Raw genomic sequence first — 71,918 nt, forward strand, 5'->3', positions numbered from 1 at the left:
TTAAGTTGTGCCAGGGGAGGTTTAGATCGAGACATTAGGAAAAACTTCACTGAGAGATTGGTGAAGTGTTGTAACAGGCTGCCCAGGGAGCAAGTGGAGCTGCCATCCCTGGAGGTGTTCAAGCATGTAAGACGGTGCTCCAGGACATAATTTAATGGTCATGGTAGCAGATTTACAATTGGACTCGATATTAAAATGTCCTTTCCAACCTTAATGATTCTGATTAAAATGTCACTTCAGAACAAAAGTCTAAAGCTCTTTGAATCATTCCCTTCAAAAGTTAACCATAGGTAGCTGTATCAGTGCGCTTTAGGCAAAGCTACTAAACTTCAAAGCAAATGATCAGACTTCAGGGGCTCTTTGTTCCCCATGTATGCAAATTTTCCACATAAGTCTACTGTTCAAGTGTGAAAAGACACAGATTGATGTCACGGTAAGGATTCATCCTGTTTAATAAAATAATCTCTACCTTACTAAAGTCAAAGACAACCAAAGTTAAAACAAGTCACCACCATCTAATGCATAATGGTATTAAATTACTAATGGGATTTGGATGCCTCAGTAGTAACTAAAATCAGCACTTTTGGTACTCAGGTAAGTAGGAATGAAGTGGCTGGAAAGATTTCACCAGAATTCTTCTCTGAAAGTGGAATCAGTCACTGAGCAGTGAGTTACACTGTTGTATAGAATAGTGGGAGAGGCTGAGAGGGATCTTTAAAAGTCATCTAATCTAAGCCCCATAGAGTGAACAGGGACATCTTTAACTAGATCACGTGGCTCAGAGCCCCATCCAACTCCACCTTGAATGTTTCCAGGGATGGGACTTCTACTACTTCTCTGGGCAACCTGTGGCAGTGTTTAAACCAACACCTTCATAAAAAAAGGTCTTCTTTAAAACTAGTTTAAATCTCCCCTCTTTTACTTTAAAACCATCACCCCTTGTCTTATTGCAATAGGCCCTACTGAAAAAAAAATTAGATTGTCCTCATCTTTCTTATGGGCCCCCTTTAAGTGCTAAAAGGTCCTGGAGCCCCATGGAAGAGAATCATCATGCCTAAACCAAACAATACACAAGTGAACTGACTAAATACATTCCCCAGAAGAAAAACAAAAGAAGTATCTACAACAAAACCACCAGTCTGTTATGTAAGAAAACATTTCTTAGGCCTTTATTTACAAAAGCTTTAAAAACAAATACCCTCTCTTATGCAAATTATTTGTTGTTTAAAAAGAACCACCCAGTTACATCATCGTAACCCAATGAAAAAAAGAAAAATGGTGTCTGATTTGTTGATTTTAAGTACAAGGTAAAACAGAGTCATTTGGCAAACATCTGGAGATTCTTCTGCTACGGATTCCCGTGTGGAACAGGCACATACACACACACACACACGTGCATGGGCACGCTCACAATGTCGCAGGTTCCATCATTTCAGGTTAGTATTTAGCTATTCGATACCAAAAAATCCTTCCTGCACAACTGCTCTCTTCGGTATGCGTGCTATGCAGAGTTCAGAATGTACTTTAGGGTCCTTTAAAACAATATACCTAAAATATACTGCTAGGATATACTCAAAAATAAACTAGCATTACGCTCCTCTGGTAACTTTATTAGCTATTAAGTTATATTTTGTTGTTTTACAACAAGTATCTGTAACATCTGTCTTTGTAGCAACTAAAAAAAGCATGATTTAATTGTCCTTCTAATTCAATTAAATAGGGTTTGTGGTTTGTTTTTTCAGATCTTTGGGTTTTACCTTCAACTAAACTGACTTTCAGAAAATCATCAAATCAAGTACGTAATAAATATGACTTCATAAAAAAATCTGAGGTGTACATTACTCGAATAAAAGCTAGGAAGTTAATCAAGGGAAGTGTGCCATTACAAAATTCCTACTACTCCAATAGCCCTCAGCTCTCAGCTTAAGGCAAAAATGCTGACATCATAGCTGTTCTTTTCCTGAAGGGTGTAAAGCTGTTCTTTCAAGATTCTTTTCCTCATGACAGAGCCGTTTTAAGGCAACAAGTCAACCAGCAGTTGACATGTGCAGAGTGTGTTTGAAGATGACTGAATGCTAGTAAAATAACAGCAGTTACTATGATTTCAGTAGTCTGCTTGAACAAATAGGTTATGCAGCAAGTCAGTCACGTTCTGTGGGTTGAGATACCAAGGAAATGCAGCATGAAGCTGCTGAACTTGGCAGATGATTGTTTTCTAGCTGAGGGTAAAATTAAAAATAAACTAATCTTCAAATAAGACAGAGGATCTCAGTCAGAGTCGCTCTCTAAAGTGCAAATTTGATGGTCCACAATCTTGAATAGCTAAAACGCCTGCATACTGGAAGGAACAGACATGAACGGGGAAGTTAGTTACAATCAGTGCCAGTTAATTTAGGGAAGAGTGGGGAAAGAGACAAAACAACCTGGATGATGTGTATAGGAAGTTTACCAGATTATTCATTATAATTTATCTTTCCCCTTCACTCTGCCACACTGACCCTATACATGCTTCTTTACAAATTAGGCCAAAATGTAACCCATAAAATTTTACATATCAATATTAAGATTAAAATCTGTGATAGGAACAGTCAAGTTTAGTACATAGAAAGGCAGAAAAGAAAGTGTGCTGAGAAAGGGGAGGGGGGAAGCCTTATTGTCCAAGGAGTTCAACCAGAGATAAAACCTATATACAAGCAGGTGGAGGTCAAAAAAGATGGCCTTTCACTTCATGTCATGACTGTTTGTTGGCTTCTTCTTCATATGCATTTCCTGTGCCATTCTGTACATAAGAGGACCCCGAACCAAGGCCGTATAAGTGGCCACAGTATTTGGCGTCGTCGATGTGATCTTCAAAGAACATCTAAAGAGTTAAAAAAAGAGAGACAGAAATTATTGTCAAAGAGGAGGCTCAGTTTAAATAGAACTATAGAAAGGCTTAAAATACGATGTTATTTTTAGCATAAGATCTCAAACCCCAAGGTGCAAAAGATGATATAATTAACATAACAGACTCAATCTCAACACATTAGCAAAGTGTGCTCTAGGATGTGAGTCTTTAAAATTAATCTGTCAAGGAATACAATTGGTCTCCCTGTGTACATTTCCTGATGATGTGGCCAAATGTAATATTTTGATAATTTTGTATTGTCATTCACTTTTCTCCTAATACAAAGATTTTTCCAACTGATTTCTGTGGAGTTTCTCACAACAGGTATCTGCTTAACATCCATACTCTACCTATTCCTTCCTCAGGGGTATGGGGTGTCCTGATACTGTCTTTAAATGGAGGTATGTCCTGATTCGTATTATAAAGATTTGGGGGTGGGGAGAATATTTGAGCACAAAACCTGTTTAGAGAAATGTAGAACGAAGCATTTCCAGCTAGCTCATCTGAGACAGGGACATTGTTTAATAAGGAACAGAAAAATTACAGTAAATTTTGTACTAAGACTGCATTTACACCTTACAAGTCTTAACTGCAAACAGAACCTTCCAGTGGAAGATATATGAAACTCCCTGATAATCTCATGTTCTATCTTTCAGGCTTTCAAGCAAATTAACCCACAAAACAAAGCCATGCACAAAAAAATTTCACCCTATAACCTCTACAGCAACTCTAGGCATCTCAGTGGTTGACATTCTGAGTCATCACCACCATTGGAAATCTACAACAGCCATAATCATGCAGGAGCAGGGTGGATGCAGCAATCTAAATGCAGATGACCACAAAAACCTAGGCAAGCTGAAAACTTCTCCCTTCAGGCTTTGCTCTTAGCAGAAATCTCTCTACTGCAGGAACTGGAGACCTCAACTGAAAGTTCTAAAGACCCCAGCAGTACTACAAGAAATAAAGAAGTAGGAAAACACCAAAACAACAGTTCTGTTGTTGTAGTATCATTTTTTAAAGTATTTCTGATGGGAAGGAAGAGATCAGTGAATGTTTTTGGCTCGCACTCCAAAAATCCAGCAAGCAAGTTGCAAGTCCCTCAGAGCAATTAATAGTAAAATTTCATACCTCTAAAAGCATTGTAAAATGAAGTTTCTTCTATTCAGAAATGTAATGTTAAACAAGGAGCTCTACTGAAAAGGCTTTAAAAAACACATTAAATGTATTTCTCTCTGCTGACTACTATGCTGTTATTTAGAAATGCTCTATTTACAAGGAATCTCTGCAAGTACTAGGAAAAAAAATAGCTATCCTAATCAATCCATCTTCATTGACTTAAGCAAGTGTTTTGCCCTAAAAAAAAACCTCAGACTTTTGATAAACATAGTCAGGAAGCTAATTTGCCATGTAACACAAACTGCATGTCATTGGTTTGAACTGTTTCCTCCAGAAAACCAACCTGAAGGCAGCATCTGAGGCCATCATATACTTCCTCTTTCCCTTTATGTCCCTTGGATTTTATTTCAAACTCAAGAACAAAAGATTAACAGTATCAGGCAGACAGCAGCTCACCCCAACTGGGCTGGCACCATACCAGAAACACAATCCTCTCTAGTGCAATTGTAGCCCATGACCTGCTTGACAAGAATTAACAGTTCCAGCAGAGGCAGAACTCTTATGATCAGCAAACCAGCTTCAATCAGAGTAATTATTCTTCACCTGCTGTCTCACCAGTATTTGTCAAAATCTTGTGGTCATTTTCCCCTTTACACCTCAGCATACAATACTAAACTTCACGGAAAGCTGAGGTTTGCTATTGCCAGCCTTCTGGCACAATAAATGACATCGAATTGCTGGCAGAATGCCATCTTCAGACATGCTGGCATCTGCTTCCCAGAAGAGGCCTGCCCAGCATTTGTTCGCTAATGCAAAATACACTAAGATCTTCCTGTTGCATGCAGACAAGTAGCAAAGAAATGTAAAGCCTGTAAGCCCAACCTCCTCACTGCAAACCTTGAATTAATTGACCAATGTGTAACCTTTCGTAACACGACTGTGCTTCACCCAATGGCAAGAAACAAAAGCACAGGCACTCTTCATATAGTCTGGAAGTTATTACTTAACAGACCTACAGCTGGCAAGTTTAGCTAGAACTGGCTAGCCAGCACTCTTTATCCCTCACCCAGACCTGTCACAAGAAGCAGTGCACACCACACCTGAGTACTACTCTGAAAAGAAGCTAAAAAAAAAAAAAAAAGGATTTAATATGGTCATCCAGAAAGGAGTCTGGCTCTGGTAGCTCAAAATTCACTGCAGCAGTCACCTAGAGGGACCCTGCAAAACAAGGTAGGGGGAGGGAAGAATCAAAAACTCACAAAAAGTCCAAAAGCCACACATAGGCTGGATACTGGAAGCAACACTCACTGACATTCCCAAGCAGGAAATCGGTATGGCTGGTTCATACTCACTCTGGGGAGTATATAGACAGTCTTATTAAATTGAAAAAAAGAAAAAAAAAAAAGAGAAATGATCCTTGAAGCCCTTCAGACACATCCTTAAAACATCTTTTACTTTTTCTGATACTTATCAGAATCAGTGATGCCATCTGACTATCACAGCACATTACTATCACAGAGATAAAACTAATAGATCCACTTACTTCTCTCATTTTGAAAAAGGCCATTCCTGTGAGTAAAGAATCAGATCCTGCCTGATGCTGTGGTCCTATCCGTTCTAGTTCTAATTGTTCAGCCACTTCTTGCAATCCACCCTGAAAGAAAAACCAAACACTTTTGTTAACTGCTGAATAAAGTCAAATCAGAAAAATACATTTGAAAAAATCTCTAACATAAATCAAGCAACCTCAGGTATATATTTTTACATTTGCACAGAAGGTGGAACTGTCATTATACTGGCTAAACACACACCAGGGGATCAAGCTATCAGTACAACAGCAGCATTACAATTCTACATCAGTATCAATTAAATCGGTATCTGTGACCAACAATACTACTCCTTCATGTTCTAGCTTCTCCAGTAACCAGATGTCATTCCTTAACAACAATTCCTTCAAGATGCTGAAAGACTGACAATGCTGAAGAACAAACCAGGTGTTCCTGTACTCCTGTTTGAAGGGAAGTTTAAAACGTGAAAACTTTGTTCTATGAACACAAGAATTCAGAGTGCTTACAAACGAGATGCCCACATACCTCCATGAGTAAAGTACTAGCCTTCTGTTGGAACAGACCCTTTTCTTTCCACTTTTCAACAGCTGAGGGTTTTCCCCCTTCCATTCCCAAAAACTGAGAGTTCCTTAAATATCTAGAACACTACAGGGAATCTAGGAAATTGTTACACATCAATCATTTAGAAGCCCAGTCGTAAAGTCAAAAAAAACCCAAAGTGCCCACTCCATCTCTACAAGACATTCTACCCATCTTGAAAGTTTGTTTCATTAGATGCCATAAGAGAACAGGAGAAAAAAAACACATTAAAAAATAAAAATAAATCCATTGTCTGCAACTAGTTTGCTAAGATACTAAAACCCAATGGTATAGCCATTCTTCTGTTAGATATGTATACTTAAATCCTGTGTAATGAAACCTACTTCTTAAAATAAGTATATAAACATCTCACAAAAAGAGAACAATTTAAAAGAGTAATTGTCTGCTTTGAATCATAGAATCAGTCAGGGTTGGAAGGGACCACAAGGATCATCCAGTTCCAACCCCCCTGCCATGGGCAGGGACACCTCACACTAGATCAGGCTGGCGACAGCCTCATCCAGCCTGGCCTTAAACACCTCCAGGGATGGAGCCTCAACCACCTCCCTGGACAACCCATTCCAGGCTCTCACCACTTTCATGGGGAAGAGCTTCTTCCTCATGTCCAGTCTGAATCTCCCCACTTCCAGCTTTATTTCATTCCCCCTAGTCCTGTCACTACCTGATAGCCTAAAAAGTCCCTCCCCAGCTTTCTTGTAGCCCCCTTCAGACACTGGAAGACCACAAGAAGGTCACCTCAGAGCCTTCTCTTCTCCAGACTGAACAGCCCCAACTCTTTCAGTCTCTCCTCACAGGAGAGGTGCTCCAGCCCTCTGATCATCCTGGTGGCCCTTCTCTGGACACCTTCCAGCATCTCCATATCCCTCTTGTAAGAGGGGCTCCAGAACTGGATGCAGTACTCCAGGTGGGGTCTTCCCAGAGCTGAGTACAGGGGGAGAATCACCTCCCTTGACCTGCTGGCCACACTTCTCTTGATGCAGCCCAGGATCTGGTTGGCTTTCTGGGCTGCAAGTGCACAGTGACAGCTCATGTTGAGCTTCTTGTCCACCAGTACCCCCAAGTCCCTCTCCTCAGGGCTGCTTTCCAGCCACTCACTGCCCAGCCTGGATTTGTGCTTGGGATTGCCTCGACCCAGATGCAGGACCCTGCACTTGGTCTTGTTGAACCTAATGAGGTTGGCTTGTGCCCACCTATCCAACCTGTCAAGGTTCCTCTGGATGGATCCCTTCCCTCCAGCCTGTCTGCTGCACCACACAGCTTGGTGTCATCAGCAAACTTGCTGAGGCTGCACTCAATGCCACTGTCCATGGCACCAACAAAGATGTTGAACAAGACTGGTCCCAGGACTGAGCCCTGAGGGACTCCGCTTGTCACTGGCCTCCACTGGGACATGGAGCCATTGACAGCCACTGAATGTTGATAAATTGTTTGAAAAGAAACTGTGGAGCTGTAGACATCACTCCGAAGATGCAAATTTACCTGCTCTTAAAAGCAAAACTTCTCCAGTTTTGAAGCAAATTTTCTTCCCAATGATCTTACATCAAAACTATCCCCTTAACTGCTGAAAACAGTATTTATATAACTACATAAATCTCTTTATAGTGCACCCCGCCCCCAAACGGTAATAACCAGTATATGTGGAAGCAAACCCACCAGGAGTTAGTCTGGTTTTACAGAGGTAACACAGATCAGCTGAAGGACAGACATGCTGTTCTGTAACTGCAATCTTTTAATGCTGTAAGCTACACTGTGAGCATGCTCATTTGCACAGGCTTTTTTTTCCCCCCAAACAATTAAGCCATAAAGCTACTGGAAAGAGATTAAAGCATGTGCACGTTCGTTAAGGTTTAGAAAAATTAAAACCCAATCCTTAGTGCTACCATCAGATTTGCAAGGCAAAAATGCTGCACAGAGGAGAGGCAATGCTTTCAAAGAAAGCCTGTCTAGTATCCAAATTCACATTTTCTGACACTTAACCTGTTTTAAGCACAGGAAGGTAAAAGCAGCAAGGCAAAAGCTGAACAGTAAAAGCTTACAGGGCAATAAAAAGAAAGTCTGATTTAAAAATCTGATCAAGCGTTATGAAAACTCCTGTGAATCATATGACAACAGGTTTGGGTCCAGGTTTTTGTTTTGTTTAAAAAGAGAGAAGCTGCATTAGTAATATTCCCAAGTAACACCTACAAACCAATGTAAGAACACAGTACTGGTATTTTATTCTAGCTTGAGCAGCAGGAGCTTAGTTCACAAAAGTTTAAGTGTGTAAGCTAAGCACTGAGGTAACATCCTGTAATTCACAGACTATAATTCAACAAAATAATTCATCAAACATCTTCCAAATCCTGAAGTATATTTCTCTTTTCAATGCCAAAACCTCTTCTTTAGGTGTGTGAGGGCAGAGAGTTGGAGAATTACAGCAAGTCAGTGACTCTGGTATGGAAAGTAACCTAAACCAGTCAACAAGGGACAATTGCACAGCAGGTCAATTCACCACAATTTAATAGAGACTGGAAGTGACACACATTTGGGGACAGTCACAACACTGAGTGTTTAGCAATTTATTTCAGACAGCCACTGAGTACAGTAAACGTCCCCCATCACTCCAAGACTGGTAAACTCAGAGAGGTAGAGTAGTCCACACCCCTTCTCCTGCTGTCATTACCAGTCTACAGGTTAGGTAGTTAAGTTACAGGATGCAGATTTATTGTAATGAAGCTGACATTCTTGTGCTTAGGGTTTGTTCTGTGAAGGTTTTTCTTGTCTCTAAACAATGCAGGCCACACACAACTACATCTTAATGAAATGACAGGAAATACAATCCCCTCCTCTCCAAATCCACTGGGAATTCCATCTTAAGAATGATGACTGGCAGTATGATTGTTGCCTTCCCTAGGTCATTGAAGTTGGATTATATTTTCTGGTCTTGGTGTCACCACCAAGACAACAACTTTGCTTCACCAGGAGTGAGAAAGCACCCCTCCTTTAAGACTCCTGAGGTTTACAAACATTTCAATTTTATCCTTTTGCCTCTGTGGAGAACAACTGTTTCTAAGAGGTTCTTGGCCACTTGCCAGGAACAATTCAAGATGAACATTAATAGGCATACTTTTCCTACCAACTGAAAAGGAAATCTCAACTTTCAGCCCTAATTTGATTCACAAAAGAATTTACACAATTTATTTCCCACACTAGTAGACTACTGCTTAGAAGTGATACACTCTGTTTATCTTGGAAAGAAACAGGACTGTAAACCACACACAGCTCACTAGTTCAGCAAGACAAATTGACAAGACATCCATTAGGACATAGTTGTACTACCATCAGTGGTCTTTTCCTGCAAGTCCTCATTAAGAAAGCCCAGATAATCAAGCTACTTTCCATAAAAGCAGCAAGTCATTAATTGCCTCAGACGAATGACGCACCTCATTCCAGCAGCCATCCAGATTCACGCAGTTCTTTGGCAAGCAAAGCTGTTAACAATCCCTCTATCATCCTTCCTTCACTTGCTGTCTTCCTCTTTACATGCTTGGCTCCAGTTTCCATTCATTCTCCAGTTTAATACAGTATCCAAATTTTATGCCTGATGGACCATGCCAATTAGTAGCCCTGCCATAAGAGATTCGTTTCTAGTACTGCACAATTTTCCCTAGAAATGCTGTCCCTGAACATATGCTGCTGTTAATCTTTCCTTATGAGCTCATATGAAACATTCTTCCTCCATTCTTCTTCCCAAGACACTTCCACAGCACCATCATTGCAATCACCCTTATCAAGATGACTGCAGTCCTTCAGTGGACTGGGCAATAAGGAGATAAGAGCATATAAAACCCATCAACTGTCATGGCTTGAGAAGCAAATAATTAATTCCAGACATGTTTATCACCTGTCATCAAAGACTGGGCACGACAAATACAGCATCAACATGCTATTCTTGCTGAGAAGCAGTTATAAAAATTAATGTGTGCTCCCGCCTGCTTCTATCAGTAGCCTTTAATATTAAATGTATAAAGCTTGAGGCAACAATGCTGAATATGTACTATCAAAGCAAAACCAGAAAAGAAAAATAAAGTGTTTTTAAGTAGAAAATACCCTGTCTCCAAACTCAGAATCTGCTCTGAGCCATTAACAGGTTACTCACCTTCAGATTTTTGCAACTCTTCATGAGATACTTGACATCATAGATGACAGGGAAAAACAATCGCAGTATCTCAAAGAAGTCCAGCTCTTCTTCAGGTAAATTAGAGTTTGTCAGGATTTTGATTAGATAGCCGAAGTCATATCCACTGAAAATTAATAACAAAACCAGCAAGTAAGTTAGAAGCAGCCTTCTCACTTTCAACATCAAGACTGTATCACACATAAACAGGATTTTTCGTGTAATTGCAAAGCAATTAAGACTGACTCATTTTATAAAAGACTAAGCCTCGGTGTAAAGGGCCCCACTGTAGACTCCAGAGAAAATATTTTAATTTAGTCTGAATGAGGCCAAACGAAGAAGAGAAAAGATCTACCAACGGGAGTTTCTCTAAATCTTGAAACAAAGTAGTGCTGCTGGGGCTTCATTTCACACCAGATTTGCTCCTTTCATACAGTTTCTCACTGCAAACTGAGAGACAGAGACACTTCTCCAGTTCTTGAACTCCAAAAGATTCAGACTTTCCAGAGCAAACACATTTATACATGGAGGGAAGTTTCACACTCAGCAATGGAGAAGAGCAAATTATCTTTCAACTTTCTCAGTTTAATTGGCACATATTTGACAATTGAAAATTTTAATAGCTTGTAAACTATTTGGAGGCAAGGACAGAGTAAGTTGGAAACATTTTTGGTGACACATGTAAGGAGCCGGAGGCAGCAAGATAGTGGAGCAGTACAGGTTTGGTAGAAGAAACTGAGGTATTACAGTGTGTGCATGGTGGACAGAAGAGTTTGGAAAGACTTCTTTCTCAATAGCCTGACTGAAGAAAGGACACAGGAATGAGGTGTGGAAGTAAAAGTGTATTTTTATAGAGGAAACAGAGGGTTTAAAGCACAGGAAGGACAGATGTCCTGTATTAAAGGAGAATTGAATGCTACAATAAAAAAGCAGTGATGATGAGTTATCCTCTTACCTAGGAAGGCAGAGGTTGCAAGCCACATCATTCCTGCTCTGATCAGGAAGCTGATGCGTTCTGATCCCTTGTACAGGATTGCTCATGCACATACCCACTGAACCAGATGGGACACTGATACATTCTCTTCCTTGTTTAGGTTTGCACCGAACCACAGAAGTTCCTAGATGTTATCGATGTACAATTTTTAAAATGCCTGTACTACAAAGATAAGAACACAGTAGGGCTGTCTCTGCTGAAGGCTACACCAGTTCTGCAGCTGAAGGAACCTGAGCGTATAGCTAGAGACAATTCACGTGAATGGGTGCCCACCACAGACTCCAAACCAAAAGACCACGTTCATCCTTGGTTACTTAAAAATCAAGAACTTTCCAACTTGGTAAATACGGACCAAGATCTTTAATCATAAGAGGAGCAATACAGAAGACAAATCAGTTAAGAGCACTGTAGTACTGATCCAGGGCCATCTAGCACCCACAGAGACTGGGGATTTCTGATGCAGGCTTCAAGGCTTTAGCTTAAACATTCCGTTCAAAGAGGATTGCTTTTTGTACCTTCTGTATATGATTGGGTTCTCTACATCATCTTTTCATTACGAATTTCTAGACAGGGTAGAAAATCTTGAACATACTAGGAATGAACAGATTGTTTACTAGAAGTCCATTAATACAGGACATACAAAAGGCACAGGTGATTGAAGGTCTCCTCTGGGAGATTCATTAAATGAATCCTGGTGCTTTGAAACTGTGTTGGCAGCACTCCAACCTTCACAGCAGCAGTCACTGGATAGGGAGCAAAGGTGCCAAAGATAAAGAAGGATTTTAGCTTAGTTTTACAAAGTAAAAACCTGTAGTACATTGGGCAAACAGTAGGAAGATTAATTTTATTAGATCACTCATGGGTGGAAGAATTGGTGGGGAAGCCTGTATCAGCATAAAGGCCTCTACAGAAAAGGAAAAAAAAGCCATATTATCAAAAAATGCTGTTATAAAGATGTAAAAAAGACTGTTCAGGATTAAGGAGATTTACTCCTCTAGAGATCAGAGAGCTTACTAACTCACTGAATTCTCAACATCATTCATCCTTGTGGCTCAAACATAACAGCCATATTAGAACTTTTGAAGTGAAGAATATAGTATCTGTGCTCCTTGTCAGAAAAAAAAAAAATTATGTACATGACTGAATTACTAGGGAACAAATACTCTCAAACAGTTGAGTTTCTGTTAAGAAGAAATACTGTAAGAAAAGTCAAGATTCATTTACTCTTTGTATTGAAAGGGAGCAGGCTATAATAAATCTGCAATTCAGATTACTATTTATTTTTCCCTTGGAGATTCTAGCCAATTCCTTCATCCTAGGATCCCCATGCAGAAAAAAAGGAACAGTATTTCTGAACAGGCATCATCAGCCTTCCATTGCATGACTCAGTCAGGTATCTGTACTTGGCTCCTGAGCCTGGGTTAGTTTTAGCTAGTTCTACCAAATAATGTCTCACACCCCTTAAGTTCCATCTGCTTACACTGAGTCTCACAGTGCTTGTAAGTGCAGTATCAAGGCACTGACATAGTCTTTTTAGTGTATTTTTTGGGGGTAACGTGGTCCAGTCATCCAAGCTTACACAGAGATACGAACTGTCACTCCCAAAACTACAATATGTCTAATTCTAAAAATTTTGAGTGCCCACTGCTGAATGCTAGCAGAAGGGTAAGAAAGTCCACAGTGAGCAATTATGTAATTACCTGCTCATTAAAGAAGTTTTCTTCTAATCCTCTAACAGGCAATTAGTGGTTGGTTTATACCCTGAAGCACACAGGCTTGCTTTCCTTAAAAGCTTTCACCATTTTGACATTAATCATCCAAAGGTACTTAGTGCAGCTAGCCACAATCCCTGGAGTTATACAGAAACATAAAGTACCCATATATAATTTTTTCTTTTCCTCTCTGCCTTTTTTTTCCTACTGAACATGTACAGCTGTGGGCCACAGAGCCATGGAAAAGATAAAAAATGTACAATGTCTGTACTACTTTCCATTACTATCCAGAAAAAACTCAGATTGCCAATTAACATTGATTAACTCAAGCACCAACAGCCTCAGAAATAAATCAAAACCTGACAAAACTGAGAAACCTTTACTTCATTTTAATCATTGGCTAATAGAAATGAGCCAACATATTAAATTTTACTAAAATCAGTTAGACAAAAATGATTATTGAAATACAATGGCTTCGAACTGCCCAGCTTCCCCCAAACATCTGAGTTATGAGGCATGTTTGCACCGAGCCTCCAAAGGTAGACTGAGAAGGAGTGCACGCAGGTGTCCACTCAAAGCTTCAGACCAGTTAGCTAAACACCCACAAATATTTGAGCTGTTCTGTTTTAAAGCCCGTTAAACTGCCAAGCACTCACAACTCTCTAGACTGTGACAAGAATCAGAAAGTAAAGGTTTCCCCCTCCTCCCTCACTGACACAAAAGATCTGGTGGAGTCGCTTATGACATTGTGGTATACAAGAATTGATGACAGTGCACATTTCCTCACTCATGCCTGGCAGAACTGCAGGTCCACAGAGATTTGCCAATAGCTGAGGATGCCAAGGCAGCTATGAGAATGCAGAGATGAAAAATACACAAACAAAACTGTTCGAGAAGCTAAGAGTATGCTACAGAAGTTGCTCATGAAAATCAAAGATTGGGAAATTAAACAAAAGCAAAACATAACCTCCTACTCTGAGAAAGGAGTAATTCCCTTCTACCTACTCACTTCAAAAAGACTTGTAAATTTTGAGAGTTAGTAGTAATGAAAACATTTTATGGAAACAAAAGCCATAAACAGCATAGCCAGCAGTCAAAGAACTACTGCACGCAGAGCCTACATGAAACAAATTTTCAGTTGAGCTATCCCACTATTTACGTTTTCACTGACAGAACATAATCACAGTCAATCCAAGATACACTCAGAAACAGATGTTTACTATTCTTTGTGGCACATTTTGTGACCCATGCTCATTTATAGCTTTGTGCAGTATCAGCTTCCACAGAACTTAACCCACTACTCTGAGGTTTTGTGCTCAACGTATCAATATGCTCTGTCAAGCACAAAAGCCTTTAAACACGGAGTTCAAGCAGAGTTGTAGATAATCAGTGTTTGACAAACATTTGCTAAATCACTGTCTGAAGAAGATTTTTAAAGACTTTTTCAGTGAAGTCCACAACAGAAACTCATTTTAGCCCAGGACTGTAATAAAGCACTGGACTGTAATAAAGCCATTCCAAACCCCTTTCATAATCTACACTAGTAGAAACAGCATGATTGCACATAGTTTGCAATACACTATAACCAGCACACTAGTCAGGAATCACACAAAATCAGTACAGTTATGCCTTAAGAAGGATTCCAGTGTGGAAATGGCTCAGGTATTCTTTTGCTAGAGTAGCTTACAGTGAGGCCAGTTATTAAGCAATACTGGAGAAACACCATTTTGTAGCTGCTTCTACAAGGCCATGTCTGCTGATGAACATATTCCATGAATAACATGCCCCCTCTCCCCTTCTCCTGAAGCACCCAACATATTTTACTGTAGTCCAGTATAAATCAAATACGCACATAAGAGTCCATAATAATGGGTTTAAGAAACTGAAATAGACTTATTCACTAATTCGGCCTTTGTAGTTATTTTGTTACAGTTCATTACATTCTCATGTACCCTAGTAGCAAGATAGCACAAATAATATTATTTTAATTGTTACACTGTGAGTCAAAACAGCTGCAAGTGAAAATGTAGGCAGATTAGGCAACAAGTATACTCTAAGAGGATGTTTTTTTTTGTTTCATAAACTATCTTTTCTTTCCACTGCCCCCTCCTTTTGGAAAGCAAATCTTTCTACAAAGCAAGTTAAAATGATAAACTCTCCAACAGACTCTTATATACAGCCTTGTACTACTGTCTACCATTCCTTGCTGAAGCAATCTTTATTTTTCAGTTGGTTAATATTACAAATGCTTTCTAATTCCATGTGACTTTCTCTCCTCCAGCCTCCCCTCCAAGATTATACTTCAGGATGAAGAATTTATATTTTTCCTAATTTCATCTTCATATTACCACCTACCAATGCAGCAGCATGTCAGATAAACAATAACACTGTAAGGAAACTCCTAGTCTCAGCTGAAACATTTGCTGTGCCTTTGTTGATTTGCTTAGCAGCCAGCATTTAAGATGCCAACTCCAGGGCACTGCACAGCAATAAGCCTTTAAAGCCATTGTTGCTAGCAAAACCTGCAAATTATCTCTGGCACACAGTTGACTATACAACAGCTATTTATCCTAGTTTCAGCTGGGAGAGAGTCAATTTTCTTCCTGGTAGTAGGTATAGTGTTGTGTTTTGGATTTAGCATGAGAACAATGTTTTGTACACATTCATGTTTTCAGTTATTGCTAAGTAGCATTTACTCTAAGATAAGGATTTTTCAGTTTCTCATGCTCTGCCTGCAAGGAGGTGCACAAGAAGCTGGGAGCACAGTCAGGACACCTGACCTGAACTAGCCAAAGGGATATTCCATACCATAGGATGTCACGCTCAGTATGTAAACTGAGGGGAGTTGGCCAGGAGGGGCAGATCACTGCTCAGGGACCAGCTAAGCATTGGTCAGTGGGTGGTGAGCAATTGCACTGTGCATCACTTGTTTTTCTTGAATTTTATCTCTGTTTTCTTCCTTTTCATTATTATATAATTATTGTTATTATTTATTTCATTTTAGCTATTAAACTGTTCTTATCTCTACCCACATTTTACCTTTTTGTTCAGTCTCCTCCCCACCCCACTGGAAAGGGGGGAAGACTGAGTGAGCATCTGCATGGTGCTTACTTGCTGGCTGCAGTTAAACCAGGATACTACTGCAGAAGTTTCTAAAGTGTTAAATTTTGTTAACACCCGAAGATGTTTTGTATCTTGACAGATTAATACATTTAGCATTTGCATTTCTACTTCTACTTGGAAGTTGAGTTCCTGTGATGGAATTAAGCCCTATCAGGGCTCTCCTTCTAAGCTGAGTAATTTTCAGATTCCCAGATTTAAAATGAATTTATAAGCTCTTTATAAAACACTGACAATTCAGCAGTCTCTCCCAGCAGACAAATAACATTTGCTAAAGAATTGCTTAGGAATAGTTTGCTTTTATCAGGATCACCATTGTCATTTGCACATAATGATATTAGAAGATACAATGCCATCTGGTGGCTTACAAGTTTCATGTTTTTCAGGTTTGTAAGTTCTCTGGTTACAGTGTGAAGACCAAAAATAGAACACTACTACCAGCCTGTACACTCTAATCTTCTAACACTGAGTGGTGCTACAGGTATTACAGCAGAAATATTTTCTAAGTCTTACCAACCAAGACAGGTGCTATATATATATACTGTCAGGTGTGTACCACTCAAGACATGAGAAAAGAAATGCAAGACTGAAAACTCAAACACTTAACATGCTGAGTTTACCTGTGAAAGGAAAGCCACTTGACGCCTTCACACAGTACAACTCCTGAGGTCATAAGCAGTTCTGCAAAGTACTGAGTCTCAATTCCTTCTTCTTCATGCTTTTTAAACTGGATACCAGATGATGTCAACAGTTCAATGGAGTCCTGGGCATACATATCTTCTCTAAAAAGGAAAAGCAAATTTTCAAAAACTACAAACCTCAGCAATTATAAGCCTGGTAACTTTTTTTTTTTTCTTTGCTATTCATTCCATAAACTTTACTAGTAGAATAGAGATGACCTGACTTTGTTCTGTGTTAATTACAAAACCAACCACCTTTCATAGCTCTTGTTAACCTTCACTAGTGTTTCACCATTCCTGGCACCTCCATTCTTGCCTCCTTCACAAAAAAAAAAAAAAAAAAAAAAAAAAAAAAAAAAAAAAAAAAAAAAAAAAAAAAAATAGTTCCTGCTCTTCTCCCATTTACTGGAACTCCCCTTTTGCAATCTATAGAGGAAAGCTGATGGATGAATACAGCTATTTTGCCAAGTAATGACCTGAACTCTGACAAATTAAATGTAACTTGCTGAAGCACTAACACATGACATTGCAGAACCCAAAAGAGTGCTGTATTAGCTCTGTGGATAGTATTTCCCACACGTTTCTAGTGATTCAAGCTTACATAAACGTTACATGCTCATCTGGAAATCAACTGGAAATCAAGTATTTGCACCATCTAGTCAGGCCTTAAAATTCAAGTAGCGTAACATCTGTTTTTGTAAACAACCAACTTCAACAGCCACATTTTGGATCCAAAACTTAACAAGATGGGAAAAAAAAATCCCTTATGCCTTATTTGATCTCTTATCACCATATTTATTCCCTTTGTCACTAACACTTCTGTAAAGTTTTACAGATTTTGTGATTAAATTTATTATTTTTTCCCCTAAAGTTTAATCATCATGAAGACATAGAATGGTTAACTGGGGGGAAAAAAAAAAGCAAACATGGCTCCACTTTGAGGATAATATTCATATTAGTGTTCACAATGTACTATGCTACGAAGTCTCCAGTGTATAAATTTCAATTAAAAAATCCAAACAAACAAAATACCAAAAAGAAACAAAACAGAGGATATCAAATGTGACTATTAGATTCAATTAGATGTATTTCTTATTCCTAATACCATGCCATCATTCACCAGAACATAGAGATATATTCTCAAGATATGTTGCTGTCATCCCTTTTTTCCTTCCCACACAGCTGTGCATTATTTCCCCAGCTTTAATGCGTCAACTTCCCAACACCTGTCCATTTCCACAACACATTAAATAACCCATCCAAAACAAATATGACTATTTCACAAAGTCTTAATTCTAGTTTGTTGTTCTGCATTAATAATATTTATACTCTTTAAAAGCTCACTATAACAAGACTTGGCTGAAATGACACGGAAAAATAACCTTCTAGGAACAGGCAACAGCTGTTTTACTTTAGGAGCAACCAAAAAGAAGTTTAGGAACAGACAAAACTAAGTAATTTCTCCACCCATACAAAAAAAAAATTTGTGTTTCATGCAACACTTACCTAGCTTATGTTTTTGTATAAAATCTCCCCCAAGAACTATTAAGAACTTAATTGACTACCTGTATTTTGCCTTACTAAACTGCCTTTTTGTGCAACACCTGATGCAAATGGATGAAAAACTATTTTTTGCCTTCAGGTGCTTGACATAAGCAGACCTTCAAAGCTCAGAAAATAAAACAAACACAAGCTCTTCTTCCCAGATCACAATCTAGAAGTTTTCAATTAACTCCCTGTCTTTCTCCCATACTTAATGGGATTAGCATATTTTTTTATTAAGACAATGAATAACTTCCATTCAGCGTTTACACAGCCACGTTAAGTTTACACATACCAAAATATCAAATCTGTCCTTCCTTTTCTTTCAAGGGGTGCTTCAAACAAAACTAAAAATAGCATGTCACTCCTCAGACCAAACTGATGAGTCAAGCAACAGGCACTGCTTGGTTAGAAAAGCAGAAAGGCCAAGCAAGACAGCAGCACTTTTCTTTGTAAGAGCCCTGATTACTTTGAAAATAAGTTGTATTTTTTTTTCTTGGTTTGTAGACATCCAGGGATCAGCTTGTAACACTACTGTCAAAAAAACCCAAGCCATTTAAATTTGAGAAGTGTTTGAAACACTGATACTCAGGCCATATTAAAAAAACCTATCAGATCAATCATGTTTACTTCAGGAAGAAATTCAAGCTAACAGTAACCTTGTTGACTATCTGGCTAAAGATATAACTACAACTCTATAGAAGTGTCTCACCCCACTGGAAAATTCAGGTTTACACTTAAAGGCTTATCACTGATAAAAATCACATTGTGAAATAAAGTTTACAGTACTATTTCAACAGACAGTAAAAACAACCTTGCTTTTTAACCACACTTTAGACCAAATAATTCAGAACAAAAACCTCCACAGGAGTTATGTTATAAAATCAGTAGTCTCTTTCAACCTGTTACAAGAGGAAATTTTAAGAGCAGCTTAATAGAGCAAGTTGCTTTGAAAATGCAAGAGCTGCTGTAGTTAAAAAAATGGCAGTATTTTATGTAGACCATTGTCTGTAACTTCTTGTGAGTGTTTTAACAAGAACATTATTTAAATAAAATAGAGCAACTTGCTTCAGAACCTGCTGACAATATTTGCCATACTTTTTTTTTTTAGTGACCTCAGTTTACATTTCTTTTCTTCACACGTTGGTATTTTCTGTTTTAAAATGTACAAAGAAACAACATGTGACTTCTGTAACACCCAGCAAGTATTAAACTAAATTAAGGTAGAAACAGTTGGAAACGCTAAATATGAAAATGCAGAGCTAACTCTTCCACTAAGTATAAATGCCTCTTTTCAAAACTTATGTGGCAATTGCTTAGCATTTCTGACCAAATTACCATCAACTACAGGCCATGTAAAACTGAGAGAAGAAAGCAGGCATTTGGCTTATGAAAGCTGTCCTCACAAAGTAACTATGGTATTCCAATCATACAGACAAAAATCACTGTAACTTTGACAACCTATAATACACTTTCACTAAGTCAAAAACATACATTCCCAGCACAGACATTTAACACTTACGTTAAATTAAATTTAAAATTAAATTGCCAAGTTGAAGTCCCTGGAGGGTATTCTCCTTGCTCGTTCATAAATGTCAGTCCTAGTTGTATTATTTTCAGCAAGTCTACGTTGCAGCGTAGTAACTGGTACTGATAGTCTGCGTTGCTTCTGAATTCACCAATAGGCCTTGCAACTACTCCTGGAAATTCTGTATCCTGCAAGAACGCAATTAAAACTTCAAGAAAACACTCAAAATTTTACATTATTCATTTTAAATAAAACATATTTCAAGCATCTAACAGGTTCACCAATCAAAAGCACAGTGTGTAAATTTAGCTTTTAAAAGGCAGTATGTCAGGATCCTAACATTTGTACAGTGTTAACTCAACATCAAAAATCCATTCTTCTTTCAATAAAAATAGATGCTCAGGTTTTATAGCTTTTTCTTAGTAACATCAAATGAAGTCATCAGGTTTTCATGGGGTTTGTAACCATCTGCTAGACAAACACTAAGCGACTGACCACTCACCATAGCTACATAGTTATACTTCCGTATAACCTGACGAATTTTCTTCATCTCTTCATCCAAGTTACAAGCCCAAACTTCACAGATTCTTTGGCTATGGTCTACGGTAGCTGCTGGCATAGTGGGGGCCTTTAGAGACCATACATCAAAACTTACACTTGACTGAGGAGGATCAGTTTCATAGAGACGACTTTATTTTTTTTATCTAAGAGACAAGAGAAAGCAAAATATCACAGTCTAAGTTCTTGTTCTTCACAGTTTCTTATTCTTCTTAAAAAAAAAAGAAAAGAAAAAGAAAAGGCTTAAAGCCCAGGATCAATCTTTATTCTTCAGAACTGCATAAAAATAACACAACATACAAGTTTCAGTTTTGTGGGTTCAAATTATTATCTACAACTAAAACCCTACGACTTTGTCAGAAACTTGGACAAAGCCATGCTAAGCAGCAAAGCACACTATAGCTCAACGGATAAATGACATATCCGAAGCCACAAGCGTTATCTAACCCCACGGGTCAGAAGAGCAGTCCTGTGGATTCCACAGCTGCGTGCAACACGAAACGAAGCGGAAAAGTGACTACTTGCGTTGCGCCACGTTCGGGGACACTGGATGACAAACAGCCGTCTAGGCAACTTCCCTGGGCAGAAGCTTTTCAGTTCGTACGGGCCGCGCTAAACCAGACAACGGTGCGAGGGGACCGAAACACGGTTCAAGAGACTCGGGACTCATGTCCGGACTAAATGCCTCTTTATGCGTACAAAACCTTAACAGCTCCTCGAAGGGCGGCAGAGCCCGCCCTGCGGGGCAGGCAGCACACCTTGATGAGGTGCAACTGTGAACGGGATGTCCCGGCTTACTCCTCGCGTTCTGGCTCAGAGCCGGGAGAGGCTCCGCTCCCAAGCCCGCCTCCGGCGGCAGCCGCGCAGCCCACGAAAACACCACCCGCCCATAACAGGTCGTTGCGACTGCCGGTAGGGCCGTAGGGCCTCCACGGTGCTGGCTTGGGCCCGAGCGGGGTACGGCTAGACCAAGGGGAGGGGGATACCGGACCATTCCCAACTCCCTCCCCACGCCCAGCTCCCCGCGGCTACCGCCGCACCCCCACCCCTCGCTCGCTCGCTCGCTCATTCACTCACGCTCTTGGGCGAGCCAGGCTGGGCCGCAGCGGGTCTGCGAGGCCCCGCGGCGGCCCCCAACGCCCCAGAGCCGCCAGTCACCGCGCGAGACGCAGGAAGCGCTGCCCCCACCGCACAAAGCCATCACATCATCGCTGTGCGTCGCGGCCTTTCGCCCCTCACCTCTGACCGACGGCGGGGGCACCAATCACCGGCCGCGTCGTCCCGCCTTCACCCCACCTCCCTCCACTCCGCTGCGGCCCGCGTCACCGGCGCTCGGCTGTGACGTCCCCGTGCGGCGCCGTCGGGGCAGGATATTGCCGCTCGGCTGCGGGGCGGTGAGAGGCGAGGTCGTGTCGTCCCCGCGCGCATGCGCGAGGGAGCGAGGCCAGGCCGCGGTGCCGTCGGTGCCCCCGCGCCCGCCGTGGGCTGCCGCGGGGAGGATGAATTGGCTGTTCCCTCTCAGCAAGGGCGGCAGCTCTTCTTCGCCTGCTGCGCCGCTGCCCGCCCTCACTAGCCTCCAGCAGCAGAAGCAGCGGCAGATCGAATCCCTGCGCAGTGCCCACGCCTCGTGAGTGACTGTAGCTGGGAAGGGGGCGGCTTGTTGTCGTCCGACATGGGCACGACACTGCGAGACCGCGCCGCGGCAGGGTGTTGTGTGTCTCTGCACGCACACCCAGGGGTGGTGGTTTCGCCCCGTCCCCTCCCGGTGAGGCCCGGCTGGGTCCTGCCGGCCCTCGGCCGTGCGTGGCGCCGGTAAACAGGAAACTGAGCCGCCGCCGCTGTAGCCTGGGATGGACAAACTCCACGGTGTTTCGGGAGCGAAGGGTTTTGCTGGGCTGTGCGAGGTGGTGCCAGTGAGGCGGCCGGGGAGCGGTGTGCCGCGGGGTCGCGGCGGGCTCTGGGGCAGGGGCGCGGATATGTGGCGGGAGGACAGTGGGAAACAGGCCCACAGCGGGGAAGAAACCCGTGAGGGTGGCGAGGACGGAGGCTGCGCTTGGAAACAGAAAGCAAGGTTTGTTGTCGGGGCGGCTGATGTGCCGTCCCCGCTGGCTGGGCGTTTGCTGGTGTGGCTTGGCCGGGTTATCTGGCGCAGATTGTCGTGCCCAGTGATACCGGTCGCTTGACCCGAATGCCATCCGAGTTATTGCTCGATTTTAAAGTCCGCAAAGAGGTACAGTTTGTCTGTGCTGGAATAAAGCTCTCTTTCCGGAAACTGGTTGTAGGATCGTAATTCTTAGGGAGTTAAGAATAAAGCGCACAGTATGAAGGAGCAAAGTCGTCTTATCAGCAGTGACATAGCAGCCCTGCTGGCTCGACGAACTATTTTTCTGGTGTACAGTGCTAACCTGCTAATAACCAACTGTGCTTTAGTAACTCGTTTTATTTATATGATCACCAGAGACATGCAGGTTTTTCCTGTTCAGCAGCCACATTTGACAGCAAAACACCTTCCTTTGTCCTGAGATACCCGAGCTTGTTGCATGTTGACCAGTTATTGTCTACATTTTAGGGTTTTTTTAAGTGTTAATCTTTTAAAAAGAGGACCAGCATTTCAGTATGCTTCCTGGGATGTTTTTTGAAGCGGAATAATAGATGCCTGCAAAAGAAGCCAGAAAAAGGCAGAATGTTTTTTTACTGCTGTCATACAGAGACAAGGATACTTACTGTATTCCCAAGTTTAATAACTGCAGATCACTCACTATCCTAATGTTTTGAATTATCACACAGAAAGTATGGCAGTATTGTTTCTTGCTTAAACTTAATTCTACTCAGAGCCAATTTTGCAAATATTTTTTATTTAGAAGTTTTTGTTGGACTAGTGTTACTAGTCCTTTATTTTACCCTTTTTTTCTCTATCAGGGAGATGAGCTCACTGCAAGTTGTGTTCCTTAAAAAAAGGGTGATCAGTTTTCGTCAAAGTCATCTTGCTGAACTGGTTTACTACCAGTTTGTGCAGGCATCAGCTCAAGCAAAGGCAAAGAGGGAACTGATCCTGCAGCCAGGAATGGAAATGAGGGGTAGGGAGATGGTAGCTGCTCAAATGTAACTTGACAGCCATGTAAACATGCCTGCCCGATTGCTCATGACAAGAGCTGTGAAAAAGTAAAATAGAAATTAAACAACAAAGGAGTAAATTCTGGCAAAGTGTACAGTTTCAATAAGAGGTATGTAGTACTGAAAAAAGTCTGAATAACAGTGCCTCAAATTCTGTGTTTTTTTACAAAGATATGTGTACTTGTGCAAGTTTTCCAAAGTGCAAAGGGTTTTTCTGGGTGGGACTTGATGTGCTTGCTTATGGACTCCATAGCACCACAGATCTATAGGATAGGGATATGCATTAAGCATTGCAACAGTGTTGTTTCCTAAGAAATAATTGAGCAAATATCATTCTAGTGGTATTCTCTCATAAGTATATTTTGTCATCCATTAATGTGTATCCCAGATGTTCCTCACTGAAATGCTCAAAACAGAATTCTTGGTATAGTGTAGTTACCTAAGCTAGGTGTGTTTTGTTTGTGTTGTCTTAGGTCATAAATGCCCAGGTATATGTGATCTTAATTTCATTAAAGTAGCTAGTCTTCCTTTCCAGGATTCCTCACAGGTTGGGAGCTTGAAAGGCTTTTTTTTTTCTGTTTAAAGCCCAGTTTTCTTACACTTGCTGCTGTTCTAGGCACAGTTAAGAATGTGTGATTTTTTTCCAGTGTACCCATTTTGACTTGGGAGACAGGCAATTAAGTTAACCGGTTCCAAGTTTTGCTTAAAGGTGGTTATAACAGTTCAAACAGCTCGGTGATATTCTGGATTTCTTGTTTCGCTCTCCCTATTCTCCCCTTCCTCCTTAGTTTCTGTAGGTTGTGCATGTGAATGAGCATAAATATATACCCTTCTCAAAAGGATTTTGTAGCAGGCTATTAAATGTGTGACACATGAATACAGGGAAGAAATGTGCGTGAGAGATTCTAAAAGACAATGCCTCTGTTAAGAATGAGGAGGTGGTGATTTTGGTCTGTGTGTGGTTTATCACAGTAGAGCCCTAAACTCTGACTGAAATTCTCCTGGGCTGAAGATATCTGATAGTTTATTAAAAAGGATATGATTTTGCAGGCAAAGAACAGATACTGACTTTTCTGTGAGAGGAATAAAATCAGGCTGTGGAAAGGTGCATGGAGCTGGATTTCCGTTTTATTCCATTTATTCCTGAAGCTCTGAAAACTAGAGTTTTAAATTGTGCAAATAATGCTTTGGAGGGTCACAAAACACTCCTAGCAGTACATTTAATACACATTTACAGGTGGTGTGGTTTAGGTTTTTTGAGGAGGCTTAACTGGTAGTAGATGGAAGGGCATTTTTGAGGTCGGGTGCAAAGAGGCTTTCTGGGAACACCGAGCTGCCATTATTCCCTCTTGCAACCAAACTCAGTCCCTTTAAAAGGGAACCTTAGAGGTAAAGGAGAAGAATGTTATTAACCAGATTCAAGCAGGAAAAATACCTGGAAGAGAAATCAATCTGATTTCTAAGTTAGTTTTCATTATAAGATGAAGCTAATTATTTGCCTTCCTTTCTCTTCCAGTCCCAGCTTAGGTATGTTCATATTGTCTGGAAAATTCTGCTTCTGAGCTAAGTAGTCTTCTCCTTTGCATTCTTTGGGATGCTATCTTTCAAAATAGTCTTGGTGTGTACACAAATTGCAGAGGACTTTGAGTACTGAAATCAGCTTCCTATTAATGCAGCTGATTTAAAGATTTTTCTCAGTAACTTGCATGTTGCAGGAGGAGCAAATTTGGATTTGATATTAGAAGATTTCATGAGATACATATTTCTTCACTTGGTGCTTTAAGGGTCTGTGTCTTGAGTGTCAGTGGATTACAGAGCTTTACATGGAGCAAGTAGCTCCTCTCCAGATTGTTCTTGAAAGTGTATATGCAACTGCACAGAACTTGTTTCATGTAGAAAAAGCTATTAAGTAATAAGCTAATCTGTTAATGAAGAAGGGTTAGTATAATGGATGTTCTAATGACTGATCTGTTGGCAGTGTTGCAGGCAGTACTTAGTTGTGAACCAAGGGTAATGTCTTGGCAAAGTAAATGTTTTATCAGATAAAATTTGGTATATCAAAAACCCACTGAAATGATGTCTTAAGTCAGTAAGTTGAAAAAATAGAATGTGTCAGATCAGTGAGTAGCAAGATTTCTCCTACTGTATTTCCTTTGCTTGTGACCATGTATGAAGTTTAAAAGTTGAATCTACTATTTTTTGCTTTAATCTTATTATTCACTATAGCATTCTGAAGCATATGAACTTATTCCAGTATTTTCAATTTTATCCTTAAAGGCTTTTCAAAACTTAACCTAAATGACAAGATTTGAGGTTATGCCTTTTTTTGAGTCTTTATACTGTTAGATTGACCATGAATTGGATGCTAATAATTTCTTCTTCAACAGCATTGCAGAAATTCAGAAGGATGTGGAATATCGACTGCCATTCACTGTAAACAACCTGACAATTAATATTAACATGTAAGTAGAGTATGATATCTCTATGCATGTTTTGAAAATTTAAATAGTTTTCCAGACAAAAAGTAGTAATAGAACATAAATGGCTCCCATCTCCTAATCAGTTTTAGGAACTATAACCTGGATTTGTGTTAGTACTTGTAGTGGTATGAGTGAAACTGGTTCTGCTCAAGACGCTGCAGGTGCTCAGCTGAAAGCAAAACTATATTTTGCTGTGCTCAGCTCCTAAGAGACCTGGGTGTTTTTAGTTGAAGGTAGGTAGGAGAAAACTCTTGAGGGTCTCCAATGACTTATAATCCTCTACAACTGAAAATAAACTGAATTAGTAATTTACTAACATGCTGTAACTCCTAACTCTTACCTCAGTGAAGCCTCTGGATTTTAACTTAAGTGATTTATTATACCTTTTCCTCTGAGTTTGCTTTGAGGGGTGCTTTTGCTCTGGCGAACATTGATGTTATTTACAAGTTTTTTATTACTTTAGCCTGATAACCTGCCAGATATTGTTGCAGGTTACACTGCGTTGTTTTGTAGTAATAACATTTATATTGGAAGATACTCTCCTTACACTATAGCTTTTTCTTTGTGAACATAATTGCTTCGTTGTTATACTACCATTTTGGCTGGTAAATGCTCTCTTCAGTTCTGTTTTTAAGTCTGGTATTTTAATCTGTCTAACTTCTAGTTTTGTAAGTGAATAATCCTTCTGTGTGCTTCAATTGCTTTGTCGTTCCTCGTAGCTCTTTATGTAGGAAAGCAAGTTAATGTAATTAATAGTACTTTTTCACTGCATAGAAAGCTGCCTTATGCAAACTTTAGCATGGGATGTAGCTGTAGTAATGATTGTTCTTGTATTTGCAGCTTGCTTCCACCTCAGTTTCCTCAGGAAAAACCAGTCATCAGTGTTTTCCCACCCGTGAGACATCATTTAGTGGACAAGCAGGGAGTGTATGTGACCAGCCCATTAATAAGTAATGTATGTATCATTTGTAGCTTCAACTATGTCTACAGTTAATAGTAATTTTAATACATCACACTAGTTGAGTGCTAATACTTATGCTGAAAAAAGACTGGTGTACAGATTCTGAGTTCAGTAGTGTTCAGTATACTAGTATTTATTCCTCCACTGCTACCATTAACAAGTTGAGTATTCTGTGTATCTAAAACTGTTTTTAACTTATGATGGTTTAGAAAGTTCCTGTCACTTTTGTTAGTACTAGTAGCACAATTTTTGCTTCTCTACAGTGTATTCCAAATGAGAGAGAAGGATGCTTTAAGACTGTTTTGTAACATAGTTCTTTCTACTCTAATTCTATTAGAAGCATGTCAAGCTTTTAGCTCTAATATTCAGGATTTTAATATGCTGTTCTTTTGGGTTTTTTCTTCCTTTGCCAACAAGGGTGTGGTATTTTTGTGGTGGGGAGGGGGAGCTTAGGACCTTTTCAGAATTACATTAATGCATTTTGTCTCAAATTTCAGTGTTTTTTTCCTTTCTTTGTGTTCCAAAATGTAACTTGGTAACTGAGGTGGGTTTTGTCAGTTGTTTGTCAGAAATGTTGTGCTTGATTTATTCTCCATTGGAAATGGAATATACAAAATACTTTCAGTTTCTCTTCAGTTGTGGGTTGCTTTGTCACTTTATTTGGAGCTTATATATACACTGTATAGATCGTATGTCTCTATAATAGCTTCCAGCAGTGCTGTATAATAAACAGTCAAGTTCAGCACAGTTTGGAACTATTAGATTCCAGGCATAATTTTTCTCCTACATTGGGTTTTGTTTTGTTTGTTTTTCAGTTTACAATGCACTCAGATCTTGGAAAACTTATTCAAAGTTTGCTGGATGAGTTTTGGAAGAATCCTCCAGTTCTGGCTCCCAGCTCAACATCATTTCCATAGTAAGTATCAGTAAACGTGATGAATGGGAACTATGTCTAGTAACTTTTTTTTTTTTTGAGAGAGGTGAAACAAAGTATTAGGATGGCAGTAAGAGGAATAATATGGTGGCTGTACTGGGAGACATAAATTCCTTGCCCTTGCACAATTTCACGTGCATGCTTGATAGCTGTTTTGAGGAAAAAAACGGTAGATTTCATTTGTGTTACTGTTGTCAACTTGCTGATGTTAATTTATATGCTCCTTTTTTCTTGGAAAGGAAAAAATGCTTATGTTGTCACACGAAGACTTGAATTCGATGTAGGTAATGATCTGAGCAGTTGTGTTTCTTCAGTATTCTGTTCATAATCTCCCAGGCTTGGAGACAGGTTCTGTTGCACAACTGCACAACAGAAATTGTGCAATCTGAGTAAGTCTATTAAATATGCAAAAGTGATCTGAGGCATTATAGCTTTACCAGTACAGCTATGGTTCTCATGGCTGACTATATTGGATTCAGTGGCAGCTGTGATTTTAAAATAAATAATTCATGTTATTTAGAAGCAATCAGGTGTGTGTTGCCCAAGCGGTTAAATGCCATACCGTAATTAAGAACTAACGTACGATACAGATGCATTTTCAGGACTTCTAGATGGGAACAATTTAAATTTACACTCTCATAATTTTTTTTCAGAGGTACTTTTCTTGTAATTAAGAGTGTAAGTGTGTATTTGGCTGCTCTACAAGAATGTAGTTTAATAGGTTTGTATATTATGTTGCAGTATAAGACATAAAGTAAGCTTCCTATGTTGGAAGTAACTGAGAACAGCATACGCAAAATACATGATCATTTAAAAATTCAATTTTATGTCTTGTAATGTGGTCTAATAATTATAATTCAAATTGTAAGAAATATGCTCTGAGCAGTTGGTTGCTCATGATTATGTTTGTTTGTTTTTCAGCCTTTTCAACAAACCAGCTGGAATGCCTCCCTATGCTCCTCAGGGGTTTCCATTTCTTCCTCCATACCCACCTCAAGAAACTAATAGAACAATGGCAGCTGTGCCTGTTGCTGAATCAGTTTCTTCAAGCTACGCTACAGACAAGCCTGCTGCTCCCTCTTACGGTGTCATTGCTGATCTGCCACTACCAGTTCCGACAGCAGCAGTGCTTCAGGTCTGTGCACTGAATTTTGCTACTAAAGCTGGGTATAAGCTCCCTGAAGGGCACACAGGGTATTGCCACAAAACTCAAGGGAACAGTCTAAGTGACCACACTTCATTGTTTTGCTGGTGCTAGGAAGATGAAACTGTCGTTCTGGCTTTAGAATCGTAGAACTGTTGAGGTTGGAAGAGACCTGTGAGATCATCAAGTCCAACCGATGAAAAGTTTTTTTTTTTAGAACAAATTTGAAGTCAGAGCAACAAGTTTGTCTTTCTGAATTTCAGTGAAATTAGTGTTATGCTAAATATCTCTGAATATACTTTCTGGAGCTGCACTCCCCCCTCGTGCAGCTGTGACTGTTTCTCAAGCCAGAGAAAATGTGATCCTTTTCTCTATGTGGGATTTCCTGCCCAGAGCCTACCAGGTGAGAATGATGTGCAGTCTTATGCCTTTGTGTGTTCCTATTTCCTGTGTTCATGCTCAGAATAGCTTCTTTTCACAGACCTTGTATGTATGTACTTATTAACTGCCTCTCTGGAAGGATTTTTTTTTTAACTTTTTTTAAATGTTCTCCTAAAACTTTCTTATCTAAATGTTTAATCTTTCATCAAATCTTGTCTTTAGAACAAAAGCTTTCTTCACCTTGGAAACAAGATGAAGACAGTTTGGAAACAAAGACGGTTTTCTGGCTTTGTAGAATTTAAAATTTCTACATTCCGTGAAGGCAGACTTCTTCCTTGTCTAAAAATTTTTTCCCCCAAAGGATTACAGCTTTAAAAGCCACATGAAAGAGATCAAAATGCAAATCTCTTTTTTTCCTCACTTCCCTGAGGTATACTTCTTTGTGTTTCCTGGATCATCCAACTGTTGTCATATGAAGGTCATTTCTTCCAAAATTGACTCCTCTTCTGTAACATGCCACCCCAAGCATCCCCAGATATTTTGTTGCCATGGTTGAGTTGAGACATCTGTTCAGAGACATAGTGCTTCTGCTTCCTACTGCTTTTCCTACTTTTCTTGTTGCTGGCAAATATGTCTCTCCAGTTTTGGGTTAATCAAAAATCTACTGAACATTTCTGAACTTCTATTTAGGTTGGCCAGAATGGATTTACTTACAAGATGCCTGATATTCCTGATACGTTTCCAGAACTCTCAGAACTAAGGTAAATTTTCAGAAGGTAGCAAAACTTTCCATAAGCTTGAAAAGGCAATTACTGCTGGTCTGTAGGTGATTTTTGTCAGAGGTCTGTGTATGTATCTGAAAGGTTTTGGTTAGAAATCATAAATAGGAGAACTAACACTTAATGAACTTGCAGCGTCACAAAGGAAGCCAGCCTTGTAGTCAGATACACTGCTTGCTTGGAATTGTGTCAGCAGGAACAACATTTTAGCATTTAGTACCAGGAAAAAAAATTCATTGTTTTTTCTAACTGCCAGTTTGCTGCTGCCTTGCCAGGGACTTAGTTTACCAGTACAAGTGTGACTTTTGAAAGAAGGCAAGGTGACAGGGAAAGGGACTTGAGACTAGTTCACAAATTACATCCTCTTAAATTCAAGAGGACTGTAGAGTGGTTTAAACAGGGGACTACTCTGTGAGTGGCTTATGTGCAGACAGGTTGAGGTGGTAAATAAATTGTGTGCAGGCTATCCTAGTGCAAGTCACTTTCACAGCTAAACACTTTACACACGAATTACAGAAATACTTTCTATCAGTGAAGCATGTGGTGCTCTTTAAAAACGTGTTTTGAAAAGAAAATACACTGCGGAATTGATGATTGAGGGGAGGCGTGGAAAAGTGTGAGAATCCTGTGAGCAGCAAGGTTGGAGAAGGAGAGTGAGGTGCTCCCAAGTTCCAGAGCAGATACTCATCTGCAGCCCATGGAAATTTTGGAATAGACCGCAGTAGAACAGGTATCTCCCTGTAGCACACAGGGAGGACTGTGGTGGAGCAGATGTCTATGCTGCAGTCCATGGAGGACCCCACATTGAAGTAGGTGGATATGCCATAGAGAATCCACACTAGAGCAGGCTTTGCTGCCAGGAACTGCAGTTTGTAGAGGGACCCACTGCTGATGCAGTGGTAAAGTGTGAGGAGGAAGGAGCAGCAGAGACAAACTCACAGACTGATTGCAACACCTGCAGTTCTTCCCCTTCCCTGTGCTGCTTGGAGCAGAGATGGGCAGAGGAGATGGGAATGAGAGAGTGAAGTAGAGCCTGTGGAAAAAGGGTGTGAGATGTTTTTGTCTTTCTTACTGTCCAATTCTTAACTATAATTAGCAATAAATTAAATTAATTTTCCTAAGTTGAGTGTGTGTTGCCTGTGATCATAATTACTAAGTAATCTCCCCGTCTTCATCTTGACCCACAAGCTTTTGCCCTATATCCTGCTGAGGAAGGGGCTGAAAGATCTGGGTGGACATCTGGGTAACTGGCCAATGTCAACCCGTTGTAGCAGTATTAAAAAACCCTTTATAGGAAGTAAGGCTTGAAATAGATACTTAATACACTGCTATTTCACCTCAGTGCTGTAAGTAGTAGAGCCCACAAACGAGGAGAAGGAGGGAAGATAAGATGTCAAGTGTTGTGTTTCTGTAAAGTCCCAATAAACGCCTCAAACATTTGACAGAAATTAGTAACTTTACACATAAAGTTTGCTGTTAGCTTCAAATCTGCTTTCTTTCTGTTTGAATATAGTATATCACAGCTGACCAGTATGAATGAGCAAGAGGAAGTGTTACTGGAACAGTTTGTGACTCTCCCACAACTGAAGCAAGTCATTACTGATAGAGATGAGTTAGTGAAAAGCATTGAAGAGCTGGCAAGTAAGATGTCAAAACATAGCATCTGTGGCTGTGTTCTGCAAACTGAATCCTTTAAAAAAAAAAAGTAGTAATAGTGACTTTCTTTCACAGAAAAAAACTTGTTGCTGGAGCCGAGTCTCGAGGCAAAAAGACAAACAGTGTTGGATAAAGTAAGTGAACAATCAAATCTTTTTCAGAAATATTAATTGTAATACTCTGGTTTTGTCAGGGGGAGAACATTGTTTTTCTTCTTCTTTCCAGTATGAGCAACTCACACAGATGAAAGCAGCCTTTGAAAAAAAGATGCAAAGACAGCATGAACTGAGTGAGGTATAATCTCTACATCATATTATCATTTAAGTATATGTAATATTTAATAAAGCTGATGTTTGGATTTGTATCTTTATTTGTAAAGAATATTCTTCTGGTTAAACTCTTAATTTTATATGAAATAGATTCACTTCAAGTATGAAATAAAATGGGATGAAGTATCAAGCAGTTTGAAAGCAAAACAGTGTTTCTGTGGTGCTACTGGGTTTTTTGGACTGGGTGTTTATTTAATGCTACAGTAGAAGCTAAATTGGAAGGAGGGATTGTGGTGAGCATTTAGATTTCTTCTTAAGTCCTATCCTGGGTAAAACCAATTTTAAGAATAGGATAACAGCTCATCTTAAGTAGATGCTTTTTCTTTGTCTTCCTCTCTACAGCCATTTCAAGGGTATTTAAAAGCTGGGCAGTAAGTGTGGGTTTTTTCTACCTATTACACTTCTCAGGTTCACTACTGAGTTTCAAAAGTAGATGCTATTTATGGAGATTTGAAATGCTAGTTCTACTCACAGGTCATGCACTCAAGAACCTGTCAGATTTCCAAATTGGGTACTTTCTACAGTGGAGGATAAACATTGTAAAGCTTTATACATACGTGAGAATGATTGTGAATCAAGATGTAAACTAGCAGTGGTTTTCTCACATTGAATCCTTTCTAGCTTAACAAGCTATGCTGCTTCTTGGAGATGAACTTCATCTGGTCACTTAGGCTTTTATGTAGTAATAATAATGCTCCGTTCATGTATTCTGTATTTATATAGTCATTTATCTTTCTTCTTGAAAATGTAGGTTTTCATGGACAGTTTAATACTACATAGGAGTTTTTATTTTCTTAGAGTTGCAGCCCAAGTTCTCTACAAGCCAGACTTAAAGTAGCTGCTCATGAAGCTGAAGAAGAATCTGACACTATTGCAGAAGACTTCTTGGAAGGCAAAACAGAAATTGATGACTTTCTTAGTAGTTTCATGGAAAAGAGAATGGTATGTAATATACAAGTCATTCTCATCTGAGAGGTAGAGAACACATAGTGAATAAAGTAAAGACAGAGTTTGAGCAGTTCTGTGATACAGAGCTTCTCCACAGAAGCTTCAGGCTACTTAGGAAGTAATCTGCATTCTGAAGGCATATGTTTTTAAGGCAGGAGCGCAAAGGTCTCCTGCATCAGAACCTAGTCACCTGTGTTTGCAGGTATTTTTGTGCCACTTTCTTCTACATCATTTATAGATCTAGGAAAGATGGTCACATGGGCAATCTTAAATTTAAATTAAAATGTTAATTTTAAATATATGTCAATGTAGAATGACATTTTACATTAAGCAACCTTAATGTCTATTGAACTTCTTTAATTATTCTGTGGATGGCTATCATTGAGTAAGTAGGTTTTGAGATTCAGAAACACCATTCTTGCTCATGCTATGAGAAGCAATTTTCTGAGCAGTGTACCTCTCTATAAAGATGCCTAATAAATGCATTTAGTTTTTCTCTTGAAAGCAAATAATAGGTGGAATAATGTTATCAGTATAGACAGTCATTCAGGCTAAAGCTTGGAAGGCAGGGTGGTTCATAGGGCTTTCTTTTCTTGAAAGGCCTGCAAAGTAGCTAAATCATTAGAGAGAAACTATAGCATGTGTTATTAAAAGAATCTTTTCAGAATTCACTCTTCCTGTGCCTTGTTTCATAGCTCTGCCACTGTAGACGAGCCAAAGAGGAAAAACTTCAACAGGCAATAGCAATGCACAGCCAATTCCATGCTCCACTATAGGTAAATTGCTGTTTTAATATTTGTGGTGAACTGATTGGTTGGTTTGGTTTAGGCTTTTCTTACTGTGTGGGGTTTTTTGTTAGTTTTGTTCTTGTTGTTTGGTTTGGTTGTTGTGGGTTTTTTTGCTTGGTTTGGGGTTTTTTGTGTGTGTGTTTTGTTTGTTTGGTTTTGGTTTTGTTTTGTTTTACAATTTACCTCAGTGTCCCACACTTATAAATTGCCAGATGCAAATGGATTTGTTGCAATGTTTAGTGTTCTAATAATGTTTTCTGTGGAAATCAAGTATGTACTACATCTGCTGTTAGTTGTGTTTAAAACATAACTTCTGGAAGAGTTAAAATATCTAACTATGGAAATTTATCTTTACAGACTTCCTGCAAACTACACCTGCCAAGAGAATGAGTGACAAACCCAATAAAGCACACTTTTTAATAACTATTATTTGCAAATAAGCATTTCATCTTCTATGGTTGTATTTATAGAAGAGATTGTATACAGAGTTGGGATGGTTTTTGTATAAATTAGAGCGAATGTCTCTTTATATTCTCATTGTACTCAAGAATCCTTCTATTGCAATCTTTGCACTAATTTCTTGTATTTATTGTTGATAGTTCTTATTATATTTAAGTTCCTGCTGCTATACTCCATTCATCAGAGATTAAATATCTAAACATGTAATTTTGACTAGCTTTTTACATTTTTATAAAAACATAATTAATATCTTTTGTATTTTGAACTTTAAACATGGATTTGGCTTATCTGTGGAAGAGTTCGAGATAACTGGTGACAGGACTTTGGAGACTGAAGAGGTTCATAATTGGAGATTGTCAGTGGATTCACAGGTTGTCTTTTCTTGAAGCCTAAGTGTTTAAGAACGATTTTTTTACTTTTGAGTAATAGTACAAAACTAAGTATAGCCTGTATTGTGTTTTGGATAAGTAGATTTGGATTAAGGAAAGGATGTGTTGGAACAAATTATATTGGGATCAAAATAGAGTAAATGATCTCTGCATAAATTTGGTATGTTGCTTAGTAGCACTGATGCACTTGATTTCAGGAGTGGCTTGGTACCTACCACTGTAATTAAACACAGTTTTCCTCTAAAAATTTCATATTTGTGTTTACTTAAAAATAATCAAGTCACCTACCAGTTTCTGTTTTGGGCAGTATGAACATGTTCATCATATGAGGTACTCCAAAGCACTTTACAAAAACTGGTTCTGAATTTCTTTGTGAAGTGGCAGTTGTTTTTTCCTAATTTTAAGGAACAAAAACTAATTTGGCTGGAGTTGCATAATGTATTATGTTAAGGCCAGTGACAGAATTTGGAAGTGAGACTTAATTTTGCTGTTTAGGCTCTGAATCTTGCCTCTGGTGAGCTGATCTTTTATTTTTTTTTAAGTATGAGGGTATCTCTGGTGAGAATGGCTAAGGACAAGTGCAGTATTCTATGGGAGAAAAACACAACCCTTAAATACATTCTCTTTTGTGCTTGCAAAATACACATTCTTTTTCTTACCCTTGCCAGTGCATTGGATTCGCATGAAGACAGCCAAATTCCAGAAGAAGACAGTTAAGACAGACAAGTAAGATAAAACACTGATTAAGTAATGTATGGGGAATCCTGCTTCTTTCTTGCCAGGAGGCAGTCTGAAGATAAACCTCTTAGCCAAGACACTGCCCTTCTGTTACATAGTTAGGGTCACAGAATATCACAGGTTCAAGTCTCAAACTGAAGCATCTCAGTCCAAGTGAATACTTTCCTGTATTACTAATATTCAGTCATTCCTAAACTCAATGTTTTCTGTAAAAATGCAGTATTTCTTTTAAATTGAAGAAAAGCAAGTAAATTTGGAGTTAGAAAAACCATGTAAATGGAAGAAACCTGTCCCACAGGCTAGTGAATCTTCAGATGGGGCTTTAGTCTCAGCTCTGTCATTCTTCACAGTACTGTAATTGTCTGTCTTAAGCTACTGCCTTTCAAGATGAGTAAAATACTCACTGATACTTGATGGAATTTTTCTTTCTAAAGCTAGTCCAAATTCTGAGATTATACGTCCCAAGAAAACAGAACTATGGTCCAAATGAAAAAAAGATACTCAAGTGCCTGAAAAAATAAACAGGTTGTAAGTGCCATAGTTAAGCAATAATTTTAGGCTGTCTTCTACTGACTGTACATAATCCTGTTGTATATTGACATAGCACTTCTGCTAATGAGCTGACTAAAACCCTAATTAAAAGTAAGGTGGTGTAGGTTCCCAAGTGGTTCTGGACTCGTGTCCCTGAGTAGTGTGATTTGTGCAGCTCTAGAGCAGAATTAGATCTAAGTCACTCATGTTACCTTCTTGGCAAACTATTATTTTTGTGCTCTGTGTGAAGTTATTTTGGATCTTGTTGTGAGTATCTAGCTAGCAATCTTAAAGACTTGACATACACTTCTGGACAAGGCTGGGATTTTTGTTGTTGTTTCTTCCTGTGAGCTGAGAAGGGAGCAGATGACCTAATATTTGGTGCTGTTCTTGAGTTGGGCTAGTATCTTCTTTATGTGTTTTGCAGTGGCATGGAATGACAGAATTCTGTCCTCGTCTGCATCCTTCTGTTGAATGTTACGTGGTGTATTATGGTGTTCTACTGGGACTGAACTCTCTAGCTAGTCACCTTCAGGGGATTTGTTTCCCCAAGCAGTACAAGTTCTCAACACTTCAGCTGTTACTCTTATGTTACTTTTGTGAGCAAATTCACGTATTCAGGGCTTCTCCATAGAGTCCTTCTGCTAATAGTAGAGTAGAGTCTAGAAAATGTAACTGTTTAATGCAGGTTCTTAGTACAGTGGTTCTTGATCAGGGATATGAAAGGTTAAGGTCTTCTTTTTTATCCCTTTCTTTTCTCTCCCTTATTTCATTCCACTGTTTTTTAGCCCCCTTTGCAGTCACAAACCCATCTGCTAGAAAAGAAGCACAGAGGTCTTTGTATTCAACATTCGTGTACTGGGTAAAGTAGAAGTATCCTGCCACATGCAAGAATGGCCAGCCTATTTCTGACCTTCGAAGGACAAACTAGCCTTCTGGTTTGGTGGTTGTTTTCTCTTTTCTTGTTGTTCTATGCTGGTTGTGCCAAATGGAACATTTTTCCTTACAGGCAATTTTCATACTTTCACCACAAGACTTTTAGAACACTGGTAGCACCATCAGAGTTAGGTTTTTTGACTTCTAGCACACTGCTGGTTCACTATTAAGCACATTCCTTACTTTATCTTGCCAAAATGTGGCATATAGGTGCAAATCCAACTTTAAACACTTCCTTTTGAAGTGTAAGAGAACAGCAGCTGCTGTTAGGTGCATGTTCTAAAATCTTTGAAGAGTTCCAAGTGAAATCTTAACCTGATCTGGGATAGTAGGCTACACATAGTGACCGTTTCTGGAGAGCCTTAGACAATGTCATGCTCATGCTGAGGTATTCTGCAAAGCAGGAAAAGGAAATCAGTGAGTGAGAAATACAAGACTAAGGAGCTGGCTTGTTTCTGGTGTTGCAGTAGTTTGGGCTGGGGGTTGAGGGTACAGTCTGTATTGTAACTATTAATTGAATGGGGATTTTGCCTAATTTTAATACATGATCTTATTGCTGTTATGTTTTCTGTAGCTGAGTTTAGGTCTCTTGTTCCTCCCTGAGTTAAATGACTACTTAAATCTAGAAATTAATTTTCCAAATTGCAGTTGTAACTGATGCTATTGCAGACCAGAGAAACTTTAAGATACAAGTCTGCTCTCAAGTAGGTTTCGGTTTGGGGTGATCTTGTTATACAGTTGTTGCTTAATGGTACATTCTGCTGGGGCTTATAGATGAAAGTTTAGTTCCTAGATTTCACAGTACATTTGAGATGCTAACCTTTCTGAAAGATGGGCATTATCAGGTATGTACAGTTATGCTAGCCACTGCTACAAGCAAGAGATTAACATAAAGATAGTTCTAAGCAGTACCTAGTGTTCTGCTATAGCTCTGTTGTTTGTGCTCTACATCCTCCTGCAGATTTGCCACCAAATGTGAACGTTAGAAATCTTGTAGTTTTGTTCCTGTCTTGGCTCTTACTACTCCATTCAAAGATGAGGATAAATCTTTCTGAAAGATGTATTTAAGAGACCTGCAGGTAAAACTACATTAAAACTGGCAACAAGGTTAACTCAGTTACCACAGCCTTACTGTGTACATTATTCCAAACAGTAAATAATGTTAAACTTGCAAATCAAGGCTTTGGAATTTCCCATATAGTGTGCAGTTGTCTACTTTAGGGATGGAGTTAGGCATTGCATTGCAGGACTTCTTGCTTAACACAGTATTGTGCTGGAAATGGATGCAGTAAGCTGCTCAAGGACAAACTTTTAATCTTGTGTGTGTAGTGATTTGAGCTTTTCCTGTTTAACCCTTTCAACAGCAGTAATGCTTAGAGCCACCTTCACTAAAGTGGGCTTTGAAAACTCCTATTGCATCTCTAGGTACTACTTTTGTAAATGCCTTGTTTTGGTCAGATTTTTGAGATCAAATTTTTGAGCTTTAATAAGATACAAAGAAAGCTTGTAGATCAATAATACCTTAGTGTAAAGAACTGTGGTCTTTAGTATTCAGAAACAATAAATTAATCTGAATAACATTGGCAACCAGCAGATTCATGAATCCTTGGCTGAATTCAGTCAACAATTTTGGTGGAATTAGAAGGTTTCATTAGATTCTTACCAGAATAATTTATATTAAAAAACCACTAAATTTTATTCTAAGGTTTAATGTTGTTTAACATCATTTGATTTGCTGCCTCTAGGCACTTTACTAGCAATTGAAATAATATGTAAAGGTGAATGCTTACTTTATCATTCCTTCTCATTGCCCCACTTTCTGGCAGTGTTTCTGGCCTCTGAGTTCAAGATTTGCTATACTCTTGACCCTAGATCTTTGACAGATTTTTCACTGGGCTTAAATACTGTGATGAGTTGACCTACTTTCAGTTTACCCCACCACATGTTCCTCCCTTCCTAAATGAATCCTGTCCTTGCAGGATTTTTTAGTCACTGTTGTGTTTGACTGAATGCACTACAGTGCGTAAGGATCACTAGCCACCCTAATAGCTACACTCACCCTTCAGCCTATGCATAGGAGCAGCCTGTTGCCTCAGCTGTGATGTTTGTGACAGACTTGAGAACTCTTGTGCAGGTTGAAGCGGCATCCACATGAAAGCATTGTTAGCTCGTCAAAAGCAACAAAATGCTTACCTTCTTTGCAAAGGCTACCTCCTTCTTGTTGCTGGGTTTAAACTCTTATCCATTTGTGTCATCAAACGTCTTCCATGATGTGTAAGCTGGTGCTATGGCTTGGCCCTGTCTTCAAAGGGTGTGGTTCTCTGCCTTATGCTAATTTCACAAAGAGCTTTCCTTCCCTACCTCCTTCTTTTCTTCTTTCCATTTAAATACAGCATTTGGTCTGAGTTGTTTGAGTTTACTTTTTAATTTATTTTTAAATTTATTTTTATTTGTCAGATTTTAGAATCCATCACCAGTTTACCACCTTTGTCTTGTATAGAGCTACCAATAAAAGCAACTAGTTTATGTGTTTTCTTTCTGATCCTTGATGGTGATTTTTTTGTAGAGAAAACCTCAGCTGTTTGATCTCATTATCTTCAGTGTCCTTTGGATGTATAACCTGAACCTAGTGAGGTAAAAATGACACCACAGCAATCTGTAATGCTCTTGTAATCCTTTCTTTCCAGCAGTTTAGTTATGTTCATATGTGTCCAATTTCAGGGTTTAGGCCAAATTTGCAAGGATTTGCAGCAGCAGGAGCATTCCCCCAAGGCTACAAGAAATCCACATAATTCAGTGTGGTTTTCTCATCTTTTTTGTTTAGCATTCCCAGAAAAAAAAACACAATACAGTTGTGTAACACACTCCCATGTAATTAACTCCATTGACAGAAGCCTCAGTTTTCTTAGTTATCAGTTGCAGATTCCTTTACAGCTTAAACTATTGGATTCAAATATTGAACTGATGAAGACACAAAAATCCCATGGTCTCAGTGACTCTTGAGCAAACGAAGAACTGCATTACAAATATTGGGAAACCAAACAGAATCACAGAATGTTAGGAGCTGGAAGTGACCTCAAAAGATCAAGTCCAACACCCCTGCCAGAGCAGGGTCACCTAGAGCAAGTCACACAGGAACGCATCCAGGCAGGTTTTGAGTATCTCCTGAGAAGGAGACTCCACAAGCTCTCTGGGCAGCCTGTTCCAGGGCTTTGTCACCCAAACCTTTGTTCCATTCACTGGGTAAAATAACATAACACTAAATGACCTAAGTGCTTATTTGAAGGTGTTTCTCAGCAGGCTAATAATGCCACAAATACATACATAACAATGAAAGCAGTAATAGCTAAGGCAAAATTCCAAGGTCTGGGGGGAAAAAAAAAAAAATCACAGAAGGCTGCTAAGTAAAGGCTTAATACAAAAAGCTAATGTCAATTGTAAAGCTAAGTCACAAGGAGTTGCATAAGTGACATGAAGACAGTGCTTTGAATTTGCATATAGTGCTGTTCTGCATTTAGTTCTAGGCATGTCTAATAAGACATGATGCCATCATATACAATTTGACATTTTAAAGATGTGCAATAATACTGCCCATTTCCTAACTCATCTTTAGGCAGAATCTTTGTGTGTTTTGTTTTCCTTGCTGATTTTGCATCATGTTTCCTTAATTTGAGAAAACCTGTTCAAAATATCTTAATACCATAGCTTTTACAAGGCATGTTCAAAATACGAAACCTTTTGTAAAGTGCAATTAAAATCGGGGCTTTAGTAAAAAAATCCATAAAGGTTAAAAACCAGAAGGCTAGATTCTCAACAGGGTATAAATTACAGCTGTATTTATTTTAATTGAGCTACAGTCATTTATCAAATTGAGGATCTTGCCTGTCCAGTATAACGTTAAGATAAGTCTTGCTGTTAGAAATTGACTTGTTCAAAGACAACAGCTCCCTTCAGAGGATATTACTAATACTGAAGCTTAAGTATTAATTTTTAGTTCATAGAGCAGAATGAAAAGCCATTCCATAAAAGCAGACTGAATAATAAAATTAAATTGAGGTATATTTATAGAATTTAGTTCTGCCTGTAAGCCTGTATTTGAAGGAGCAGGATGAAATGCAATGAAAGTAAACTTACATTACTATTACTCTGCTTTACTAGAATTCAATACCACATTGCCTCTAAGCAGGTAAGAGCAGCCATATAAATTGTATTTTTAACTGCTTGCTGTAATAATTTAAAAACAAATAAACCAAACAAAAAAAGCCCCAAACAAAGCAAAAACACAAACAAAAACCCCCACCCAAACAAAACAAACTCAACCAACAAAACCAAACCAAAAGAAAAAAACCCAACCCAAAACCCAGGAAGAAAACCAAACCAAAAGAAAAAAGCCCAACCCAAAACCCAGGAAGAATTACATCCTGATACAGAAGGCTGTTTAGTGAGTTTCAAAACATTCCAGATAGTAGACATTTTTCAGTGATTTGCTTCCATACTTATTATTATGAAATCTATTACTCCTACTGTTGAAAATTGTTTTAACAAAATAAGGTTAAACTTTTTCTTGTTGTGAATCAATCTTTCAAATTAACATTGCCATACTCTCTTCAGGCTGGCCAATAGTGAAGGGGAAATGTGTGAGGATAAAAAAAAAAAGTCTTAGTTGTGGTTTATTTTAAACAATAAACTTAGGAGGAAGTTTTCTTTATAATGGTTCATTTATGGGCATAACCTTCCTTTAGTTCTGAATTTGGAGAGGTGTTTTCATAAATTATTTTTAGAAGTGATACAGGATTCCCTATTCTCTACTGTGTATGTGCCTCACTGTCATATATAACATTTTAAAGTAAGAATCCAAATAGGTTGGAGAATTTCAAGATTATAGCTTTATATCTTATGTACGTGGTTTGGAGCAGGGGTAAAAGATATAAATAATCAAACGTGAGAACAAAACAAAGACAGTAGAGCAAACTGTACCTTTCATTTTACACAGCTGTTGTGGTGAAGCATTATAACTATTTTTAGATCCCTTGAAATTCTGCTCACAGAAACAACTGAACTTTAACACTGGTTCAGAGTTGGATTCAAATAGGGTGATGCATTCCCATGCAGCAGCAGCAGTTGCTTACTAAAGGATATTTTTGCAGGATCCAAGTTTTGTTTGTCCCCTTTACAAGCATATCCATTTGTTAGTTCTGCTTTGCCATAAAGGATTCTAGTAGGATAATATGTAAATAATTGTTGGAATTAAATTCCAGCATTGGAAATCAACTCTCATGAAAACAAAAGAAGTAAAGCAAATTCATAAGAGGTCTGAAGGTGAAAGAGATCTACAAAAATAAGTTTTGACTGATTCACCAGTAAGGATAACACTAATTAATCTTTGACCTTGTCCCTAGGTGCAAGAGAGTACTTTGGGATTTTACATCTTTGGAGAAGAACTATTGTTTTGTACAATAAATAATTATGGAAATGTATGATGTAAGGAATAATTATGTACAGCAGTGATAAAACCCACATTGGCTTAACTGAATATAACAGCAGAGAGTACCTTTCTTTAGCAGTATGTCTTAGAACTAATAATGGCTTGTTCTGCTTAGATCTTTACTTACACAATTGCACAGTTCCCTTTCTTTGGATTATTTCTTTAGGCCACAGACCACTCCCATTATTCATCTGATGAAAAGATGTCATTCCAGACTATGAAAGACTCAACTTCATCTCCATCCTTGCCATTGTGAAGGTATTTCAGACAGCCAGAAACACAGCCTCATCTGAATCCTTGCCACTATCTTCACTAGGCAAGCAGCCACCTCCACTTGGGGACCTACAGCTTAAGTCCTCCACACCAGACTCCTGATCACTGTTAGCCGAGAGGTCAGGATCAGAGCTTTTCAGGTTGTCTTGTGTCAAAATCAGGGCTGAATCTTCTTCATCTCCTTGTGAAGGGCTCCGGGATGGGAATGATTTCAGATCGTTGCTGTACTCCTGGGGCGTGTTAGCTAAGCTGTAGTTGGAAGTAGAAAGCCCTAACTGTTTGCTTCGGTCTTGTTGCTTAGTCTTGACTTTATGATCATTTAATAATTGTGATTTCTGAAGATTCGCCAATCTCTGAAATACAGGAAACAGCATCTGTTACATATGGACACATTTAGGGCCCAGTAGTCCTCTTGTGTGTCTTTGCTTTTCCTTAAAAAAAATAAAGTTCAGAGCCCAACCCATTTGGCACCTTTTAAACCACCTGCTTGCATTTATGGAGTATGGGAAGTGCACAACTTACAAACCCAATGCATTACATCTTCCTTTTTCTACACTTGTGTCTTAAATGCAAAACATTCACAGTAATTTTTGTGAGAACAAAGATGATGGCTGAACATCCTCATGACAGAAAAGGATGTAGCATGTAAGGGATTCCATAGCATATGGAGCGGGGTTTCCTTTACCATCAGTTAAGACTGGGGCATCGAAATCAAGTATTTATTACCTCTCCTAAGACCTCCAGCTCTTCTTCCAGCTGCTGAGTTTCTTCCTTCACTGCCATCAGATAATCTGTGACTGACTGTCGAGGATGCAGCCCCTTTTCAAAGCGGTTGTACATGCCACTCCAGAACCTGGAATTGATGGGAAAGTCAGCAGTTTTTTGATTTGGCAAGCTGGTTTCAGAAGACTTAGATACACGTGTTGTCCTAAATCATCCATCCATGGATTATTCTTCATTAGAATGCATACACATAAATTCATAAAGTATTTGGTAAGATTTATGGTTAATTTGCGTTGGCTCTGTGATGAGGATACTTTGCGGACATGCACAGCTTGAACCAATTCTGACACACGATGGAAAGCAAGGTCAGAGTACCTTTGACTTAGGTCTGAAGGTGGGTCCCTGAATGCAGGCTTCTGCTCCAGTTTTCTTGTGCTACACTGGGCTTTGGAGAAATAGTACCTATGAAGCAGCTGAGGTTAAAGACATTTTTTTGCAATCCTAGCTCTCAACTGTTATTAATGTGTCTGCTTGTTTTTGGCAGGGGCTGGGAAGGTGGTTGTGTTTGAGGTGCAGCTAGTTAGCAGGTTCTTTTCCCCCATAAAGAAGAGCTAAAATTAAGAGTAAAACCCTGCCAAAATTTAAATTGGTGTCCTGTCAAAATTTAAATTGGCATTTTAAACTGGCCTGTGGAAATTGCAGGAAGCATATACATTTGAGAGTTCTCTTCCTGTTCTATGGAATTATTTGATAAACCTTTAGTTAAACAGCTCAGTTGTTTCCTTTTCAGGATGAAAGAAGTTTAAGCTTGCAGCTTACTCTGGCACTCCTTCTGTGTTCTCTCTTCTAGCAATACACAGCCACAGCCAAACTCTGAGTATGTCACTAGTTCACCAGACAGGTTAAGTAACCACAAGACCTGCCCTCAGCTACAGCTGTCCAGCCAAGAAGCTGACGGATATTTTCAGGTGCAGGCATGTGCTCCTTGGTGGTTTATTATTCCTACCCCAATAGTTTTAAGTGACATTCCTCCTTGTGTTTATCATCTGACAGTTCATTCTTGGAAATCTTTAACCCACCCAAGTAATTCCGTTAAAATCGACAGGATTACTCATCTGATGGAAGATCTGCAGTATCAGTACTTCTTTTATAAGTCCCACTATCCTAAAGAATACGATTAATGACTATTTTTAAATTGTTTTAAAGTGGATGTGACCTGGGGTAGCAGACATGCAGGAATTAAATTCTTGTCATTTGGTATATTTATTGACTTTTTAATGGGTGGTTTTACTTGCAACAGTTGAACTAACTTGCAACTGGAAAACAAACTGATCATTATGACTTAAATCTCAGTTTTCATTAATTTGTATTCAGGTTCTTAATTTTGTTCAGTAATTAATTATGCCATTAATCTTAAGCCAGAATATCAAAAGTAACATTTCTAAACTTAAAATATTGTGTTACATTTTTAAGAAAACTTAAGTAAAACTTATTGTGTATACTTCCGGGTATAACAACAACAACATGGGGAATACCTGCTTTTTTACTTTACTAAACATTTGTTTTCTTGAAATGTTCCTTTTTATTTTTTTATACCAATTGATCCAAATAAATACCACAGAATTTTGGAATGGAAGAAGTTGAAAGAACTTCAAATTTAGAAATTACAGACGAGGACAGAACTGAAAGAGACATTGTCAGTGGAAGAAGTGAGTAACCATGAAATTAGGACACAGAACTATCAATATAGATTTAATCTTAAGCTTCTTTTCAGACTAATACTCTGTTATTGAATGGTGCTGGCTCATTGTGAGCACAGCAGAAAAACAAACTGAGACTGAGTTTACTTTCTATAGCTGACCTTATGGAATGAGAAATACTTAAATGGAAAAGCACTTTGTTCTATACTAACACATCCTACAATTCTCAGTAGTAAGTGATACAGCCTACTTGTACAAGAAGTTGCATGGAGCCATCTGTGGGTGCAGGGTGCCTTGAGTCTGACTGTGATCTGCTCTGTACAAAGGGTTCAGGTAATCAGCACGATTTTTCCACAAGTGATCCCACAATGAATATGTTCGCTCTTGGACTCTGGAAAAAAAAAAAAGAAATATATTAAAATATCTACTACAATTCAGGTATACTTAAGCTGAGATGCAACATTCCAGTGCTCTGTGCTACTCATTTAGAATCAGCTTTTTTACTTCCTTAACAGAATTAGACTTCAGTTATAAATACAGAAAAACACGAGGCCCCTATTTCTTTATCAGTCGCTAAAGGCAAAATACAATTCCTTTGGTGTTGGGATATGATGCTCCATGAAGGTTTTGATTTTAAATAGACTGTGGCACTGAGGTTGCTCTGCATTAGAGCAGTGAAAGGGACCAAATGGCAGCAGCGAGGAGTAACCCCCACCTTCCTCGTCACTACTCCTGACACAATCAAGGTACATGAGAAAAGCAGTGATGTACCTGAGGAGCCAGGGCCCCGGGATGCAGATAGAAACATCAGGAATTTATATTTTTGCCTCTGTTTGGGCCTGAGGGCAGGTAGATAATTCTTAATTGCTTTGGGGCCAGAGAGCGGAATAGTTTGCTGACGTGCTCCTAGATAGGGCTACCAGACAGAAAAGACTGTTCATAAGAAAATCCTTGAGAGATCAGAACTGAAGTGTCTAGACATGAAATCCAAAGGTAGGTTAAAACACAGAAGAGCAGCAACTCTTAACCTGAGAGCAAAACTAGAGTGAATATCTTGTCTTAGAGCTGCAGTGACAGCTTGCTGTTTATGTTGTTAACACTGCGATAAAGGCAGGGCCCCATGGCTGAAGGGCCTAATGCTCTTGTCAGTTTTTGCTAATCCTTGTCACGCACACCGTGGATTACACTCCCAACAGAGCTACGCTGCAGAGGATCAACTTTTTTTGGCATTAATCTGTGTTGCCAGAAGATGACAGCCAGGAAGTCCACACGGCACCCTGTGTCTTACAAAGCACCTACACACAGACCAGCAAACATCCAACTGCTCACTACACAGACACCCACAAACCCCAGGCCTAAATATGCTTCTGCTACTAAAGAAAAGGCTTTTGTACTTCAGTTCTCGTCTCTCCTTCTGGCTGTTACACAGGAAATTCCCAAACTGGCAAGAATAGATGTGATGCTGTATGTGGATGAGGAATCTCTCATTGAATTCAAAGGCACAAGGAAACTGTTCCATTAACTGCCAAACACACTCTATAAACTGGTCAATAACAGGGGATATCTCCTTTGGATCTCCATCTAAATTGCCATACCTGAAACAAGACAAGATACATTCAATTATAACGTGAAATCCTTTAGGAAAAATTAATTAACGTTAATCAAAACAAATACCTAACTTTTATTGTGCAAGTTACATTAGGCATTCATTTCTAAAAAACTCAACTGCTGTTTTTTTTTTTTTTAACTGAGAAAAAATGATGCTAGATTCATGGAGTAGAATGAAGGCAGAATTGATCAAATGCAAAACAAAACTTTTGACAGTTGCATTACAGTTACTAACAGCTGGCTGCTCTCTAGACATGTTTTAATGCTATCAATATACCACAGTAACATAAGTCACCATAAGAATGATTGCAATGACTTAATGACAAAAACATCCTAGACAGTCATTTAATGGCAGACCATTCCCCAGACCAGAAAACTGAGCAGGAGAGGAACAGAATAACCTTGGACAGAGAACAGTTTAAAAGCTGCCCTCTCTTGGTGAAATTTTTAGAAAGTGGGAAATGATTACATGCTACTGTGACTGCCAACATCAAACTTGCTGTCTATAAAATGTCTCCTGGAACCACTTGCAATGAAGGAGCCTGAAAATAAAACACACTTAGAAGTAAAAAATATTTTGTAGGTCTACATAATAGGTAAGAACATTTTCAATTGATTATCCTGCTTCTCGTGTGTGTGTGTGTATATGCCAAAGAGCAGAATTCCATAAACATCTAAAACTGAAAGCTCTACCTCAACTATTGTGATTCAAAGAAAACATAGCAATACTGTACTGCAAAGCAAAGCTATCAGTGGTGATTACATTCCATAATACCTTTCACCACTGATAACAGATATTTCTTAGTATCATGTTAAATGGAGTCATTACAGCTGCCTTCCAATACCAGTACCTGAAGGGATCCTACAGAAAGGCTGGAGAGGGACTTTTCCTAAGGATGTCTAGCAACAGGACAAGGGGGAACGGTTTTAAGCTGAGGGAGAGTAGGCTTAGACTGGATCTTAGAAAGAAGTTCTTCAGTATGAGGGTTGGTGAGACTCTGGAATAGACTGCCCAGGGAGGCTGTGGATGCCTCCTCCCTGGGGGTGTTCAGGGCCAGGCTGGATGAGGCCTTCAGCAGCCAAGTCTAGTTGAGAGGCATCCCTGCCCATAGTGGTGAGGTTGGAGGAGATGATCTGTATGGTTTTTCCAGCCTAAGGCATTCTATGATCCCTGCTGGAATTTCACAGGTGGTATGGAGCTGCACAGATTTCCTGGAAGTTTCATTTTGTTTTTTTGAAACTAAAACAGATTTTTATACAAATCATGCAATATAATGTGATTAAACTCCAACATAAAAAGATCATTCTTTTATTTTTAGAGAAACTAAAATGAAATACAAGAAATAAAGAGAAAAAAAATGGATATTTGTCCATGGTCAAATATATAAATGTATCAAACATTGTTATTACATTATAACATTTTCATAGATGTACAAAATACCTTGTCTTGTCCAAGTAGATGACGTTCCACTTCACATTACCTGATGTTTCTGAGCAAATCCTACTATTTTCATTAGAACAGAGTGTAATAGGAAGAGTATATTTTATGTAACAGGTAACTCAGAGACATGCCTAAGATTAAACACTGCCCTAGAAGACATAGACTTTGCTGAGCAGGGACTTATGTGGAGCCTCTTGGCACCAGGCTGATCATTCCAGATCTGCTGGAATTCAAAGGGATTTTGTAAGCCACGTATATGCTGTTTCTATATCACATGGCTCTCTCAATGTCCACAGCAACTGCATGACCAGCCCTCAGGATTCCCAAAGCAGTCTTGGAGTGCATATATAAGAGAAGACTGATAACCAAAATATTACACTTAGATTTTTTCCAGGCAGCTAAATCATATAGCAGGAGAAAAACGTATAGTGGTTTCCTGAGGGCATTCTGTTGATATGGCAGCAAGGAGGTATAATCAGGATGGTAACAGATACTGACTAAATAAAAAGGTATCTAGAAAAACCTTAGCACTGCCTTACCTGTGGTTAAATTTGTGGCCAAAGGAAACCCAGTCTTTTTCAATTAGCACCTAAAATAAGAATATTGCATTCAGTGTTGTGGAGCAGAGCTGACACATGTCAAAGCAGGCAGAAGAGTGTTTTAAACAAGCAGTATTGAAATCCCAGTTAATTCTTAGGAAAATCAGTGACAAGAAAGAAAGAAAGATGTAAAAGCAAGCAGGAATAGAATCTCAAATAATTTTTAGAATAAGCACTGCTGCCAGCTCAAGACAGAGTAGCACTCTTCGTGTATACAGATAGGATGCCAGTATTTCAGCACACCCTCAATTAGCTTGATTCATCATTTTCTAAAACAGAACCTAAAAATGCTTCAAACATCTTTTTAACTTGTGACCAGTAACTTCATAAACATTCTTAGATGCTTTACCAGCTCTGATTTGCTTGGGAAAGGAACTGATTTTCCAACATAACTGCTCATTTCAATCTGGTGCCTGGGAGCACACACTTCTGGCACTCTAAACCTCACTGAACTCTGAAAATGAATGCAAATTATTGCTTGCAAGAAAGCTTCTTGGGCTGCAAGAAAAATTCTTGGTCAAGGTTGGGAAAAAAATAAACAAGTGTGCAAATGATCCCCACCTTTGATAACATTTCATACAGAAACTGGGAGACTGTAACTTCAACAAATAAAAAAATCCCTCCCTCCCTACTTAAAAAAAAGTATCTTGAATAAAAAATTACTTTACATTGTACCCAAAGATATTAATCTTCAATTATCTCATAATAATTCATTTACTCTGTGAAAGAGAACCTGCTTACCATGAATCCCTTCATAGTTCTGTAATATGGATCCAATAGAAGGCTTGCTACAGAGCAAACCTGGGCTGTCCTATCCCAGCCATCAGAGCAGTGAACAAGCACACTCACACCTTCCTCAGCCACAGCCTAAGGATACAGGAAAAGTCAGAAATCTCATAAGCAGGAAGAAAGGCAGTGGTACAAGAGGAGCAGTGAGACAGCACAATATAAAGAGTATTTATTTGGGAACTGGGAAAACTTAGTCATTTTTTGTTTTGACACAGAAGTATTTTGAGTGTTACTTCTTTCAGTTGAAGGTCTTCATCCCATCCCATCCCATGCAACATGGGGGCTGCAGCATCATCTGTTTATTCTCCACTGCAGAAGGATGTGGGATCCATTTCAATTACACTACATCAATCTGTCAGAACAAACAACTACCTAAAACAGATTCAAATGCTTTAGTTAATGCTCCAAGTCATCTATCAGCAACAGAACAGCCACACTTGCAGTATGGCTGTAGATTTCTCATTTTGATAATAACATCAATAATGAAGACATTTGTTCCCAATGTCAGCACTGGTGTAGTTATTATTACAGCACACTGAATTGCTGATGACAGGTTTGTGAAGAAGCCTGTGGTAGTGTTGCATTATTTTTGGAACTTGAGAGTCTTTTTTTAAATTCTAAGGGGTTTGGCCTTTGTTATTTCTAGAGAACTACATTTAGAAAGTAGAGAAATAACATAGATAGGAAAGACACTGCTTAGATAAACATACATTTAAATTCAGTTTGGGATTAATAGGGAACGAGCAATAATAATAAATTATCTTTATTTATCTCAAGAGACATGTAAATTCTACCAAAATAGAACCCCTGTGGGTAGTAGGCCAACAACTGAGAACTGGGAACCATACAAGTAAGAACCATGCCAAAATGCATGACTGAGGAGGCATGAGGTTAGCAAGCATATTGACAAAGGATAAAGTTTTGGGGCAATATTTTAAGACTAGCCACTGGGGAAAAGTTGGCAAGAACTAATGTAAACTATTTGATTTCAATAAGCTAATGAAAGTTAGTATGGCAGGGAGAAATAATAACATGCATTTATCCCACTGCTGCTGTTCAGCTAAGAAAGTACAGTTGCCTGCTGAGCAAGAAACAGCAAAAGCAGAGAAACAATCAGTTACTGAGAGGGGAAATCCATGAAATGTTATCCATATGGTTGTGTGTGGAAGCTCATGTGAATAAAATGGCCTATAAGAAATTGTAATAGTAATCTCAAAAATAGGAATTGAACAGTAAAAGGTTGAGCACAAGGAAGGGGTTAATAAAATTAAGATTACTACTGGTAAATGCCACATATCATCATTACTTTGGGTGAGATTAGGATAAATAATTTCTTTTCAAAGCCAACAACTGTTTTCTGAAACAGTTTTCCAGTACTAAAAGAAGCTACTAGATGGTTTGGCCATGGTAATACACATGGGTTGAGTGAATTTAGCTGGTCATCAAATAGTCCAGAGGCATAACACAGTAACTAATATTCCTACACTACCATGAAAATAATTAGTCCTCAAACAGAAACCTTCAGCAAAGAAAATGTCCAGAAACCAGTGGAGGAAGCAAGGGAAATAAGGAAAGAAACAACGACAGTTACTGCTGGGGAATAAAGAAGGGTAGTCAAATACCTGGAATAACAAGACACAGGCTAGTAGAGGCTTTAGTACATTTGAATTCTTCAATGAAAAGAACACAAACTGTTTTATTATGTTATCAAAATGTCCACAGGATAGCACTTAAGAATCATCTCTCCTCTTGTAGGAAGCATTGCAAGATGGCTTTTTTTTTTTTTCTTCCAGATAAAACATCAATGAAGACACCAGAAGTTACCCACAAGCAAATTTGGTCCTCACTTCCTGTATCTGGTTAGTCCAAGTTTTGTTCTCATTTTACACACTTTACCTTTGCAATGAAGATGCCAGCATCCATAATGGCTTTGATATGCTTCAGCCAGCCAGAGTTTTCTAGGCCCCACAGAAAATCACTCATTGAAGGCGATTTCAGCTCACAAACTGCAAAATAAGCTACACCTTAAATGTTCAGTAATTAATAGTCCCTTAAGCTTTCACTGACTGCTTAACCAAATAATTCTCTCTTCAGTTCAGATATCCCCCACATAAAACTTTTTAAATGAATGGCTACTTCACAATCAAGCTACCATTGAAAAAAGCATATATTTAAGAAACAAGGCTAGGTCAAACTTTACCCAATGTGTTGATTTAAATTAAAAAGAGAAGCTATTACAAAGCCTGTTGCAAAGTTTACCAAATACATCCTTCTGTGCAGCACGGGTTTTCCAAAATTGTGTGGCAAGTGAGAGGGAATCTTGTATTTAATTATGAGGAATTGGAAATGGAAAGCATGATTTCTGCTGTGGACAGGCAGACAGCCACCCAACTGATTCCACAACCTCCTATTCCCAACCACATTTGCTGATGAAGCTCTGTAAGAGCAGGGCCACCAAACCCAGCCCTCAGCAACAGGTGATGATGTTTCAGTTAAAGTCAACATTTCTCCACCCCTGAATGAAACCTCACTAAAACTTAATTTGTAGTCAAAAAGTATTCTGATGCCAAGGAAAAGCCATAATTCATCAAGAAAAATAGTTTCCTGAAAAATTTTCAAGCTCTATGCTATCTTTAATATGAAGTTTCTGTCCTTCTGTATATAAGTGTCTGGTTTTTAATATTTCAGAGTTTGTGACATCAGAAAAAAAAAAAAAAGGCAATCAGATTCTAGTTCAGCTACCTCAATCTAGCATCAAACAAATACTTGACAATATTTGGTGCGATTTCTATGCAAAAATAAATTTGATCCATGTAGAATGATACTATCTTCTAAGGAAAAAAATATTAACCAGAAAAAATAATTGAAAGAAGATTGTCATGGTTTTTACTGACTTAATGTATGATCTCTGAATTAATAATGTCTTAGTAGGTCTCTTGTCCTCTGGTTGTCTTCTAAAAGACACAGTGAATTATCACCATTATGACCAGTAACATAGCTTTAGTTTTCCTTAGTGTAATGGAAATTTAGTTTCACAAGCCAGAGTTTATACCATATCTGCATATATCTGACTATCTCAACTCCACTTAAGTTAGAGGCAAAATAGCCTAATGTGTCCATATAAAGTCTTGCAGTCTTTGTACATAGGCCTTCTTCCAGATGGTTATTTTAAAAGTAATTTTTGAGGGCCATTTATAAAAATGCATAGATAGCAGCACTGAAAGCAAACAGCTTTTCACATGATTAATGCTCCTGTACAGATGGAAGCATGACCAATTAGTAGCTGAATTCTGGCTGAAGCTGTTGGCTCTGTTTACAGAAGCCCAAGGTAAGGCTGAAATAGTGCTTTGCTCATTCCCACTACCAAATTAGAGTCAATATTTACCATCCACTTCACTGAGCAAAGTTCAGACTGTCCTGAAGGCATACACTGTATATTTCACACGATTTTGGCTACTGATCTGGATGTTAATACTGAGTTTGATCATTAATTCAATTGTGAGACTTATCCTAAGGGGAAAATGAGTTTTCATCTCACAGAAAAAGCACCAAAATCTTGGAGAAATGACCTGTGGGGACTGTAGAAAAACAAGAGCCCCTGGGCAGAGCCCAGTGATGTTTCCTAAGAGGGCAAGAAGAAACAGGACACATGGTGGAAACTGCCTCTTCCACCAGCAAAAGTCCCAAAGGGAGACGCTGAACCAGTTTCTCCATTTCTGGCAGGAAGAGGAAGGAGTAAATGTTGTGGGCCAAAACGGGGCTCTCTTTCTGGCTGGTCTGTCTCTGAAGTCCAAGGATCAGAGGGCTGCTCTTACATCAGCAACCACACCTCCTGGTATGAGGGGAGGAGAAGCTCATATTTGCTGTTTAAATACAGACAGGGAGCATGTGGGGTCATCATCTCAATGCACAACAAATGAGGGTGAAGCCTTTGTTAGCCCCTGGATGTACAGCAAAACTCACCCCATCACAAATGCCAAACAGCTGCCTCAGTCAGCCCTTGAATCTCTACTGAGAAAAGTCCTTGTGCAACATTTCCTTCTAATGTTATAAATTATTTGAAGGAGGTGGTGTGCAGGATCAAAATCTTTGCAAGGATTTTCATGTACATCTCCAATACCAATATGTGGCAGCATTCCTGCCTCATCACATACACCTCCAATACTAATATGAGGCAGAAGAGACAAAAGTAAAACTTTTCTTCTTTTTTATTTTCTTTTTTTTTTTTTTCTGGAAGGAAATTCCAGCATGTGAAAATGTATTTTAATTCCAGAGTCCAGTCAAATCTCAACATTTTAAATAGTTTAATCATTTTATAATGCTGATATAGTTTGCCAAAAATTAACATTATACAGGAGTAAATACATGGTAAAGCTAAGACAAATAAAATTGCTGAATAAAGCTGAAACCAATTTTTAAAAAATTAAATAAATTGAGATTCATATAAATATAAATTAACTTGTTCAGCTCTTTCCTAAATAAACATTATCGAAATTAGCACATTTCTAATATAAAGGAATTTTCCTCAATATTGGAAGTTATTTAAAATTGTATGTTGAAAATAATCTGCAAACTCTCATGTGAAAAAAAAATCCTTCAACTTTCATTTCTACATAATTCCAGGAAGTTGGATAAAATTACCTTTGCTGCACTCCTGCAACACATCAGACCCATTATGTCTTGATGTCCTCTTTTCCATGCTGTACACTTCTAAGCACACATTACACTCAAATCTATTTTCATCAGCCTCATTTATCACTTCCAAGGTTTTTATGTACCCCATAACATCTCACACAGCTTAGGAGCAGCAGACATATTTTGTAATGCTTGGAGAGTTATATGTTTCACTTAGAGATTCACCTAGTACTCCTTGATAAAAAGTAAAGCTTTATTAAATGTGTATCATCATCATCCTTGGTGGCTTTGTTAATTCTGGTTCCCTTTCTATGCACAAGTCAAGTAGTAACTACCCTTTTAAAGGCCACAAGAGAAGCATATGGAGAGACAATACCATGAATGGAAAAAGGGAAAAAATATGCAACCCCTTACAGGAGAAAAAGCATTGCTTGTACACTGAAAGTCATAAGATTTTAAAAAAAAAAAAAAGTACTTGAAAGCCTCAAAAATACAAACTTCACTTCTCTAATTTCTAATCTTATCATCCCTGTTGCTAAATATGAAGTTTCAACAAAGCAAATACAAAAAAAAATGCAGATGTTTTGAGCATATGGCTCATTTAAAAATAGATGCTAAGAAGTTATGTCCTGGAGGCAGCCTGAAGATTAGCTTGTAACATGTCAGTTTGGACCATGGGCTTGAATCATCAACCTCTGGCAGAAAAATAATACACAGCACTGTCCCATGCAGCCAGGCTGTTTGTTTACTATTTTATCTTTGATAGTCTTAAGATGAGGGACCTTGACAGGCTGGAGAGGTGGGCACAAGCCAGCCTCATGAGGTTCAACAGGACCAACTGCAAGGTCCTGCATCTGGGTCAAGGCAATCCCAAGCACAAATCCAGGCTGCGCAGTGACTGGCTGGAAAGCAGCCCTGAGGAGAGGGACTTGGGGGTGCTGGTGGATGAGAAGCTCAACATGAGCTGTCAATGTGCACTTGCAGCCCAGAAAGCCAACCAGATCCTGGGCTGCATCAAGAGAAGTGTGGCCAGCAGGTCAAGGGAGGTGATTCTCCCCCTCTGCTCAGCTCTGGGGAGACCCCACCTGGAGTACTGCATCCAGTTCTGGAGCCCCTATTACAAGAGGGATATGGAGATGCTGGAAGGTGTCCAGAGAAGGGCCACCAGGATGATCAGAGGGCTGGAGCACCTCTCCTATGAGGAGAGACTGAAAGAGTTGGGGCTGTTCAGTCTGGAGAAAAGAAGGCTCCGAGGTGAACTTCTTGTGGTCTTCCAGTATCTGAAGTGGTCTGCAAGAAAGCTGGGGAGGGAGTTTTTAGGCTATCAGGTAGTGACAGGACTAGGGAGAATGAAATAAAGCTGGAAGTGGGGAGATTCAGACTGGACATGAGGAAGAAGTTCTTCCCCATGAGAGTGGTGAGAGCCTGGAATGGGTTGTCCAGGGAGGTGGTTGGGGCCCCATCCCTGGAGGTGTTTAAGGCCAGGCTGGATGAGGCTCTGGCCAGCCTGATGTAGTGTGAGGTGTCCCTGCCCATGGCAGGGGGGTTGGAACTGGATGATCCTTGTGGTCCCTTCCAACCCTGACTGATTCTATGATTCTATGAGCAAATAAAAGGACAGGTTTATTCACTCAGCCTTTGTAGTGAACTAAATATCCTCCTTCTTTCCTTCCTCAGACTAAGGAATGAAGTAGAAGTCAGTTATGAAGACAGTGACCCTTTTTCCTGCTTCACAGTTTAGTAAAGGTTTTCATAAACTGCTCTTATTTGAAAAGAGGGCATAAGTCTCCTGTGATGGAAAATGTAAGCCTTTCTTAGACCTTAAATTTTCACATTTGCATATAGATGATGGGAGACACATGAAGAGTAAAAGAGCAGAGGCAGAGGATTGAGTCAAGCACAGCTAGATCAAGATCATCCAGGAGGTAAGAGAATTATTTGATGATATACATGAAGTACTGAGACTCTTTGGAGTGAACACTATTTGCTATTTGCTTGTTAAAAATCGACAAGGGTCAAGGATGGCTTATTTATTCTTACCCTTTTCCCAGAAGGCCTCTGAACAGTAATGCACCCCCCCCAAAAAAAAAAAACAAACCAAAAACAACTGAATGGCAGTCTAGATATGCTTATTTGTACACTGATAATTATCTATAAAGCAATTACTATTGATTTTCATATTTGTAAAGTAATTACTACTCATTTCCATGGGATTACGAAGGTGCTGAATGGTTACACCTGCTGACTGTGAGTTTCATAGATAAACCTAATGTGACATGCTCTATACAGGGCATCAGTAAGTTTCAATTGAAAATCACAGTCTAAAATGCAGGACTAACTCAGTGGCTACAGACAAGAATCAAACTATAGGTTTCCTGAGCTTAAAAAAAAATCCCTGTTTCATCCACTAGCATCAAAGTTACCTACAAGTGACTTTTTTTCATTATAGTCTCAAACTGCAAAAGATGATGTATTGAAGTCAAAATAATTTTGTCATTAAAGTAATGAACATCTGGATTGCACCCATGAAACAAGGTGTTTGCACAGTAAGGAAATCACCACTAGCTGCAATGACACTTGGTTTGCACAAACCCCATGAGCTGTGTGCAGCTACAACAGGTAAAGCTCTCTTTTCATACCTTCTGACACTGCTGCTGAGTTCAGAGAAGTTACCCTGATGTGTGTGACAGAAGGACCAAATCATTCCTCTAGATTTCATTAAAGAAGAGTATTACCTTCAAGCATTTTCTGCAGACTATTTCTCATGACATGGATGTTCTCAATGCCTATGAATTGAAACTTGATGTTGGAGTAGTTGTCTTCATTTTCGTATCCCTTCCCTGCTGCTCGGTTTGCCATTGCATTGAGCTGAAAAAAAATAAAATAGGCAAAACTGGAGGAAAACCAGTAGCAAACAGATTCTTTTCAAAACAAAGCTTGTGCTCTACTGCTATAAATCAAAGTGATTGAAGTCAGGGATGAATAGGAAGCATTTATCACGGTGTCAACACAATCGGGGATCTGTTTACAGCCTATTGCAGGGTGCTGGGTTGCTGAGGCTCTGTCCTCTATTTCACACACTTGGAGTGAAACTTCATTAATGAGGTTAGACATAAATGCCCCATATCTTATGTAGGGCTCCTCTGCAAGAGCATAAAGGTTTTAATTTGTATTTAAAAGGCTATTCTGATTTTATTTTTGATTGGAATTATGTTTACTAGCAGAATATACCCAGGAGGTGGCAGTGTCTTATGTGCCGTGCTACTGTTTCAAAGCACTGTACACTGTAACATTGCCCTAGTTACTGTGTTTTACTGCTCAAATCATCCAAAAATTAATACAGCTTACTTCTTTGAAGTTTGAAATAGTGAAGAGAGAGTTGGAGTAGGTTTTCCTAAGTTTATAGTATCTTGGCTCCAGTTAAGACCACAAAAGATTTGAATTGGCAAAACTACCAGAAATATTTTCATCTGCAATGCAGTGTTATCAAATATTTTGCTGTGCTTCAGCAAAAAAAACATTCAGCTGGAAGCTAGAATTTTGTATTTGAATCTTTTACTTGTTTCCTGGCATGGGAAAGTCACCAAATGCTACTTTAGTTCTGTTTTCCCAAGTGCAAAATTAAGGAATTTTTAAACATTTATTTCTCCCCCTTTTGCCATTCTTGGGGAAAAGAAAACTATCTGCGAAGCCCCTTTTGCCAAATTTTTATTTTTGAGTTGAAAACTACAGCTGATGGCAATTAATTAACTATTTTTACTTTATTACCCTATCATTTTTTCCCCCTGTAATCTTCCTGTCCAGTAGGAAGAAATTTTCTTTTTGATAAAGTCTCTGCTCTGCTATGAAATGCACACAGTAAGGCTGGGGAGCCTTTTCTCCCAAGAAACATGGATGCCTCATTAGTAACAGAGCAGCCCACGCTGCAAAACCTCCACACCTCCAAGCACAACTAACAACTTCTGCTCAGGAAATATTTAAGAATTAAGTAACAATGAATATTGCATATTCAAACTGGAGGGCACTAACAAAGCTTTTGGAAGCATCAGCTGGACAAATTGCATTGGACAAAATGTGACTCGTATTCATTGCAGTGAGAGCCCATGCTCATCAAAAATCAGAACAAAATATCTCTTAGGCATTGCCTAGGGTACAAGTGGTTATGCAGACGACTCCATCTTAGTTTCCCTGTATCTCAGGCAGTACTATTGATTTGCTGCTTCCTTGGTCACTTCTGAAATTCACAGTACTTGCCTAATGGTATCATGGGATCTACAGGAATGTGTCCCTTCCTGATCTCTTCTATTCCAAACACACATATTCCAGATTAATTTTAATTCAGAGCCAAATGCATGCAATTGAGTAGGAATGGTTGTCTGCTGCCAACTTACCTCCAAATAAGATGAACGAGTCGAGCTTTTGGCTTTTTTACATCCTATGTCAAAACAGATTTTCATGGACTGAATTTGACCTTTCAACTTTCAAAAGAAACAGCTGAAGACTAGAAACTTTCTATGCCAATATAATGTCATTTTAGATGCATAGTTAATCAGGTAGATGAGGCCAGTTTTCAATTCTTTTATTCTGTCTAATTGAATATGTAAAGATAGGCGATTTTTCACCATCTTCACACTTTCTAGCACATCCATTCCCACAAGCAGAACTTGGCAGTAGGAATGCGTAGGTACATTTGTGGACCACCACTAGGAACTGAAGCATTGCATGGATTTCATGGTACAACAGAAGGAACAATACTCTAAGATAGAAATCTAGTAAAAAACTCAAACATTTTCCTTTACTCAGGTCTTGTGTAAAACTTCTTTTAACTTGTAGTAAGCAATTCAGGAAACAGAGCAGGCAAAACAAACTTCTTGTCTATCAACCAGCAGTCTGCTGATTTTTTGATTACCAATGAACAATGAAAAAAAAACCAAAAAGATCCAGCTTGTGAACAGCAAGTCCTTTAAGGACAGAGTCCTCAGTGTGACTTGCTAGAAAGATATAAATTATCTGCTGAATCCTAATCTTTCTCTTTTGAAGTAGACATCAGTGTTCTAGTATAAATAAACTGAAGCAGTCTCTTTCTGCAATAGCATACAGCTTCAGGAAGAAAGATCTGTACACCCAGAGTCTAAGCCACCACAAATCCCTGAAATCCTAAAGGAGAAATACCTAGTCCCTAACTGACCTAATCCCCAGCACAATAAATGCTATTAACTGTTTCTGCAGCAGACAAGTTTTATCACAGAAATCCTTTCTTAAAAGGCAATCTGAAATAGCCCTCTTTAAAAGGAAATAAATATAAGGTTAAACTTGCAAAGCTTTCTGACATTTATTTTAAATATTATCAGCTGCCAAACTTTGCAGCTGCCACAATATTTACTAACAAGTTTTCCACATCACCTAACAGAATTCCATCTGTTGCTCTTTAAGTAGTTGTTGTAAAGCTCTCTAAATTGTGCCTGTCTTTGCTTAATCTCAGGGAATATGAGGATATATCCTCGAAATGCAGCATGCCCCACTTGCCAGATTTTCTGTCATCTTCTTTAATGTGGAGGATAACCGAGTCTTTTCTTCTTATAAAGAGTTACGGAACCCATTTTATTTACTCATAAACAGGAAGTTTGTACTCCTTCTAAGGAAGGAGAAAAATAAGAAAGGCAGTAGCCTAAGTAAAGTTCTGCATATGATCATCCTGGTGCATTTACATCAAGTGGAAACAAGCTTTCCTCTGCAGACAAGTCTTTTGTTTTGAAGATCATCAAGCACAACCAGGGACAGTACATGAAGAGTACTTGGGAATGCTGAATTGAAGTGCCCATCAATGTTCATAATCTTTGCAAGGAAACAGTTTTGATGACAGAAGCAGCATGTAGTTTTTTAGCTTCTAAGAGCAATGGGAAACTTTCCACCATTCTTGATATCCCACTTACACATTTGTTAAAGCTTTCCTGAGGAATGCCAGGAACAGCTTGCACTGATACCTATCACTTCCTACCTGTTTCAGGTTTATATATCCTTTAGGAGGTACAAAACTGCAACAAGGCTCTATTTGGCACCTGGGATCACAGGAGCTTTACTACATCAGTCCACTCCTGCAGCATGGAGAGACAAGTAGGAACCTGTATATACCAATTTCTTTACGTCAAAACTTCTTTTTACAGAGAAGCTCAATGAAAACGCTCTTTGTCTCCTAACTGACTCCTAAAGGAGCCAGTGCTGCGGGAAGTATGCTGTTGATCATGGCTGAGCAAGCCAGTTTGCCTCTCCCCACTTAAAGTACAGGACTTTACAGAAGATATCTCACCAAAATCCTCTACCAGAAAAGTTTACAGGATGGGACCTTCCTGTTGATATCTTGCAAAACATTATTAATGACCAAATCAGTAAGCTGTTAGTAAGATACCCCATCAGTGAGCAATCTCCTTTGTTAGGGGAGAACAAAAACAGATACAAGCTCAGTGTAAAAAAAATAATTCTTCAACGGACAAAAACATGAGCATGGCTTCTAGTCAGATTCCCCTGATAAATCCTGACTTACCTGTGTGGTTACACAAGTGCAACTAAGATCAGAATTATGGTCAGTCACTTAGGCTGTGCATCTTCCCTAATGTGTACAGCTAAGAATCAGTCTTGCTATGTGCAAGAGATGTAATGTACTTACTTTGGGCCGAGTGTCAACAACGTATATGAAATCGCTTCCTGGATTTGCTTTTCTAATGGCTTGGAGCATCTGTTCATCCTCAAGGCATCGAGCACTAAAGCCAGACAAAGGCTGGCTGCTTCTGCATATGGAGGCCTGCAGAAAAAGAAACAAACCCACCCCAACAAAATTATTAAGCAGAAATTATTTAACATCCAGAAGCATTTACAAAACCAGCTCATTAGATGTTTGCATAGGTGTTCAGTTACGTGGGAAGGGCAGAATTACATGTTCATGTAATTTTAAAAAGGCAAGGAGATATTAAAATTAGACAACTCCATGGGTCCAAGTGTTTTCTTGAATCCGGGTTTTAGAACTATTTTAAATATAATATTTCCATAACGTGGAGTAACTCAAGAAAAGGTGTTCTCTAGAGGATGTGATGAATACAAAACTGCAATCACAAGAACACTAATAGAACTTAAAGAATTGAGCCTTTTGTGCTGTCACTTATGCTTTACCAGTTGTGATATTGACTACATCCAGTTTACTACCAATGTATGATTTACTAAGCAGCCTGACACCTCCAGTCCAGGAAACAAAAATGCCTAATGTGCAGCTAGATCACTGATGGTGGTGTATTTTTAGCACTGCCTCTGGAGAAAGACCTTGCTGCATTGGAAGTGGGTCAGGCAGCCTGACTCCTGGAGTGCATTTATTAATCTGTGCTACTGAAGAATGGAACAGATGAACCTGAGAAAGAAGGAAGAGAAAGTGAAATTAATGATCCAGGAGTGGGTTTTATTTCTGTCAGGTAGAGAACAGCTAGACTTGTAGAGGGCAAGGGACTAATACATGCACTTTCTAAGCACTGAATGTAAGCATGAAGAGAATTTGCCTGCTGAAGGTCATGACCCGTGCAGACTGCCATACAATTGCTTATCACTGTGAGAAAGGATATGCTCTTTTTCAGCCAAGTCTTTGAACTATCAGTAGCTGGTCAGTAAAACATGGATCTTTAAAACAGATACCCTGAGTTGTGTGAGAGTTCGTACTTAACTAATCATCCATTTGCAAAATCTATTAACTATCTAGAGTCTTGCCTGCTGATCAGTGAATACTTCAGTGAATTAATATATACTTGTCACTCCTTTGCATGAAGCAAAAGGTACATATGAGTATGTTCACAATCTGCCATTGTAATAGAAAAAAGACATTTCTCTCACATTCAACCATAGTGTACCACACACAAGGCAGATATAGACCTAAAGAGCTGTGGATGAAGGTTGAGATTCAGGAAAAGCATGGGCTGGAGCACATTGCATTATATCATCCGGGGGGCCCAAAGGGCTAAGGTATGTGGCAGCACCAGTATTTGTCCAGTCAGACTGGACAGATCGTGCTTAGCCTCGTCTTAAGAAACAACTGCATTACCAGTACTGCGAAGCTAGGAAGATAAGCTGATCTAGTGACCATTAGCTGACCACAAGCTGACCTAAGTGACCTAGTGATATTGTAAGTGTGAATCATTACCCATGACATCCATGAAAAGATCACCTCCTGCAGACCCAGGCCAATTGTTTAGGACAAGCACATATGCCAATAAAATTTATTGGGCTGCGTGTAAGTGCAGGGCAAGAGATGAAGTCATGAGGCTATTTCACAGGCTGAACAAAGTTTTATCATATTCAGACAGAGCCTGTAAGACACAGAATGAGATGTCACATCCTCACTGAATTTTTAAGTACTAAAGAGCTATGGGAAAGTTCCAAATATGAAAGATTGAATGAGTGACACCCATCTCCCCTGCACACAGGAGACTTCTCAACCTGCTGTTACCATAGCTGTTCAATGTCTACCATCATAAATCTTACCCCACTCTTCCCCATTACTGTATTATCTGGCAACTCACTCCAGCCTCCAAACTCACTCACTCCTACAGGCAAAGTGAGACTCTTGAACAAAGCCATGACATTCTACTCAGCCAAAACTCGGTAGTTCTTTCACCCATCCTTTTGGGTCTATTCACAGATCTTTTCCTGAGAGGCTACTCCTGTTTTTTTTAATTATTGCAAGTGCAGTTTTTCTCCTCCTTGACTTGCTCTCAGTCACAGAATCACAGAATTGTCAGGGTTGGAAGGGACCACAAGGATCATCTAGTTCCAACCCCCCTGCCATGGGCAGGGACACTTCACACTAGATCAGGTTGCCCAGAGCCACATCCAGCCTGGCCTTAAAATCATCCAGGGATAGGGCTTCCACCACCTCCCTGGGCAACCTGTTCCAGTGTCTCACCACCCTCGTGGTGAGGAACTTCTTCCTAAAGTCTAATTTAAATCTACCCTCCTCTAGCTTGGATCCACTCCCTCTAGTCCTATCACTACCTGACACCCTAAAAAGTCCTCACCAGCTTGTAGGTCCCCTTCAGATACTGGAAGGCCACAATAAAATCTCCTCGGAGCCTTCTCTTCTCCAGACTGAACAACCCCAACTCTCTCAATCTGTCCTCACAGGAGAGGTGCTCCAGCCCTCTGATCATCCTCATGGCCCTTCTGTGTGTGGCTTTTCTTACCAGAATTATGAAAGCAAGGCCAAAAGAAACATTTCAAAGCTACAGTATCACACTTACATTGTTATCCTTGCAGTAGTAGGAAAGAGCTGGGAAGCGCCTTCGGCTTCGGAATTTAGAGCTCCCCACTATGATGTGTGCAGTCGCAGACTTCGGTACATACACTTCTGTAGGATAGGAGTCACAGACCTGTGAAAGGAAACTGCTTATTTGGGCTACAAAATACATGTAACATTATTTTGGTCTACAAAAACAAAATACCAAAGAACTCTAATCTCAGGGAATATTCCATCACTGTTGTATACCCATCACTGACATTTCTTTTGAAGCGGGAAAGTATTAATTCCAACTTAGAGATGACAAAATTGAAACAGAATGGTTGAAAGGCAAATGATAATTCATGACTCATTGAGAACAGATAGGTATTAGATACCTGTAGATATCTGTACTAGATACCAGACAAGATTCAGCACTATATACAGCAAGGTCGTATTTCAACTGCAGTTTCCTCTCTAGCAGAGTTTGGAGGTAAGGACGGGAGTGGGTGAAGATCTCAAACACCTCTGTTATAATGAGAGAGCACTATAGAGACAAATATTCCAGCAAATCTAGTAATAAAGTGTAAAAATAATTACAAAACCAGGGACTTGGTGAAAAGAAATTCATCTGTATGAAATAAGGGTACCAAAAGGCAAGTAACTCTGACAATGCCTACCACTTCTGAAAGGAACCAAATGAGTTTGCAAAAAATCCCAGAATTTCCTCTGGAGACAAGTGAGGTCCTCGTCTAACTTCCTTTTCCTGATACTGTCTGTGGCATTCTGGCTGGGGTCAAAAGGATATCTCCTTGGGATTTTCTGGATGACTAAAAGAATTAGGAAGCCCAGGAATAAATTGGTTTCTGAGAAAGTCAGAGATATGTGATGAAGGAGAAAGAAAAGAAGGGCTTGCTGTGATGCTGCTGTGATGAGATGGGTTTTATTCATGATGCCATTTTTCCTACACTTTATCTTAAAAGAGGACAAATATTTTTTTCCCCACTTGTTTTAACAAAAAGAAAACAAACTCTGATAACACATTCAGTCTTTTCTGAGAATTTCACAGGCCTTCCTTAACATGGATATGTTCCAGCAACAAAGCCAATGGAGTGCATGAACAAACTCCCTTCAAAAATACTTTGGTTATTATTTCTCACAATTAATTAATGTTCTAAGGACTTCAATCACACAAGGATGAACTAGGCAGGACAGCAGGCAACTAGGAAGGTATATCACCTGTCAAATGATAGCGAAAAACCCCAACAGTCAATCACAGCAGCTTCAAAAGGATTGTGAGGAAAAGGAAAAAAACACTGCCAAAGTCACTATTTCAAGTTTGGGGTTTTTTTTTCAGCTGTCTGTGTATTAATTTTATATGACCTTTTATGTCAGAAAAGTGCTAATTCAGATACATAACATTAGATATGATTTAAACTTTCCTCCAAGCAGGCAAGTACCAACATTTAAAGCACCGTGGACATGTTTTCTGTGTCTCATTTCCACATGTGTTAAATGAAGACACATCCTTTCTCCCATTTTCTATGTGCCTTTTTATGTGCAAGAGTGGAAGAACTGCACCTCACTACATGTGTACAGAGCTGAGCACCAAGGGATCCTGCATCTATGTGCTATGGCAGCCCTCAGACAGACTGCTGATTTACTTTACAAACAGTGTCTCTAACAGAAAAACCACAACTCACTCCGTAGTCTCTGTTTACATCACTAATCTGCCAATAGTTGTTTGGAATACCCATCCGATTATATTCTTCATTGAGGTCCACAAGCTTCCAGCCTTGTTCTCGTTCTTCTTTGTCAAGTTTTGGGTTGAATGAGAAACAATACAGCTCTTCATATTTCACTGAAAAAAAAAAAAGGAAAAAAATAGAAGAAAACTAAACAGTAAACCAGTTCAGATTTCTCATCCTGAAAGCACGCTTCAAAACCAGAACTTGGCATTGTCCTTTTTGTAGTTTCTTTTAAAACAATATGCTTTGCTATACAAAAGCACATATCCAGCTTCACAGAAATTCTTTACTTTTATTTTGATTATGTCTTCCACAAGTTTCATTTAAGTAATATTTGCTTTTAAAAATTTCATTAATTCGCTTGTATATACACACAGAAAAGTATGAACATAAGGAAAGAAAACTTCATGTTAACTCTGTCAAGAAAGTACTGAAAGTCAACAAAGTCATGTGTAAGGAGAAACAAAAGAATGATTTGCACATTGTCTGAGTTTAAGCTCTTCTTTGCCTATTCTCTAATTTCAAACTTCTGTCATGGCACAGATCAGGAAGACAGTCTGGTTTATTCCTCACCTGCTAAAATAGAAGTTTTAGCATAATCCATAAATTCAATCTAAGCTCTTTGTAATAAAGTGCTTTTGGTAGCAATCTGAGCTCTTGTTTTCTCTGCTTGGTTATCAGAAGCCTTTGGATTTTCTTTCCAACTGGACCTGCTGTTCACAAGCCCATTGGTAGCCTTTAAGAATCCACCTACTAAAATATATCCATGGTATTTATGACTGAAGTCTGCCTCAACATTACAAGTACTATTCGATGAGGGTATCTCTAATTGCTAACAAAATTTTTGAAGTACTAATAGTCAGTGCTTTAAAGCTCAGTTATCACCTCTTTGACAGTATTTACCATCTTTCACAGTTGTTTTGCCATATATTATGCCAAAATATGCCATATTTTGCAGCTATAATCCTGCTATTACAGCTGTAGTAACTGTTACGATCAACTTGTTTCACCAAATGGCAAAAAGGTCGAATTAGCTGACAGCTTGACCTTATTTAAAATGCTATTAACAACCAACAAGAATAAAATCAAACACAAATTTGCTCCGTTAGTGTAACTAGGACATCAGATGGCACAGATTATATTCATCTAGCACACAACATGGGCTTCATTCAGGTTCCCCTATAGTGGAACGAATGAAAAGAACATGACGCATCTTTAACAAAGCTCTTTTCCTTAACCTGCGAAGGAAAAAGATGTATACCTACATTTTTTATGTTATATTCTCCTTCCTCAGAATAAGGACTGACATTTGTGCCAGTTTCCTTCCCATACCTGGTCGTGCCAGACGTATCAGAGATATGTAAACATCATGGCAGTCTCGTTCCTGAGGGATGACCAACTGGATAACCTGGAAGTTCTTGCAGCGGATCAGCAATGGGCAACCAGTGGCAGTGGTGGCCTGCTTCTCAATAGAGGAGATTTGACTGTGAAGAACCTGTCAGGGAGTTGAAAATGGTTATGCCAAGTGATTCAAGTTTTTAGGAAGAAAAATTTGTATTCATAATGATGTGCCAGGGAAGGCACAGTAGCTTCCACTACTGTTTCAGAAAATCCCCACAATCATCCTCTTGTAGTTTGGTTTCTGTCTCCAGCTTCAGGCTCCTCAGCAGCACCTGATACATTGCCTGCAAACAAAGAATCACTTCTGGACTGTTTCAACTGCTCAGGCATTAGCCTGGTCATGCTATTCAAAGCTTTCTACTTGTTTGCTTCAGTGTAAGCTAGCAATTCTCAGAAAAGGAGTTTGTTTCATCTATCTGGACAGTGAAAGCATCAGATAAGGTTATAATGTTGGGCCTCCTCACTGGCAGAATGATTGTCCTGATATAATCTTAAACATTGCATCAGATGAGATGAAATATTATGATAAAAATCGGGAGGGTGATAGAGGGAACAAAAGATCATGGAGTTAATAATTAGGACAAAAATGGACAAAGAATTCGTAATTAAGCTACATGAAAGACTCTCAAACTAGATAACTCAAAATATTACATTATGAAAAGAAAAAAAAAGTTAAAACTTTGCTGAGGGAACTGGGCTTGTTCAGTCTGGAGAAAAGGAAGCTGAAGGGAGGCCTTTTCACTCTTTACAACTACCTGAGAGAAGATTGGAGCCAGGTGTGTATTGGTCTATTCTCCCAAGTAAAAAGTAATAGGATGAGAGGAAATGACCTCAAATTACACCAGGGGATTTTAGATTGGATACTAGAAGAAACTTCTTCACTGAAAGGGCTGCCATACACTGGAATAGGCTCCCCAGAGAGGTGGTTGAATCCACATCCCTGGAGGTGTTTAAAAGAAGCAGAGACGTCATGCCAAAGGACATGGTTTAGAAACAGTTACATAATGGTTGAACTCTGTGATCTTAAAGGTCTTTTCCAACCAAAACAACTGTATGATTCTTAAACAAAATCACTGATCCAGCACAAGCAGTTAGGGAAAGAGGCAAGAGCTGGCTGAGCTGAGGTAATAATTCACATTCAGAGCATTTCTCTGCAGTTCTTCCTGCATGGAAGCAACGCTGTAGCTAACGGCAGCTGTTTCACAGTCAATCACATCTGGTATTCATACAGTGAAGATCCTTCTACTCCTCTTACTGTGTTGCAATATACAGAATCCATTCAAAATCTACAAAAACGACGAGGCTGGGATTTCACATACTTTGAAGTTATAAGAGCATCCATATGAACTAATTTACTGCATTTAAACTGTTTTGCAAGTTATTTTCAAATTACTGTCAATGAAGAGCCATGCCCTTACAGCTAACTGGAAAAAAACAAAACCAAAAAACATTAAAAAGTCATACCCAGGTTTCTTTATGTGTTTCAGAATCATTCTCCACAAATATAACATGGGTAGCTGTTAAATACAAGGTTCCCAGTGCAGATTTTCTTGAAGATAAACGATCAAGTAACCGAACATTTTCCACCTGTGCAAAGAAATGACAGAAAAAAAAGAGGATATAATTAGGCTATGACATAGTCTGCCATAGTGAGATCTCGATGCCCACATTTTTTTTCATTTCAGAGTATGTTCTTTTCAGTACCATGTGAAATGACTATCAGAAGAGTATAACTGTATGAGAAAATATTATTATATAATGTGATCTGCTTCCAGATCTACCTTAACGTTCATTTTTGTCCCTCTGTGGCACCTCTGTATCCAAGAATCTGTTAGCAAAGAATTCCTAAGTCAATTTCTCACTTGAGCTTTTGCTGTTATCGCATCTTACCAAAATACTGTGATAGCAAGGCAGGGCCTGACCTTCAGTTAAACTCTAGTTCCATGTTGTCCATCCAAGCCATTCCAGAATTATCAACAGTACACAGAAAGGTAAATTTAAAAAACAGTAAGAAGCAGGAGGTGATAGTGGTAGAGTGTCTTACTTGGGCTCCCAGACAAGTCTCTGCTGATGGGTCAAAATAACATTTCAGTGTTTGTTCCTGTGCTTCTATTAAGTTTGACAAAAGTGGTCACATGAGAATTTTTTGCCTTTGGTCACTTTTCAGTGGGAACCAAGGATTTCACACCCACTGCTCTTCCTCATTAGATACAAAATGGGCATTCTCTCTTTGCTACACTACTGGCAATAGGCAAGTCCATAATAATTAAACCTCAGATCCCCAGCCTGTGGCTTGTACACCATTCATATTTTATGTATGGCATGTGCCACAGGCATTTATCTGATATAATATGATATTTCTGACTGAGAAACTAGAACAACAGAAAAATTGGCAATTTTTCTGCTATTAAGGGGTAAAATCTGGCTTATACAGTTAACAATTTACTACCATGGGTTTCCTACTACAAAAATTCCGGAAGTAAATTATGTCATTAAAAAAAAAACCCAAACACAATCCATACCTAGTTCAAACAAATTAAAACAAAGGATATTGATAGCTAATATCATGTAACTTGTAGTAAATTATCAAAATTATCTGTTCTGGTTTGATAATGTTGGAATCATGCAAGAGCATATGCTTTTTGTGCAAGCAGCAGCACAGATATGTGCAGTCTGTCCAGTGCTGCAAAAGGTCTTCAACACACTGGCTAATCTCTACATCCTCTCTTCAGCTCTTCATTTAGAACTTAAAATTTGTTTTATATACTCAGTTATTTTCAGGATTTGGAGCTGGTAACTGTTGAACAGGTATCTCACCATTAGAATCAAAAGAGATTCTGGTCTTGTGTTTGAAATACAGAAGCTGACTTAAATGTTGTTTTGAGAAAATGAAAGATGGGGGGAAAAGTAAAAACACCAACAAAACCAAAACCAACAAACCCACCAAATTTAAAGAAGGCCTTATCACTTTTGCAGTGAAATCAATGTAATTGTGCATCAATTTCCTGAAAATCAGAATTGTGTGCAACAAACACAAATCAAAAAGGGTAAGAGGATTGGCAGAATCATTTTTAATAATGCAGAGATTCCATACTGGATTGACAGAAAGTTTCTAAAATGTTCTAGGATGGGGATATAGCCATTTGTTCTCAAAATTTTGCAGACATATTTCCACTGAAATCACACCAGAAACAGAATGATGCCAGCACCTAAGAGTTGCATGTTTACAGTGTGTATTCCAAACACATTGCACAGTTTTAAAAATAGGAACAAAGAAATCCTTAAAACCAAAGGAAGCCACTTTGGTAGCAAAATGCTTAAAATCAAACAATTAGTAAAATCAAGTACTCTCCCTCAAGGCCAGTTATAATCTGCTTTAACAAAAAATAAAACAGCTAGAAAGCATGGATTAAGTCTTTTCCCAGGACCATCTACTTCAGAGGTCACATATTGGGGTAAGGAGGAATGGAATAAACAGCATTAACCCAGTAAGTATTCAGTAGTAAGCAAAAGAGAAGAAATAAAAGAGCAGGGATAATACAAAAGAAAAATTCTGTGCTGCTCTGTGAAAGCTATGCCCCTTTTATTGTACTTATCCATGAATTTCATGATGTAGAAAGAAGTTTAGGGAGCCTCACCCAACTTCTCAGATTAGGTGTCACAATTATCACCTCCATTTTTTTCACACCAGAAAACTTTAAAGCATGACACCACAATTATTGGCTTGACAGCTTTCTACTTTAGTTCTTTGAACTTGCATGGATACCATCTGGTCCTGGTAATTTTTTACTGTTCATTGTTGCCAGATTCTTCTGAAATCTCTTCTAGTATCTTCTGATATCTTCTTCACATAGAAATACACCAGAATGGGCATGTCCCTAAATACCTTCTCTACTTTGATCATTTGCTAGTTCTGTAAATTTCCTATCAGGATTTTACCTACTTGAAGTCAGCTTGCACATGACTTTTCTCGTGGTTTTTGCCAAGTTCTTCAAAATCTCTTTTGGCCTGCCTTACTTTATTTATGTATGTGGCTTGTTTATGCATTATTTTCCTAATTAAGTCACAACTTCAACTTGAAGAAAGCCCTTTTACTTCTGATAAAAGAAGTCATTTGAATAAGAGGCATCCTTTTACTCCTTCACCCTGCTGTTTAGCTACACAAACCTTTATTTGGTATTTAAAGCTTTTTTCTGGAAGTCAGCATGCAAAGAGGTCCCATATTTAAACAATCATCATGACTCGTATAAACATTTTAAATGTTGGCTCTCTTTCTTTTTAAATGGTTTTCACATTTTAATGTAGTTTCCTCTTTGAAATTAAACATTGTCATGGAAGATTCCCCTCCTTCCCCCCCTCTTTCCCTCCTTTTTTTTGCTGTTTCAAGAATACTGCATCTAAGTGCATTAATTACTGCAACACAGAGGTTCTTCATGCCCCATTTGATGTTGTTTAGGTTGTCACTGGCAAGGATACTATTTAGGTAGGAGATGTTGGTACTACAGTCCTAATACTGTACTGCAGTCCTGTGGTGCTGGAATTCTACTAGTCCTGTTTAATCCTGTAATTTACCATCTGTGGAGACTCTTTGCTTTTGTGACATAGTTAATCTGTGATATTTGACTCTGTTTACTTCAAGACAAAAAGTCTGCCCTTTGACAGGAATTACTTCACCTGTCTTTCCCATGTAATTTGTTACTAACATGCCTGCCGTGGATTATTTTTCTTCTGCTTAATTTCTCACATGCCTATTACATCAATACTCTCTCATTTATAAACAGTCATTTTAGTTGGAAGGTTTTGATTTGGTTTGCTTTGTTTTTTTCTCCCCAGACTTTTAATTTTTGTGCTGGAATACACATGTATTTTGTCCAATTATTTGTTTCTTCACTCTGGTCAAGTGGCGCTCTTGGCAATTTCTATTTATTTGAGAATACAGAATTTTTATAGTCATCATTTTTTGTGGTGTAACACAGCATTCAAAATATCATACAATCTCTGCATTCTAACAAGAGCTTCTAAGTTTTTCAGTAATTCAGTATAGGTAAATAGAACTCAGAATGAACTCTCCTACCAGGCTCAACAAGAAAAAAGAACTCTTTTTGAGATGATGCAGTGGACATAATTTTTAGCTAGCCCTTATTCTAACTTATTCTAACTTCAAAGATTACAGTAAGTCAGTTAACCTTGCCTAGTTTTTACATGATGTATATGTCAATCTGTGATTGTAGTATGAGGAAA

At 38.9% G+C, this 71,918-nt stretch overlaps 3 protein-coding genes across 3 annotated transcripts; 1 reads left to right on the forward strand and 2 right to left on the reverse strand.

Annotated features, from left to right (window-relative positions):
* Positions 1-1,172: 1,172 nt before the first annotated feature.
* Positions 1,173-20,559, reverse strand: CNOT7 (CCR4-NOT transcription complex subunit 7). Its single transcript, XM_054382853.1, has 6 exons — positions 20,406-20,559; positions 19,898-20,091; positions 16,774-16,935; positions 10,310-10,454; positions 5,547-5,657; positions 1,173-2,860 (listed from the first exon to the last, which is right to left on the reverse strand). Exons 1-6 carry the CDS (start codon positions 20,520-20,522, stop codon positions 2,732-2,734), a joined length of 858 nt encoding a protein of 285 aa, XP_054238828.1. The 5' UTR covers positions 20,523-20,559; the 3' UTR covers positions 1,173-2,731.
* A 1,401-nt stretch (positions 20,560-21,960) lies between these two features.
* On the forward strand, positions 21,961-34,653 carry VPS37A (VPS37A subunit of ESCRT-I). Its single transcript, XM_054382882.1, has 12 exons — positions 21,961-22,088; positions 25,963-26,037; positions 26,896-27,010; positions 27,832-27,932; positions 28,872-29,085; positions 30,166-30,236; positions 31,768-31,895; positions 31,986-32,044; positions 32,136-32,204; positions 33,038-33,181; positions 33,883-33,963; positions 34,333-34,653. The coding sequence occupies exons 1-11, from the start codon at positions 21,961-21,963 to the stop codon at positions 33,961-33,963; spliced, it is 1,185 nt and encodes a 394-aa protein (XP_054238857.1). The 3' UTR covers positions 34,333-34,653.
* Positions 34,654-42,776: 8,123 nt separating this feature from the next.
* Positions 42,777-68,258, reverse strand: MTMR7 (myotubularin related protein 7). Its single transcript, XM_054382884.1, has 13 exons — positions 68,142-68,258; positions 66,609-66,771; positions 65,232-65,389; positions 63,554-63,682; positions 60,946-61,080; positions 57,017-57,149; positions 51,543-51,652; positions 49,599-49,724; positions 48,798-48,847; positions 46,604-46,804; positions 45,460-45,600; positions 43,513-43,639; positions 42,777-43,139 (listed from the first exon to the last, which is right to left on the reverse strand). Exons 3-13 carry the CDS (start codon positions 65,283-65,285, stop codon positions 42,777-42,779), a joined length of 1,569 nt encoding a protein of 522 aa, XP_054238859.1. The 5' UTR covers positions 65,286-65,389; positions 66,609-66,771; positions 68,142-68,258.
* Between the last annotated feature and the right edge of the window lie 3,660 nt (positions 68,259-71,918).

Source organism: Indicator indicator, chromosome 8 (assembly GCF_027791375.1).
Source record: "Indicator indicator isolate 239-I01 chromosome 8, UM_Iind_1.1, whole genome shotgun sequence".
Classification (NCBI taxonomy): domain Eukaryota; kingdom Metazoa; phylum Chordata; class Aves; order Piciformes; family Indicatoridae; genus Indicator; species Indicator indicator.

Coding starts and splice junctions, on each gene's coding strand:
- VPS37A (XM_054382882.1), top strand. CDS start 21,961: ATGAATTGGCTGTTCCCTCTCAGCAAGGGCGGCAGCTCTTCTTCGCCT. Junction 22,089..25,962: donor CTGCGCAGTGCCCACGCCTC/GTGAGTGACTGT, acceptor CTTCTTCAACAG/CATTGCAGAAATTCAGAAGG. Junction 32,045..32,135: donor GACAAACAGTGTTGGATAAA/GTAAGTGAACAA, acceptor TCTTCTTTCCAG/TATGAGCAACTCACACAGAT.
- MTMR7 (XM_054382884.1), bottom strand. CDS start 65,285: ATGGGTATTCCAAACAACTATTGGCAGATTAGTGATGTAAACAGAGAC. Junction 63,683..65,231: donor ATGTAAACAGAGACTACGGA/GTGAGTTGTGGT, acceptor TTCCTTTCACAG/GTCTGTGACTCCTATCCTAC. Junction 43,140..43,512: donor AGCTGGAGGTCTTAGGAGAG/GTAATAAATACT, acceptor CCTGTATTTCAG/AGATTGGCGAATCTTCAGAA.
- CNOT7 (XM_054382853.1), bottom strand. CDS start 20,522: ATGCCAGCAGCTACCGTAGACCATAGCCAAAGAATCTGTGAAGTTTGG. Junction 10,455..16,773: donor AAGTGGCTTTCCTTTCACAG/GTAAACTCAGCA, acceptor ATTAATTTTCAG/TGGATATGACTTCGGCTATC. Junction 2,861..5,546: donor CCTTTTTCAAAATGAGAGAA/GTAAGTGGATCT, acceptor TTAACTCTTTAG/ATGTTCTTTGAAGATCACAT.